The sequence below is a fragment of the Nycticebus coucang genome, chromosome X (genome assembly GCF_027406575.1).
Source record: "Nycticebus coucang isolate mNycCou1 chromosome X, mNycCou1.pri, whole genome shotgun sequence".
Classification (NCBI taxonomy): Eukaryota; Metazoa; Chordata; class Mammalia; order Primates; family Lorisidae; genus Nycticebus; species Nycticebus coucang.
Genome location: NC_069804.1, coordinates 7,159,905 through 7,231,993, shown reverse-complemented (window position 1 = coordinate 7,231,993; position 72,089 = coordinate 7,159,905).

Sequence of the window (72,089 nt, the reverse complement as noted above, 5' to 3'; positions counted from 1 at the left end):
AAAGAGTTGTCTTGGGTCACACATTAAATACGAAAACACTAATGAGAGCTGATTAGCAAGAAAACAAACAAAAGATGCAAAGTCTCCATCCTGAACAGAGTCGGAACACATTTCTTCTTAGTAAAGTATCACAAGAATGGAGAAGAATCCAAGGTACTCAATTCTAGTATGAAGCCAGGAGATGGTCTAATACACACTCACATAAGTGAAAAACGCAAATCAATTCCAGGTGGGGGCAGAGGAACGAGTGAGGCGGGAAAGGGAAGAGAAGGGGTTGGGTGTGCTCCCACGTAAGGGCCACAACCTTACGATGTCTGGCACACCTCTTGGGGGTGGGACACAATTATAAGAGGGACTCTATCTAACAAATGCAAACAGTGTCACCTAATTCTTTGTACCCTCAATAAACCTGAAACAGTAAAAAGAAAGAAAAAAATTTTAAAAAATTTTAAATCGCTTAAGCCCAGGTGAGCTGTGATGCCACGGCCCTCTACCCAGAGCGACAGCTTGAGGCTCTGTCTCAAAAAACAAACAAACAAAAAAATCCTCACAAAATTAGCATGCGGCCACAGGCCCTGGGTTGGACACTCCTGGTGTGCTGGGAGAGATGAATTCTAGATATCTGTATAAGCTTAGACCTGTGGACAAGATCCTACATTAGGAAGGATGTTTTGCTTATAGGAGGAGCCAGCTTCTTAGAATTGCTTTGACCAGCACAGATCAGTTCCAGAATCCTGCCCTTGCCTGTTGTATACTCCGAGAAACTTACTGTACTTCTTTGAGCTGTAATTTTCTGGCCTTTAAATTAAAGGCCAGGGGATTAAAAAATACTGTCTTCCAAAGTTGTTTGTGGTCTTAGGAAAGTATCTAGTGCTGATTTATGAATGCCTTGTGTTTCATACGAAGGCTGGACCATTACCAAACTGATCCTAGAGAGTGTTCTACACCCCTCATTGCTGATTTCCACCACGGCCACCAGATTGCCTAGGGAAGTACTTGGAAGGTGGTCATAGTGAGCTATGTAGCACTTTTTCTAGGATGAGTTCACAAACTTAGTTGTCAGACCTCATAAAAAGCATATAGAATCCAGTAAAAAGGAGGGAGCAGAGCAGCTTGAGGCACACTGCATCTTCCCCAACAGCCTCATTCTGGTTTTCGAGCTTTGACCCCTGGTTCCACCCAATGAACTGTTCCTTGATACCCATTTCACCAAAAAAAAAAAAGGGGGGGGGGAGGATTACAAAAAGACTCTTGCTTGGTAGGAGTGATGGACAAAATAGAACAGTGTCCCTCACATCGCCCATCTATTCCTGGTCACAAGGTCATCTGCTTGTAAGTCCCACTGTCCCTCTTTTTGGGGACAGTGTCTCTTTAGCTGTGTCCATCCACACCTGAGTGAAAACTCTAGGGCTTCTCTGTAGGAAGGGCTTCGGTGGCCAGATATTACCAGAGGTAGAAACATGAGAAAATTGAGGTGAGATCTGGAGAAAAGAGCAGTAGAAATTTTAAGACATGAGCTGTCTCCTAGGACTGCAGAGACTGGGCTGGGGAGAGTTGGACGTGCTGTGAGCGTTGGGGGTGTCTCAGTTGGTGTGACTCTGGCATAACAGAGAAATGTGTGAGTCATGATTTCTCCCCTGTAAGTAAAGGAAGAGAGGGCTGCACAAGTGGGGAAATTAGTTCATAAATCCGGATTCCCCACTCAAGGCCTGCATGAAACCTGCTTCAAGAGTCACCATTTGGGGGTTCCCAATACAGAGTTGAGCCCCTGGGACCTCCTGGCCTTCCACAGTGCTGAAAGGCAGTGAGATGCCGTGAAATGCCTAAAAGCAAGGTAATTACAGAAAAATGGGGAAGTGGAAATGGTCTGGAAATCCTCTGAATTGGTAAATAGTCTTTGGATAATTGCACGTTGCCTCCAAGTGTGATGAGGCCTGAGCTGTGAGGCGGCATCAACATGAAAATTACCATCAGTGGCTGCATAGCGGCTGTTTAAAGGAGGCCCTCCTGAAACGCATCTGTGCTGATGTCTAGATGTGCCCTGTGTCAAAGCGACTCGCAATGATGTATGATTATAGCTCTCGATCAACTATACTTACCCTGACAGCCCAGGATGTTTGCAGTCAGCAGACCGCTGGTGGGGACTGTCTGGACCTGCCCTGCCTGGGACTCTCCTCCTTCCTGTCAGCTGAACCCACAGTTGCGTACCCACTTTTCACCTGGCCTCTTCCTATGGTCCCTCAGTCTAAGCGTCACCTGGAGAGTCACCCCCCCCCAAAAAAAAAAAAAAAAACAAAAAAAACAGAGCAGGGGAGAATGGAGAGGAAAAGAGAAAGTAAAAGAAAAGGATATTGGAGCAGGTTTCATGCATCGATGAGTTCACCCAAAATCCTGCTTCTCCATCTTTCCAATAATGTACCCAACTGAAAAAGAAAGCAAAACCCCCATCTTGGGGGCAGAGGTGTGGGTTGCAGGGTCTCCTGAAGGAAACGATCACTTACCATCAGTCACGTGCTCACAATGTTGCAAGTCTCCACGTCTGCTCTTAGTCTTGAAAATTCTTGCATGTGTTCTGTTCTGCATCACAAGGTTTTTACTAAGGAATGATATTTCAGGTTAATTTTCACCAGGAAATTTCTTACCTAGCTCTTGGTTATGGGTTGGAATACTAGTTCACCAAGTCCACAAGTCTCGGAAAAATGGGCTGAAAGGGGGAGCGGGGCCGTGGCCTGTCACCTGTAATAAAAGAGCAATTTCTCCTCTTTGTCCAAGTGCCATCCTGTGTCCAGAAAGGAAAGGCACGCAGATATCATATGCAAATGCTTTCGCTAATTCTGTGCTTTGCCAAACACCAGCGCATACTGCGTGACATTTTTAGGTCACGTGGGAGAAGTTTTTGATGAGGGCAACTACTGGGCAATCACGTCACTCATGTCACGCCCTGAGCGTCCACTAGCTGCTCTCGTTTCCTTAGACGTATGTATTCTCCAAAGTCATTTCCGGTAAAGAACGATGGAACATTATTTCTTTTCATTGCACAATATTTTTTTCATCAAACTTCAAAATATTCAGTTTCAAAATATTGAAAACTCCACGTCAAACTATTCCTGCAAGGTGTTTCCAGTTGGAGGGGAGCATGAGGAGAAATGAATTTCTTGCATCTAAATCTCTCTTGGGTTGGCTCCCATAATCCCAGGATTAATGGTCTTTGCTCAGATTTCAAGTTTTGCTCCTATTTCTGTCTCTAGTTCTTTTCTTTGCTGCTTATCTGAAACCTGCATATTTGAAGGCTACGTCGTTACTGTAAGACCATCTCCTTCCCATCATGGTTGGTATTGCTCCCTAACTCCTGGTCCTTCACACTCATTTCTGGATGATTTAGCTCGTAGGTCCCTGTCAGTTTCTTTAATGGAATTTCTGTCTTAATCCGTTTACTTGGATACCTGGGTGATGTTCCCCACACGTCCTTTCCCTGAACACATCTTCCACTGCGTAGCCTCTACTCCATCTCAGTCTTTACGGCTTCCCTTCCGACTGTTGGTCACTGCTTGGTTTCAGAATCACCACCTTCCATCTTGCCAACTTAGGCAACACCAGCCAGTATGTCCTTGACCTCCATGAAGATTCCAACCCATTAATCTTGCCACCTTTCCCTGGCCTTCAACTCCCTGATCACTCGTCTCCCCTCCAGAACTGGCTTAAAATCCACATCAATCGTCGCCTTTTCATTTTTCCTCAGCTCCTGCTACATGCTTGGCCAACTGCTGGTCTCTACGATGCCGATGAGATTAAAACCTCACAGCCCTGCCCCATCTGTTGACACAGAGCTCAAGGAGGGAGGAAAAACATTGCCATATGGTCTCTCCCTAAATCCATGACCTCAAGGAGTTATCCTTCCTACTGTCAAGACGTCATAGCATAATTCCATGTGCCAGTTTAGGGTTCCCCTCCTTAACTAGCTGCTTCCCATCTTGTCTCCATTACTTTCCAAACTCCAAAACGTCTTCCCCCCATCTCACAGGTGGGAGGAACTGCGATGTGTTTACTTGGCATCTGAGCCACAAGACTCAGTCTAGTAACACCAGTAGCTTGTAGCTTCCATAGTAGGGGTGCTTAGCATGTTTTGGCCTTGAGAATGTGTGTGTGTGTGTGTGTGTGGTGGGTTTTTTGGTACAAAGACACTCTTTGGCAGACTGATATTACTTCCAAATCCAAAGCTCAGAGAAATTAAGCCCTGAGGGTAGAACCTCTAGGACTGAAATCTAGGCCTGTCTGGCTCAAAAACCCATGTCCTACACCAATAAGACTTTTTGGCTTCGGAGCACTTCTGTAGCAATTGTGTTGACTCAACAATTGGGTTTTTGGTCCTTTACAGGAAATGATCCATTGGGTGAATTTCACGAGTAATTCGGCCCTGACAGGGGTAATTAGGTAGTATCTAGTCTCTGATGATGATTCATCTGTTCATTGTCATTCCTTGAACCACCGTGAGTGCTTTCACCCCAAAGGACCTTGTCTTTTCATGAGTAAACAATGAAAATAGCCGGGAAGTATCAGCTTTCCTCTTGTTCACATTAAGGAAAGAATTTTAGGTAAATCAGAGCAGCAAGACCATAAAAAAAACATCCAGATTCATGTGTAGTTCTTTTGGGTTTTCCCCTGAGGCTGTTTCTTGATAATGTATATTTCACCTGCTTCTTTCTTTACGACTTCCTGTCAGTTTCTTTTTGGTGAAAATATTCCCTGGTTAGCTTTTTACAAAACTGGAGGCTATCTTAATAAGATAAGTAAACTCTGTTTGAAGATTCCTTTTACTTAACAATGTACGCATTGTTGGCTATAAAATTGTTATAGCAGGGTAGTTCCTTAGAAGGAAAGGGAGAATAAGAAAATAAAGAATAAAATAAATAAATAAAATAAAGAATAAATAAAATAAAGAATGTTTGCGGAATGGATTATTGCTTCTCTCGTTATGTACTCAGTTGATAATCATGTGTCCTTACGGCTGTCCATTCAATACAGAGGGTAGGAAGAATGGCTGGCATTAAAAGTTAAAATGTAAATCGGCTCCATTTAAATTTAGATGCTATATTGAATTAGTTTCTATGCATTCATTTTCCCTCATAGGACAGAATGCTCCTGCCCTGAACAACTGTCTGTGAAAAGCCCGTGATGATAGGTGCTGATACTTGCATCCATTGAATTGGATGTATTATATAAGGTTTTTATATACAAATATTACTCATGATCTTTAAAGCCTGTTTATCACTAGATTGCAGATTTTCCACTCAGAAGTGCTGCCTGCAGAGTTATGGAGTGTTTTGTTCCCACCGCCTGCCGCATTTTGGATTTTCATGTGGCTGGTAAGTGTTGTCTAGATCTTATTTTGTTTTAAAAACCCGTTTTGTAAGGCTCGAGTGGGTACATGGCTAAATCAATAGGAAGCTAATAATCGGCAATGGGGAGATTTCCCGCCTTAGAGAATAAAGAACTGCAGCATGAATTGCTTTGAATAGCTCTCGGCAACAAACCACATTGAACCCTTCGAGCAAAACCAGACGGAGGAGGCAGCAACTCATGTTGATGGAGGAGTTTGCTCCCTTTGTGGAAGGATGGACCTGGCTGCAGACAGTTTTCCACGGGGACTGTAGGGACAGAGCTGTTGAGAAGATGCTCTGGCTTCTGGAGACCTCTCTACAGAGCTGCACAAGGAAAACCCAGTGGGCTGTGCATTCTTCCCCCAGTGACAACAGGTGTAGGCAGGGCCACCAGCTGACAAACTAAATCCTTGAATGACAAGGAGCTTTGATTTGGAAAAGCAATCTTCAGGGGGAAAAGAATCTAATTCTTTGCTGTTTTTTGGTTTGTATCCAATTGTTATCAGTTTATTTTTTAGAAGCGCTCCCTCATTCTACACTACCTTGTACCCTGAAATGAATGTTTCCTTTCCTTTTAAAGTCTGAAACCATTAGCACCTGTTGCTCATCTAATTGTCCTTCCTCCCTGAGCTGTGGTATAACTCTCAGTTATTTCACAAAAAGATGAAGAAAGGGTTCCAAGGACACTTTCTTGTCTGGGCTTGTGTTTCTGAAAAGGAATGAGGCAGACGCCGCCCTATAATCAGGCATCCCAGAGAAAAGAACATTTAAGATTTTTCTCTATCATTACTCAGAACTTCTGGTATTTTATAACACGAGCCTGGCTCGTGTTCTTTTTGGGCCTTTTAACCTTTCTTATTTTTATTTATAGGGCCATGTGATCTCCATGATAGCTATTCAATTCTGTTGGTTGTTTGTGAGTGATACTGATCTTTTCTTTAGTTTTTGACTCACGCCTGTTATCCCAACATTCTGGGAGTCCAAGGTGGGTGGATTAGTTGAAGTCAGGAGTTCCAGACCAGCCTGAACAAGAGCAAGACTCCATCTCTAGTAAAAACAAAAGAAAGAAAGAAACAAACAAAAAACTAACTGGGCATAATGGCCCATGCGTACAGTCCCAGCTACTCAGGAGGCTGAGGCTAGAGGATTGTTTAAGTCCAAGAATTTGAGATTGCTCTGAGCTATGATGCCACAGCACTCTACCTAGGGCAACTTTGTCTCAAAAAAAGAAAAAAAAAAAGGAAGATAGACTTTCACTATAAAAAATAAAACAATGCAGAAAAGTATAAATGAAAGACAATCACCCAAAGCCTTTCAAATTATTCCAGCCAACTATTTTGATGGTGCGGTGACCATCTTGTGCTCTTCAGATTGTAAGTCACTCCTTGACTTAGGATGGGACAAATCGATGGTTAATTTGAAACTATTTTAAGATGAAAGCACGTGTAAGACAGCTAATGTACCCAGCCTGCGGGCAGCCTTCAACTCACTCAGACACTCACACTAGTCTATGGTTGGGCACAGTCACCTCACGCAAACCCGGTTTTATATAAAGTGTTGAATACCTTGTGTAAGCTTATTGAACACATGCGGAAGGTGAAAAGTCGAATGACGATATGGGATTCCAAACTGTGGCTTCTACCAAATGTGTGTGGCTTTTGTGTCATTATAAAGTCCAAAATCCCAAGTCTAACCTTTCTAAGGGGGCTACTACCTCTAAGTGATTGATAGATAGTTAAGAAGAAAAACGTTTTTAAAAAGTGGGACCAAACTTAACACTTGTTATTTTTAACAACAGTAGTTGTTGTTTTGCTTAAATTTAATTGAAAATGTAAATTGAAATAAAAGTGAAGAAATGGCTAAATGTTAGATGAATGTTTCCTTTTATAAGTTATATCGCTTTCTAGGAATTACGCACAACCCGTAAGTTAATTTGGGGGAGGATAAAATGTGGAACATGGCAGTCGTGCTATTTTTAGCTATATATTTCAGCATTAGACACCATCTAGTCCCACCCTGTTAGGAAGACCAACTGCTTATTACAGGGCAATTCTCTTTACATCTTTACCAGTCACCCCTGATTGTTTGTTTGTTATGTCATTTTGGTAGTTTTACTTGTCTCTAAACATCATTTCATTTTTGGATCTCAAATGATTTGACCCTTAGCCTCAGTCTTTTTATCTTGTAGTCGTCCCTTCTTCATTCCTGAATTATTTGCTTTGATTTATCCCCTGTTGCCTGGAATTGATGCAATGTTCTTTCAGTCTTTTCGTGATGCAGAATGTCTGTTTGCTGCAGTGATTTCCAGCCGGTGTGCTGGAGAGAATCTTAGGTGTCCTGAGAATATTTTGGAAGATCATTAATTACGTTATTTTTGACAGAAGTTCAAAGCACAGAAGTATATTCTTCTTGTTGCTTTTATTTATTTATTTATTTATTTTGGATCAACATAATTCAAGTGTGCTGTGGATGTGCAAGTGTGCCGTGAGATAAAAAAGGCTGAAAAACACTGGTCTGTTGCTTTTATCATTGAAGAACAGCTTGACGGGGAGTAAGATCTGGGGGAAAGTCTTTTATTCCCCTCCAGATTTTATAGTTGTTCCTCTCCAGTCTTCGGGCGTCGCTGCCACCATAGCTAAAACTCAGAGGAGACTTTCCTTTGCATGTAACTTAATTTTTATCCTGCCTGGCTACCTGTGTGATTCTGTTTCTGACATTCATGGGTCACATCATATCTTGATATTGATGATTCTACAGCAAATTCTTTGGTGGCACCAGGCCCTCTTTGTCAGCAGATTCAAGTGTTTGTTCCAGAATAAAATGCCTTTTATCACAACTTTGAATTGACTATTATTACTTTTAATGATTAGGTTGTGCTATTTGCATTTGTTAGGTATTGTCACCGTTTCAGTTGTGTCCTGCACCCAGGAGGTGTGCCATGTACCCCTACATAGTGCCTGTTAGGCGGGAGCACATGGATCCCCCTCCCTCCTCCCCTCTCCCCTCCCCCCGGCTTGAATTAAATTGAGTTTTTCTCTTGTGTGGGAGTGTATCAGCTAGTCCACTGGCTTCGTGTTAGTTTTTAGTACATTGGATGCTTGCTTTTTTATTCTTTTGATACTTGACTAAAGAGAATGTTCTTCAGTTCTATCCAGGTTAATACAAAAGGTATAAAAATCTCTATCGTTTCTGTGGCTGACTATTACTTCCTGGGGTACGTATACCACAGTTGTTAAAGTATTCCTGGGTTGATGGGCACTTGGGTTTTTTCCACATTCTGTGCTCTGGGTAGGTGCCTCATCATGTGGGATGAAATGGAAGGTTCGTTCTGAGTTCTTTGTGAATTGATGATGAATGCCGTTTGCTTCTCCTCTTCTGCAGGAGTAGGTGTTACACGGCCCTTGCGTCCCTCTGCCTGGGTTTCCCCAGCTCCTCTGCAGGTGTGTCTCTGTCTTTGTTCTCCCCGAGTCACCGTGTTCCACTGACGGCACTTTACAGCTTCTGCTCCTCAATGCACTTCCTCCTGTATTGACTCTCATTTTCGTTTTTTTTTTAATAGCAGTTGGCTTCTTTTTCTCCCCCCATTTATTTCTCGAGCTCCACTAACTTCATTTTCATGTGTTTTTGTTGTTTCATAGTTTTAAAAGTAATTTACTCTCTATTCTCTATACTTTCTTGACTCTGGAGACGTGTTTGTATGAACTGAAATAGGAGAGTTAAATTTGGGCACGGTGTTCAAGGTGATGCAGAATTAAGTCAATGTTTTTGAAGTTTCTCCTGTTTTGAGGCCAATTACAATCTAACAGTATATTGTTTTTCTAGAACATTATTCTTAATCATCTTACATGTTGTACTCAAGGTAACTTTAAAGCAAAAACTACGTGCAGATCTGTCTTTGCATACACCTGTAATACACACCGATCTGAGGGGGCCCGCAGGGGTTGATGCCTACTGTCCCGGGGCAGGAATTATATTTATGCTTCAGCTCTGAGTGTGTTTCATGACACTCGTACATGAGTGTAAAGTTTTAAGGCCCTTTGTGTCTGGGACTTGTTGTTATGCAGCAAGAAAATATTGGGACACTGCTCAGTAAATCTCTCTTGGATGAGTGACTAGAAAAATTGATATTGTTGAAAGTCAAGCGTTAGGACAGTAGCCTGGTTTTGAATTATTGGAAGCATTTGCAAAAATGCTTGTACAGTGGAGAAGCATTCATAAAATAAAGAAGAAAAGAAAGGAAGGAGGGAGAGAAAGAGAAAAAGGAAGGAAGGAAAAAAGAAGAAAAGTAAGACTAAGAAAAGAAATTACATACTGATAACACAATTAGGCCAACAGTAGTGTGATACCTACGAAAAGATCTTTAGCAACCAGGAATCTGCCGTTCCTAATTTTACCGTTAAGAATCTCCATTATCATGGTTATTCACATCACAGCGACACAAACTTATTAGCATGGAAGTTTCACTTGTGTGGGGATATTTTGCTGTCTTGTTTTCAACTGCACTCTGAGAGCAATGTCAGGACGTAGTAGGCATGTGATAAATATTTGCTGAATGAGTGAACAAATTGAAATTGAGTTCCAGCCCAAACCCTAGAAAACGAGTGTACTGTTAAACAGAACAGATTCTTTGTTTGGCACATGTATTTGGAACAATCATCCTTCTGAGACCAGGGAAACCCAGGCATCCTCAGGATCAAGGTCAAGATAGTTCACATTCATCTACTGGGCATTTTTCACTTTCTACTGGGATTGCTCTATGGCCCAAATCTCATGTGGCTGTGAGAAAGGGATTGGAAATGATCTCCTGAACACTCAGAAACTCTAACACTTCTCCAGAAATAGACCCTAGTAGACACACTTTTTGTTTGACTTTCTTCGTCACGCATTTCTTTTGTAGCTACTATGATAATAGACAACAGAAAGGTACCTAGCCGGAGTGGCAAGGACATTAATTCAGGGAGGATAATGGTGGATTATGAAGAGGAATAATATAAGTGACAACAGCAATAATAGCATATTGCTGTTATGCAAGAGGCATTGTAGTTCCATCATCCCAAAGGCAGGAACAGCTGTTGGGAGTTGGGAAAGACAGAGATAATTTGGAGACTGGAAGCAACCCATCTCTGTTTATAACACTTTACCTTGGAAGTTTGGATTCAGCTGCACCGCAGACCAGATTGTTCCTTAGCAAACAATAGCAACTTGGGGATATGACTCAGGAGATTGATGCCCGGCAGACGGCCAAGTCAGTCAAGCGCTAAGTTAGAAACAAAAATGAAACTTTAGGTCATAGTTGCTAAAAAATACCTCTTCAAGTTCAAGGTTTGGGAATAAACTGGTATTTTGCATGTCTGGAAATGAATCCGATAATAAGAACAGAAATGAATAAGACTCAAGATTGATACGCAAATGTTTATATGGACATACACAGCTAGGAAGGTATATGTATGCTTGTTGCTGCCACCCGCGTACAGTGGAGCTTCTCAAATGCGGCCTCCTAACCTGTTTCACATTTCCTTATGTGAGATTCAGATTTAAAGTGGGTTTGATGGAAGATCTGTGCCTGGTGACATGTCATACAACCTTGCTCTTCACTGTCCCCTGTCCTGTAGATTTCAACTATAACATAAACATTATGTGAGATTATTCTCCCTATTCTTGATTTTTTGGGTGGGAGAGCAACAAGCCTTAAAACAGCCATTGGAAAACTTATTTTGGAAAGGACCAGAAAGTAAATATTCCCAGCTTTGCAAGCCACGTAAACTCTTCTACAAATACTCAGCATGGCTAAAGTGGCTGGAACACAGCCATAGGTAATATGTAAGTTGGCAGCATTATAATAAAACTTTATTTATAATAACAGGCACAGGGTGGTCATGGTACAGTTAACACACTGACATGGACTTAAATTTATTCACAGCTGTGGTGTGAAGCATTACAGAGGCATTCCTCAGGGCAAGATTTGACAAGGGAGGAAGGGAAAACAACTAAAATTTAAGGGAGAGAGGCATCCTGAGGTTGTTAAATAAACAGAGATAGCAGGGGATAAAATGGTGATTCACGGTATACATGTACCACAATTTGCTAGTCCATTCGTGCTGGAACATATTCTTCTTAGCAAAGTATCTCAGGAATGGAAGAAAAAGTATCTAATGTACTCAGCCCTACTATGAAGCTAAATTATAGCTTTCACATGGAGACTATAACCCAACTATAGCACAAGACTATGGGGAAAGGGCCAAGGAAGGGGAAGGGAGGGGGGAGGTTTTGGTGGACGGAGGGGAATGGGTGGGGCCACATCTGTGGTGCATCTTAGAATGGGTACAGGCGATTGCACTAATGTACACAGCTATGATTTAACAATAAAATAAAAAAAAATGGTGATTCACTAGGGAGATTAGCCCAGGACTTGAAATTAATGTACCATCACAGAAAAAGCTGGGTAGATTGTAGCCATCTACACCAATATTCCAGTAACCCTGAAAGTAGCCATCCGTTTAGTTTAGATTGTCTTGAATATTTGACAGAGATATAAATAGTTGAATATTTTAATGAACTGGGGGAGAAATAGAAGTCTACATTGAATGCTGTCATTTTTCCCCAATAATTATTTTTTCTAGACTTTGAATCCTGAACTCTCACCTGCTTGTTTCATATCTCACAGGGAATTTTAGTTTGTAAAAGCAGGGAAACTACAGCCCTCGGCTGCATAATGACGTTTTGTTCAACAATGGATAATGTATACAATGGTGGCCCCTGATAGTATGGTGGAGTCTGCCATTGAGGTTTGTATAGGTATGTTCTATCATGTTCACACAATGACAAAATTGCCTAATGACACGTATCTGGGAGCATAGAATGTTTCTTTCCGTCATTAGCTGATCCATAACTCTGTATTCAGGGGTCAAAACCTCAGCCTACAGCACAGGCAAGAGCTCCTTGTTAGCAAGCGACATGTGCAGAAAACTGGAGTAATGGGCATTTTGTGAGTAATTCTTAGAACCACTTTCATTTGGATACTGTAATCAATAGCTTCTAGTCAGTAATCTATCAAAGGACAGGGCAAGTTCGACATCTGTATTAGTTTCCTAAGTCTGCTGTAAAAAGTTCCACAAACTGTGGCCTACACAACAGAAATCTACTGTCTCGTAGCTCTGGAGGCCTGACGTTCAAGATCAAGGTGTCATGGGCAGAGTGAGTACCTTACGAGAGCTGGAAGAACCTGCTCTATGACTCTCTCGTAGGTTCTGACACCCGTTGGCCTCCTTTGGTTCAGAGACACGGCTTGTTTATACCTTCCTGGTGTTCCCTTCTCTCATGTCTGTGTCTGTTGAAATTTCTCTTTTTTTATAAGAACACCAATCATATTAAACTAGGGTCCACCTTCATGACCCATCTTAACTTGACCTTCTACAAAGACTTTATTTCCAAATAAGGTCACATTCACAGGTGCCGGGGGTTGGGATGTCAGTGTCTTTGGGGGAGAACATGATTCAATGTATAACGACTTCTTACGGGGAAGCTTCACTTCATCTGTGAAACTGTATTCGGTATCGCAGGGATAGTTATAAAAACAAGAGGTAATTTGCGGTCAGTTATGATTCTGGTGCTAAATCAGCCTCGGCATTCATCTTAGCAATTAAAATCATAATTCTAAAGAAGCTGAGATCTTTATATTGAACACTTTCCACTTAGGTTTTGAGTGTTCTTTTCCAAGGAAAAATTATATCCAACATTCAGAAAAACGTGCATATTTTAGAGTCAGTCTCTTTCTAGCTTAATTGTCTCTGCATGGAAAATATCTTAAAACATTTTACAGAGATTCCATTAAAAAAATCAGCTCAGAGAAGTTTCTCTTCACGTCCCTTGCCCAGCCTGCGATGGGGTCACTTGTTCTTTTCTTGCTTATACGTTTGAGTTCTCTGTGGATTCTGGTTATTAAACCTTTGTCAGAGACATAACTTGCAAATATCTTCCTCCATTCTGAGGGGTGTCTGCTTTCTTTACTTACTGTGTTCTTGGCTGTGCAGAAGCTTTTTAGTTTGATCAGGTCCCAGTAGTGTATTTTTGAAGCTGTTTCAATTGCCCGGGGGGGAATCCTCCTCATAAAATACTCGCCCAGACCGATTTCTTCAAGGGTTTTCCCTGCACTCTCTTTTAGTAGTTTTATAGTTTCATGTCTTAAGTTTAAATCTTTAATCCAGTGAGAGTCTATCTTAGTTAATGGTGAAAGATGTGGGTCCAGCACGGCCTACAGACATATGAAAAAACGCTCATCATCTTTAATCATCAGAGAAATGCAAATCAAAACTACCTTGAGATACCATCTAACTCCAGTAAGATTAGCCCATATCACAAAATCCCAAGACCAGAGATGTTGGCGTGGATGTGGAGAAAAGGGAACACTTCTACACTGCTGGTGGGAATGCAAATTAATACATTCCTTTTGGAAAGATGTTTGGAGAACACTTGGAGATCTAAAAATAGATCTGCCATTCAATCCTATAATTCCTCTACTAGGCATATACCCAGAAGACCAAAAATCACATTATAACAAAGATATTTGCACCAGAATGTTTATTGCAGCCCAATTCACATGGAAAAAGCCCAAGTGCCCATCGATCCACGAATGGATTAATAAATTGTGGTATATGTACACCATGGAATATTATGCAGTCTTAAAGAAAGATGGAGACTTTACCTCTTTCATGTTTACATGGGTGTAGCTGGAACATATTCTTCTTAGTAAAGTATCTCAAGAATGGAAGAAAAAGTATCCCATGTACTCAGCCCTACTATGAAAGTAATTTATGGCTTTCATATGAAAGCTATAACTCAGTAATAACCTAAAAATGTGGGGAAGGGGGAGAGAGAGGGGAGGAAGGGGGGAGGATGGGCAGAGGGAGGGTGATTGGTGGGATTACACCTGTGGTGCCTCTTACAAGGGTATATGTGAAACTTAGTAAATGTAGAATATAATTGTCTTAATACAATAACTAAGAAAATGCCAGGAAGGCTATGTTAACTGGTGTGATGAAAATGTGTCAAACTATTTATAAAACCAGTGTATGGTGCCCCATGATCACATTAATGTACACCAGCTATGATTTAATATTAATAAAAAAATCAGCTCAGGTGTTTGCCTTCAGGGGTGGAGAAGAAATGGTTAAAAAAAATCTACAAAAATCCGGCAAAGCAGCTACCATTTTATCATGATCCCCAAACCAGATCCCAGTGGCTGCCAAGTGATCTGAAATACTGAATGGAATATTTGAGACTTGAATTGTCTCTGAGTGTTGAGAGTATCATCCTAACCTTAAGTCTGTGACTTCCTTTCCTATATACCCCAAATGCAGGCAGATATATAAAACAGGTATTTCCCTCATTCCCACAACGTCCGGTGATGTCAAACTCAAATCACCATCATCAGTTAACTTGTCTAAGATACATACGGCGCAGGAAAATGCACTGACGGTGGGAATACTGGAAGTTTGACCAGTTATTATTGTAACCCCAGTTGAAGCAGAAAATTAGGCAGACATGTCACTGGCATTTTAAACAGACCTATGAATGAATATGTAAAGTCTCCCCTAGGAGTCTGTGTCATGCAGCTGAATTCAGATTTTCCTGGGAGTCACATTTGTGGAATTAGCTAAGACCACAGAAGAGGTCTTGAAAAGTTCAAGACTGCTTGAAAGTTCAACTATGGCAATCTATTGCTGGAATAGTTGAGTGCAAACAATGACATCACTGTAGGGCTTGGTGAGGGTGATATTTCTTCTATCTGTTTTGTTCCCAGCCTGCGCCTAACCTGCCCTATCTGAGTAAAAATAGAATGATACTTTCTTCTCAGAGGATAATTCTAGGAAAACAACGGCTCCCTCTCACCTCCCAGCCTCACCCTGTTCTGTGCAACCGTTCTGCTGCCCTGCTTGGCTGAGCTGTCTACATCTGAACATGATAGAGACAATTTGGGGGAGGCGGGAGATTCTGAAACAAATGATGTGTGGGTCCCTTGCTCTGGGGTTGATACATTTCCACTTGTTTCCAAATAATGGGATGAAATACGCAGATAAGATGTAATGTTGTTAAGTACACTAATGTGGTTTGGGTAGAAGCAGTAAGCTCACCTAACTTAGAACGACTTTGTTTTTGATTTTTATGGCTCCATATGTAAGCATTTCCAAAATTATCCGCTAACCATAAAGAAAAGCTTCAAAAAGTTTTTCATTCACCCTCTGGGTGTTGTTAAGGGCAGTGAATAAAAACACACACACACAAAACAAGCGAATAACACCAAAATCAAATAACCTCAAATTGTGTTGAAAACTTATGATTTGGCTTTTACTTCTGATTTCTTCTTCTCAGCCAGGGCATTTTCTTCCAAATAGGAATCTATTTGAGTTCAACATAATAGCAGCAGAAAGTTCCCTTAAAGAAAGCAAAAATCAATCTAAGAAAGAGTTGTTGTTCAAGTCTACTTAGCCCAGAGGTTCCCCAGGAGAGTGGAGCCCTAGACTCCTGTATCTCGCTGTCGACCCATCTAACAGGGGGGGCAAACCCAGGAGGTGCCACGCCCCTGTGTCTTCAGATCACTCACATGTGCCCACGGAAAATGTCGGAATGCCACAGTCAGACTGACTCCACCTTCGGAATCGTGATTGCCTGTGAATGTACCAGCAAATGGGGTTTTTTGTTTGTTTTTGTTCTTTTTAAGATCCAGGAAATGACTACACGATAAATGCATCTTGATTTAGGTTGGAATAAACAAATCCTCCCCACTCATTCACCTTCGGAAAGTGAGTTCAGATAAAATTTCCAAGGGAGAGAAGAGCAAATCTAGTATTTTTAAGACTCTTTGAGGTAGAGGGCCCTGGACACAGAAGACCTGAATGGGTCTGACATCACAGGTGACAGAGCTAAGGGGAAGACATGAGCACCCCTTCCCCGCCGTGCGGCTGGGCTAGGCAGGATGCAGCGTGTCCCACTGGCAGGCTGTTACCCGGGGACGTGCCCCTCGGCACAAACAGCACAGTCTGAACCGGCCAGCAGGCAGGAATTAAACATGGCAGACCTCCTTGGGGACATTTTACATGCTTGAAAATTTGAAATAATTAATAAAAATTTTAGTTCTACATCAAAATTACCATGGTTATTTCATTTTATCGTAGGCAAAAACTGTTCAAACTCCAGCTTGCCTACCACTGGCCCCGAATCCTGCTGAATTTACCCGTGACAGGCCACAGGTTCAGCTTCACCTGGGAGCAAGCGATCGTTTTCTGATTTCTGTTTTCCCCTCTATGTTCTATGTTACCTGAGGGCAAAGGTTGACCTTTTCTCTTTACAACTCCCCACACTTTAAGCACACAGGCACCCATTAGATACTGGCTGAATTCACCTTACAAACACTACAAAATTTGTCATCCAAGTACGTAAGTTTGTAGACCTTCCAGTCACATTGAATTCACACCCTTCAGTGCGTGTGTGAAGTTCCCTCAATCTTGTCCGAAGGCTGTGTACGTGAAAGCGGGGAGCTAATTCCCTCTGCTCACTTTTGGTGCTTCCTCCCTTCCTTCTATGACACTGCTGGTTTGTATTGTTTCTGGCTGGTTTGCATCTGGGGACCACCATCCCCGAGCCACGCAGCCTCCCTAGCTGTGTGCCATGCCTTAAAGTGGAAAAAAACGCAGAGCTGACGTAGCTATGGGACGAGTCCAATTATCATGTGAAGAGAAGAAGATTTCCTTTAACGTTTTTGCTTTCACAAACTCATCGAGGTCTCTGCCTGCTATACCATTTAACATCCCACACAGGATGTTCAATGTAAGGGACTCATTTAGTCCCGAGGAAATCTGAAGGACAGTTTTTCTTTCATAATAAAACAAGAGAGAGCTTTGTTCTTGTGTTTTGTTTTGACATGACTACTAGGAAGCTCCACAGTGCCGTTTCTGATCAAGGACAGTTGCAGCGATCACATCAAGGCGTAGCTTTTGTTCTCCCAGGCTAGTTTTAATGCTCTGGAGGCTGGCGCGCAGCAGACACGTCAGAATGGTAGCTTACGATTGTAGAGTTCATTACTCATTAGGCACTAAATAAATACATTGCTTAACCTGTGTAATTCCTAAACCAACCCCACTGGGATGTGTGCTTATTATTATTATTATCCTCATCTCATAGATGGGAGAAGTAATAATCGGAGAGGTTAAATTTACTCTTCCGAGGTATTTTGGGCCAGCCAAGTAATGAGCTCCCTAAAATGTTAGCAATTACTCTGATAAGTTTGGTGTTTTCACATAGCAATTATTCTGAAATGTTCTGGAAATAGACACACCCAGGCATATTAATAATGGAATTAGGGATCTGGGTCACAGATGGTCTAAGTAAATGGATGAAGCTTACACAGCCAGGCCGCCAGTGTGTAGACCTGGTCACAGAACTCTGAAATAGAGGCCATAGATGTTCCCTTTGTTAAAAGTGGGAACAGCGTTCTGAGGCTTGGCGCTTGGTATTTTTTCATGAAATGGGAGGGAAAAGAAGCTTAGTGATGACAGAGGGTTGTATTTTATTTATGAATCAGCTGGAATCAATGCGATGGTATCAAATGCCCGTAGTCCGTTGAACACAGGAAAATGTGGTTGCTGACCCCGGACTGTGGATTGATTTCTTTCCCAGCTTTTGGGTAGGGGTGCTTGTTCTGCTGGTGTAAGAAGGAGGACAAGGGCTTTTTGGAGACATTGTGTTCGTCATCCTCTCCTCCCCGAAGAGTAACATCAGAAAGACTTAAAGTGATCTGCTGCCTCCACACCACCATTTTCTGATTGATATTGCACGCTGCAGAGAGCTTCTAATTGGAATTCAAAGGCTATCTGAGGGTACAGACGATAACGTTTGCATGCTACTTTTTCATTGCACAGGGATTTTATTTTTCAGTGTGGTATATTTTTACTGCCCCGAAGAGACATTTTCTAGGCAGTTATGAAAAACCCTAGATTTACTCAAAAAGCAATTTTTAGAAGTGCCTTTTCCTCCGTAAAAAACATGTCTCATGATTTTTTTTTCTCTTCACGGGGATGATAGCTAATTGCATTTTCGTCTATCCTATGACACTTTTCATCACAGCTGGGTATCCCTTGATTACTTTAATTACTCAGTGAATAAGTAAAGGTCATTTCATTTCAATCACATTTATTAATCACCCACATTTTCTCCTCATTAACATTCTCTCTATTTACATGAAGCTGGCCTCCTAAGTGATTCTATCAGGGCTAGTAAGATGTTAATGTCAAGTCCACTGCAGAGAAGTACTCAATGGAGGTTCCCCCCAACCCGCCCTCCTAAACTGTGTTTGTTTTCATTTGGTGAGCATTAATGATCCAGGCCAGAAATGATTCTAGGTCTAATGGGGCACAGATTACCAGTTACCGGTGGGAAATTTGTTTTATTTTCCTTTTGGAGAGGCTATTGTTAAGAAATGCTGTACTTCTTGGGCCAAACAGGGGCTTTTCTGAATAATTCTGCAGGTTATTTGATCAGCATTAATGCTGTGAAAGGTACAGACACTGTATGGGTACCTTTGAAATAATAAATATGTTTCTATAATGTATAGCTCTATACTGATAGGTGTCAGTTAAAAAGAATTGACATTTTGGATAATCTACATGCAGGCTTGAGGTGTAGTTACCTTGGAGACACACACAAAAACACACACATAGATACCGTGGTAGGCAAATACAACGGTGGCCTCCAGCGATCCTTTCTCTTGATATTGCAAAAGAAAAATTGCACCTGATATTGTTAAAAACAGTAAGGAAGACCTTATGTAAGACTATTGCAAGAGAGAGAGATCAAGGCTATTTCAGGAGGGGAAAACAAACTCAGCACTACTGAGACAAGCCCAGGGAGAGATTTGCAGTGCTGGGGTGAGCTAGGGGAAGTGTTGGAGGACATCAGAGGGGTAAGTGGTCAGTGTGATGAAGCCATCTGTGTTTGCTAACTGATGGGAATTAAGTTCCAAGTCTGAGACGCAGGTACCCCATCTCCTTTGATGGTTACATTTCAAAGAGGTGGCTCCCAGATTTTGGAGAAAGACGTTCCTGGATTGTAAAACTGGCAAGATTGTAAAACTGGACAATACTTGATATCTCAAATGGGCAGGGAGAGAATTTGTAGTTACCGATCTCTAAAGTATATGCCCTAAGTGAGGAGGAGTCAGGAGTTGCTGTAGACTGCATATTTACATCCCCTCAAAATCCATGTTGAAAACTAACCTCCAGTGCAGTGGTCTTGAGAGGTGAGAAGTCATGAATAGGTTTTGTGCCCTCCTAGGAGGCCCGAGGGACCTTGTTTGCATTTCTATTGTGAGGTCACAGAGAGAAGGTGCTGTCTGCGGGCCAGGAAGCTGGACCTCGCCACACGCCAAGTCTCCTGGAGCCTTGATGTGGAAATTTCCAGCCTCCAGAACTAGCAAGTCCAAAAAGAACAGAAATTTGTAAATTACCCAGTGTAAAGAAGTCTGTTTGAGCAGCCTCACTGGGCTAAGACAGGAGTCTGCCAAGGTTAGTTGAGATGATCAGACCGTAGCACTGACTTTCTGATCTGTATTCACGTCCTCGTAGAATTCCTTCCTTGTGAATTTTGCCCAAACCTAGTAACCTGGAATATGACAAAAGTGATGGGATGTTTCTTTGGAATTAGGAGGTAAAAGACTGTGATGCCCCTCTCACTTGCATGCCTTTTCTCTGGATGACACTGTTCGCCAGCATGCCCTAATGAGCCAGAACTCACGTTGTGAGCCTCCCTATGGACAGGCCCCTGGGGAAAGGAAATAAAGATGTCTCAGGCCAATGGCCAGTGGGCCCAGGAGGAGCTAAATCCTGTCAACAGTGACACGAGGGAACTTGGAAACAGACACACCTTCCAGTCAAGCTTTAACTGACCCAACCTCAGTTAATTGCAGCCCATGCAAACACCTTGATTATAGCCTTGTGAGAGACCCACCAGCAGAAAATTCAGCTAAGCTATTTCTGATGCACAGAAACTGTGAGATAATAAATGCTCGTTGCCTTGATAACTAAGTTTCATGGAATTCAGTAGCAGATGACTAACACACACACACACAAAATACACGTACATACATGCATACAAAGCTACAGATCAAATCATACAAATGCCAAGTACCGTGTACATTAAATATTGTATGTTTATGTATGTGCGTGTGTGAGGGAAAGAACCATGTAAGGAAAAGGCTACATTCCCTAGTAGGGAAAGGTCTAAAATCTCTTCTTGTTTAGCTGCTAACCTGCCGCCCGCCCACAGGCTCAATGCCCCAACTTTCTTGATGTCTAAACAGGGTGGCTCCTAGCCTTCCTTAAACATCTTACTCCTCCCTGACTCTACATGTCTGTCTTAGCTATTTCCCATGTTGGGTTGGATTTTTTACTCGGAAACCGTAATTCACACAATTCCTCTTTCAGAAAACATCTCCAAAGTCAAAATACACTCATTTATTTCTATGCACTAATTTATCCTTTTGTTGGTGAGTTCAACGTTCACGAAACATCAGCATATGAACTAGGAAGATAATGAGCAGGCTGATGGGAACCCTTTGAAGGGTTTTAAGCGGGTAAGTGGTGTGTGACTGGAGCATCTTACCAAATTCTGTTAAATGCTATGGGGAGAGTGAATTGGGGTGGAGGAGGGAAGGTAAGAAGCCAATCTCAAGGAAATTCTTTGAGATCACTCCAAGTGAGAAATGATGGCAGCCTGGATGAAGATTGTGGCAGCTGTAATGGACATTGGTGAATAGTTTTGTGATATATTTTAGAGGTAGAATTCTATAGAATAAATCGGATGTGACTATGAGGTTGGACAATTAAGTGCATGAGCTCATCCTAGAAAAAGTGCTGTATGTCTTAGTGGTGAATATTGCTACGGTCATCTTCGAAGTATATCTCTTGGGAAGCTGTGCACCAGCACCTAGTCCACAACTGGCTTTCCACATAGAAAAAAAATTAAAAAACAAATAGAGCTCTATCTCATAGCACAGATGGAGATAAATTAAAATCTAAAGATGAGAAACAGAAGCTTGAAACCATTTGGATAAAAAGTGTTAATATATTTATAATTCAGGGCAGGAAGTGACTTTTTAGTGATATACAAAAGCAAAACTCATAAACAAAAGATTGATAAATATGTTTATAGCAAAATCTAAAATTTCTTTGTAACATGAGTCACCGTACATTGAAAAACTATAGGTACACAGCAGAGTAGATGAAAATAGCTAATATCTAATTATCTGCCTTCATTATCTATCTCTGTATATCTGACCAATGGATTATTGTTTTGGGACATAAAAATCCAATAAGTTACCTGGAGAAAAAACAAAGAGATCAAAGGAAAAATGAATAAAGGTTTTGAACAGAAGGTTGACCAAAGTATGAAAATTAACACTAATATGGATAGTGAATTCAATAGTTCAAGGATTTGAATTTGAACAATGCGTGTACTTTGGAAAATGTGAATTGAAGTTAAAATAAGATACATGTTCACACGTATCTAACTGGCTTAATGTCAGGATCTGACCATATTGTGTTGGCGAAGACGTTATGTGTGAGCAGTTTGCAAATATTTGCTCAAGTGGCAAAAGTACCTATTCCATGTCCCAGAAATTTCACTTGTACACTAGGGAAGCTCATACGTGCCCAAGATTGATGGGAGGGAGCGAGCATCTATGAAGCGGGTGGCCTTTCAAAGTAGACAGAGGCCACCATCTCTGCCCTCAGGGTGCCTCATTTATTCAGCCCATCAAGGGTTTATCATGTTCTGCAATTATCTGCTGATGTGTGTAACAAGAAGCTCCGCTTGAATTTTGGGTCAAAACTCACAGAGGACAGATGTCAGACACCAAAGTCTGGGGTGAAATTCAAGGGCACATTTTCAAAGTAAATGATCAAGAATTCATTTACTTTGAAATAAGCTTTGAAATCGTTCTTTAATATCAAGGGTATTTATAAAAGTATCAGGATCTAGCCATTTTTTTTTAAAGGCTTTGTCTTAACAGTATTTAAAAATGAAACCTTTAAAGTAAGAGGCCTTCCTTCTTCAAGGTAATCACTTTATCAAGAGCTATGAGCGTGTTTCCCCTCTGTAGGCCAAGCTTCCCGTTTCCACGTTGGTGCTGCTGTTCCTGTGCAAATTCTAGCAATAAAGAAACTTTGCACTAATTGGTGGTTGGCGAGCTAATAACCTCACAGCGCGTGTCTCTGTGGAAGGAAGGTATTTATGCAGAAAAAAAATAATTGAACGTTAACTGCAGAATAGCGTGGTTTGCTTGCCACCGAATCCCCAGTAAAGTCCTTGTGGGAAGAAGTTCTCCACTGTGCTTTTTCCTACTCTCAGCGCCTACGTCATCCATGCAACTGTGTAAATCAGTGGTTCTCAACCTTCCTAAAGCCGTGACCCTTTAACAGAGTTCCTCATGTCGTGATGACCCCCCAACCATAGTTATTTTCGTTGCTACTTCATAACTGTAATTTTGCTACTGTTATGAATCGTAATGTAAATATCTGATATGCAGGATGGTCTTAGGAGACCCCCGTGAAAGGGTTGTTCAACCCGCAAAGGGGTCGCAACCCACAGGTTGAGACCCACTCTTGTAAATCAAAATAGCAAACTTGCTGCAAATGAGCTTAGCTTATTTCAGTTGAGATGAGTGTAAGTCCTTGGACGATACCCTGTTGGTTATGCACATGGAGACTTGTACAGCTCATCCTACCTGGTTGACGGCTGTGAGTCTGGCAGCACCCGGAATAACTTTTAAAGACACACACATGCAGCTCTGAACGATAAGTTATAAGACTAGCCTTTAAAAATAACAACAGCAATACCAAGCTAACATTTATTAACTATTTTCTCTTTGCCATGGACTGTTGCTAAGCAATTAACTCATTTAATCTTTTATAATCTTGTTAAGTGAAACTTTGCAGATCAAGAATGTAGGACTTAGTGACGTACAGTAACTTGTTCAAAGTCAAGGTCTATTCTGTACATATAAGGAATGCAGGTTTGTCTCATATGTTGAATAATGCCTATTTTACACTATTTTCTAGGTAACTGTTGTCATAAATCTTTGACATAAGATCTTTTAAAAAGTTAGTATTGTTTTAAGTTTCCTTTTGATATTCCCATAAATGCAATTGTGGCTCACCTGAATAAAAACATTTTAAGTGAATTTAAATTATGCTTGGAAAAGCACCATGGTCTTGGATTCCTTGTGAGTACAAAATAGACCTTGGCTGAAGTCAAGACCTTGGGTCTCGAATTACAGAGACATGTCGTAAGTGTGCGCCTGATTTAATTCCACAGCACTGGGTTCAGGAATGCACCGGCCTGTGCTTGCTGGGGGCTCTGTGGGTGATGAATGCAGCTTTCTGCACGCCAGAGGACACGTGCTCTAGCCCTGTGACCAGGCTGCACGGCGTTTACTCACAGGAAGCACTGTTAGCCGTTTAGCAAGATGTTACACGATCTGTCTGCAGCCTGGCCAACCTACAAACTCCTTCAGCTTCACATACCTGGGGGGAGCCCAGGGAACCTGTTCTTGCTCACCACGGTCAAGCACAGCTACGCCCTGGCCAGACCCAGCCTTCCTTGCCCAGCCCTTCCCTACAGGTAGATTTGGAGACCCTGGAGCGTGTGACCTGTGCTGACAGCACTGGTGTGTATTCTGGCTGCACCAACATCTCTCTGTTCTTTGAAAGAAGTCCCCCGCCCGCCACGTTATTCAGTTGTGTTTATTTCTGCTGAAACGTACCATCTGCCCCGAGCCATCTTAGGTCACTACAGTGCTTGTGCAGTAAGATTATGCCCGGTGGCCGATGCTGTCAGCACATGGCTCAGACTTCTGGAACCTTAACTGTTTCATTGTGCCAGGAACTTCCAGAGCCCTGGAGAGCTGATCTGGCAGTGTGTGCTGGGAACCCACATCCCTGTGTAGGGTCCTCCAGGCTGCAACTTTGCACAAAATCCCCAGCTGTGCTGACCTTCCGTGAGATCGTTCCAGAGCTTCTTTTTACATGATTCTCCACATTTTGCTGTGGGTGTCAGCTCCCATCGCTCCCCGTGGCAGCTGGGATAATAACAGGACCCCTTTACAGGTCACCTTCTCCTCCAGGTCCCACCTTCTCTGCCATGGCGCTGCCCCTCGAAATACATCCCCGTGGTGGAAGCCCTCCATGGAATCTGTGCCCGTGGGAGCCACGGGCCCATCCCTGAACTCCCCTTCAGGCAGCCTGGTGGTTTCGTTAGCAGCATGTAGTCCAGTTGTGACATGATAGTTCCTGGTGTGTGTTTCACATCTGTCTCCTTTACTAGGGGGAAGGTGCCTGAACAGTTCACATCACACTTGGCAAATGTAACTTCACAGCTAGTATTTATTTAAAAGACGAATGAATGAACTTAGTGCAATTCATAGTCTCAGGAGGCACAACCTGTGGGCTTAAAGACCAAACAGGCCCCGAGGAAGCAAATTAGGAGCAGAAAGAGGCAAACTGCCTTCTCCATGGTGAGGGGGAAAGCACGAAAGAAAGTCTTCAGCATTTGGAGACTTGGGGATGGAAGGAGCAAGTGAGAAGCCCAGTGGCCCCTGCCTCTGAGCAGCCTTACAGGATCCTCTTCTGTTGATTCTTACCCGGAGATTTGCCATTGAACCGAGGAGTGAGGCTCTGAGACTCAAAGCAAACCCATAGCTAGAAAAAGGATTGCCAAAGGTCACTCGTGTGTCTGGGTTAAAAATGTCATTGATTTTAGGGGCCTCAAACATCTTCCAGGAAAATTTTAGGAAAGATTCAGGGACTGGAATGTCTTCTTATTGAAGAGACCCAGGCCCTGCCAACGAAAGGTAGGGTGAGATCTAAAAATTTACCGTACGAGACAAATATTCTACCAAATGCTGATGGATTTTAACCAGCTTCCTGGACCCTTCTCTGCTGGCCTAGCTAACTTTCATTGTTGCTGTGATTTTTGTTATTATTAAAACTCCAATTCGTTTTCTATCTATGTGCCTATGAAATGGGAGCATCATCATTTACTTAGCCACACCTTTATCTTCTCTTCACGTCGTTTCCAATATTTTTGTCATTAAGAATATTGTAAGGCGGATCTTTGTGCTTGAGATTTTTTTTCTTTATTTTTGTTTTCTCTCCCATAAGATTAGATTCACACTGGGGCGGTGCCCGGGGCTCTGCCGCGGACCGCCAGTCGAATGAGTCTCAGTCCGAGGGCTTTCAGGGTGAGAACGGCTCAGGTTGATTGAAAGGGCGACGCAGGAAAATGACAAACTGCCACACACCAAGGATGATGAAGAAAGCAGTTGTACTTTACTGATTTTTAGGCATGGTATTTATACATTTTTGACAATGTCTTACAAACTACAAAAGATATTTTTATGACTTGCTGATGCTTACAAAGTTCTTATCGAGTTTTGTAGATGGGAGTAGTCAACTGTCTTTTCTTAGACAATGTTTCTGCCCGTAAGGGGGAACAAAGGACTGCTGCTTATCAGCAGTTACTCTTTTACTTCTCTTTATCTATGTTTAAACCTTCTTTCTTTGTAAAACTGCTTTGTTCACATTTTGTATTTTTATATTTTTATATTTGATTATGATTTTTATGTTGTTAGTGAATTGATAGTGAATTATGTATATGTTTTAAGTGTATAGTGACAAAATTATAGAGAAAGCAATTTTATAGAAAACTTATTTCAAAGAAACAGTTTCAAAGGGACATAAGGTAGAGATAAGAGACCGGAGGGAGCGGGTATCTGGTAGGAACATCTTAACTTATCATCCCTGCATTCTCTTGATACATTGTTTCAATTAACTGACCTTTATGGTGGGAACGTGTTCCCTTGGAGACATTTAGTCTCCATTGTATAGATGAAGTCATGGATTAGTAAGTCATTATGTTTATTCTTAGTTTCTGAGGACATTCAAGCAACAATTAACCATTCAACTCAACAAACAAGTTTCAAACAGGTTTCAGGGTAAAGGTTATTCAGGCCTTTATGCCGCACCTCATGAATTCTTACGTTCACTAAAAGGCATGCTAGGCAACTTATGCGCTGCTGTTGCAGGCCAGGGGGACCGGGGGCAACGCTCCGGGGAGCACTCACCGCCTTACCACAGTTTTTACAACGCGGACAGAGCCATCCCGCCACGGCTTGATGCCGGGGGTGCGGCATTTCCCCCTTTTTTGTTAATGAAACGTAGCTCAAAGAGGTCTTGGCGAACAGCCTTTAAGGAGGAAAAGACACAACGAAGGAGACAAGGTAACAGTAAAACAACACAGAATATCAAGCATCCAATAATGACAATAAACACAATGTACTGAATCCAGGACACAGGATTTAAAGATTTAAGATTGTCAGAGAGGGATTGAGCCAGTGAATCAAGAGAAGTGCTAGGTAAATGAGCTTCACTGATGGCAGTGATATCCTTTTGGAGAGTATGTAAATCATGTGTAATATCATTGTCCTTCCAGACACCCTGTAGATGAGCTTTAGTTTTCTCCCAGGAAGTGGACATATTATAAGGTAAAGGAGTGACACAAATAGCAGGAAAGGCAGAATGACATCTGGTTTGAAGTTTATGTTGTATAAACTTTATATCTTGACCTAGGGCTAAAACTACTTCTTCTAGGATGTTAAGTTTTGCTTCAAGTTTATTATCTATGCTGGCTTGAGTCATTAAGGCTAGAGTTATGTTGCTGCTGAGAGAATTAACAAAGTGAGCTGTGTGAACTTCTTGAACCAAAGCAGTAGTGGCTACAGCAAATGTTGTAACTATAGAAATTAAAGCTAAAATACCGAGAATCAAAGCAGCCACAAACCTCTTAGGTCGAATTAATTGATTAACAGTATGTAAAACTTGTAAAGCGGAATTATCATACCAAGGATCATCTTGTAAATCAACAGGTAATAGTACATAAGAGGGTCTTTTAACAATTAAAACAGAATTAAATAAGCGGTCATTGAATAAATCAGTAGAAGTAAGACAATTTGTAACTTTACAAGCGGTACAAGAAATATGATAAGAGTTTTTAGATTGTGTAATAGTTAGATACTTATTTGGAGCTAAAAGTAGAGCATATGGATATCCAACACAAGTTCGTATTGATATTGGATTAGGTTTAGGCATATTAGGTTTCTTTTATAAAATTAAGTTGGATGCAGCAACAAGTCTAAATAAATCATAATGTATTTGAGTTTTATTGTTGTATTGAGCCACCCATATGGGCTCAACTAAACCAGGTGTGAACCACCTCCGTACTGGCTGAGGGGAACCAGACCATTGATACTTATGATATTTATCCAATTGATTAGATAAATATTTGTTATGATCATAGCAGGAAGTAGGAGAATAATCCCAGATAACTGTGTTTGAATTTACAGGAGAATGCTTGTTGGCAGCATTTGGGAATCCACAGGAAAGCCAAGTAGGTGTTTTAGTTAATGATGATTCCCAGAATTGATTTTTATTTCTATATTTTTCTTTACAGTTAGGGAGAGGTAATGAGTTAACAGATAAACAGGTTTCATTATAATTAGGACTTCCAATAGTTTGTAACTCATATTCCCAAACATAACGTCTATTTGCATCATGAGGATCTGGAGCATCAGTTAAAAATACCCTGTAGCTAGTAGGTAAACAAAAAGGAGGTGTGTTGCCTCTTAAAGTAAAGCAAATAGGCAAGGAGTCGGCTTTGCCAGTGAAATTAATTAAAGCCGCAGCATGATGTCTGGATTCTGAGTCAGTTAAACCTCCTAAGCGGATAGAATCATTAGAAAGAATTTTTATGGGGTCTGGATCTAGCCAGCCCACAGGGTGTAGCAGAGGAGGATTAGGCACATAAGACCAATAAGCTGCAGTTTCTACCTTAGGAGTAGAGATTAGTGATAGAAACGCAAGAAAGTACATTGTAGGAGTTAGAGGGTTTCCTTGAGATATGAGAAGTTGTTTAGCTTGTTTCACCAGGGCACGGATCTGTGTCCACGTGGTCTTGGAGGGTTTCGGTGAAATTTCCACAGTCGTCCTCATTTGTGCAGATAGGATCTTCATCCGCCGCAGGCGTTGTCTTCTGCGCCGGGGTCTCCGGAGGAGCCGGTTTGATGAGCCGGTCTGGAATCCAGACGGGAGAGTCGGCATCCTGTGGAAATATGCAAGCATAGCCTCGTCCGGAGGTTAACAATACATCAGGGCCTTTCCATTGGCCCGATAATAAATCTTTCCAAAGAACTTTAGGAAGGGTGGCAGCCGATTGTGGCTGCCAATGGGAGAGAGCAGGGGTTAAATTGTTGGAGTTTACATTAAGGTGATTTAGGACGAATAAAGCATGGGTTAAAATATGATGAGGAGAGAAATATTTATGAGCTTTTTGAAGGCGTTCAATTTGTAATTTTAATATTTGATTAGTTCTTTCAACAATCGCCTGACCCTGAGGATTATAAGGGATCCCCGTAGAATGAGCAATTTTCCACTGTATACAAAATTGTTCAAATGCTCGAGAGGTATAAGCTGGAGCATTGTCTGTTTTTAATTGATGAGGAACACCTAGCTGCTGAAAGCAGTAAAATAGGTGTTGTACAACATCTTTGTAGGCCTCGCCAGATCTTGCAGAGGCACAGATAAAATGAGAAAAAGTATCAACAGTAACATGTACATATTGTAATTTTCCAAAACTAGACACATGTGTTACATCCATTTGCCATAATACATTGGGGCGTAAACCCCGAGGATTAACACCAAATTTTAAAGGATGATGAGTAACAGGACAGGATTTACACTTCAAGACTATTTGTCTTGCCTGTTCTCTAGTAATTTGAAACATTTTTCTTAATGCGTTAGCATTTTGGTGATGTAAGGCGTGGCTTTCTTCAGCGTCGGCCACTGATGCCACTATAGTACGTGTTAATAAATCTGCAGTGGCATTTCCTTGGGCCAAAGGGCCAGGTAAGTTAGTATGTCCTCTTATGTGACCAATATAAAATTGATTATTCCTTTGCTGAATTAAAGTTTGTAGTTTCTTTAATAAAGGTAGAATAGTTGAGGTTCCTGTTAAAAGAGCAGTTTCAAGAGCTGGAAAAAGAGAAGCAATATATTTTGAATCTGTGTACAAGTTAAACCTTTGTTTGAAATTATTAAAGGCCGAGATTAGAGCCCATAATTCTGTTTGTTGGGCAGAGGCTTGTGTGACCTCTTTAATAAGAGGAGACAGGCCTGGGCTAAAAACTACAGCTCGACCTGTAGAGGAGCCATCTGTGAACAAGGTTATTGCGTCAGACAGAGGCTGTTTGGAACACATAAGAGGAAATATAAGTGAAATTGTTTTTGTAAATTCAATTAAAGGATGTTTAGGATAATGGTATAAGATTTGACCTGCATAGCCTTGTAAGGCCAATACCCAATCATCATTATTTTGAAATAGTTGTTCCACTTGAGTTTTATTATAAGCAGTTACAATTACATGAGGATCTTTACCAAATAATTCCCGTGATCTTTTTCTTCCTTTATCAATTAATAAAGACACCAGGTATGGATAATCAGCAACAATCTTTGTCTGAACATGTGGTAAATGAATCCATTCTAAAATACCTTCCTGCCATAGGCAAGCTGTAGGAGTATACTCAGTAGAAAAAATGAGTAAAGACCATGGGTTTTGATAATTAATTTGTTTAACCCTAGCTTGAGTTAAAGCCTGTTCAACAACTTGTAAAGCCTGCAAGGCTTCTGGAGTTAAATGTCTAGGGGAACGGGGATTAGAGTCTCCCTGTAAGATAGTAAACAAAGGACTAAGGGTTCCCGTAGTAATCTTCAGAAAAGGTCGAATCCAATTTATTTCTCCCAGTAATTTTTGATAATCATTAAGAGTTTGTAATTTATCTCTCCTTATTTGCACCTTTTGAGGTGCAATATAGTCAGAGTGAATCCATTGTCCCAGATAACTTAATGGTTTATCTCTCTGAATTTTCTCTGGGGCAATAACTAAGCCAAATTTAGTTAATTGTTCTATAGCCTTTTCTAGCATTAGCTGTACTTTTGGCAGCTCAGGATGAGCTAGCAAGATATCATCCATATAATGAATTATGTAGGCGCTAGGAAATTGTTTTCTCAGTGCTGCTAATGCAGCCGCCACGAATTTTTGGCATAAGGTAGGGCTGTTTTTCATGCCCTGTGGTAAAGTTTTCCACTGATATCTTTTAAATGGTTCCTGTAAATTCAAAGAAGGAACGCTGAAAGCAAAACGAGGACAGTCCTCAGGATGTAAATTAATAGTAAAAAAGCAGTCTTGCAGATCTATAATTATAAGTGACCATTGTTCTGGTACTGCTACAGGAGACGGAAGCCCAGGTTGAAGGGAGCCCATGTCTTCCATAATGGCATTTACTGCTCTTAAATCTTGTAAAAGTCTCCATTTGCCAGATTTTTTCTTAATGACAAACACAGGAGTGTTCCATGGACTAGTGGATTCCTCTAAATGACCTTTATCTAATTGTTCTTGTACTAAAATTTGTAATGCCTGTAACTTTTCTGTTGTTAGGGGCCACTGACTAACCCACACAGGAACATCTGTTAACCATTTTATTTTACAGGCATAGTTTTCTGCAGTGGCCCCTATGAAAAACACTGATCGTTAAGTTGATCACCTGTAACTAGTTTCATGTCTAGGACATGTAAAAGATCTCGTCCCCATAAAGTATAGGGTAGAGAGGGTAACACATAAGGTTGAAAGTAAATTTTCTTGTCCTTATATTCACATAACAAATGAGATGTACTACGCATGACACCAGAAACAGAGCCGAGACCAACTAAAGAAGACCCAGTTCGATGAACCGGCCAGGATCTCGGCCAGTCGGAGGCAGCAATGCAGGTTACATCAGCGCCTGTGTCCATCAGGCCCTTAATGGGCCTGCCTTCTATTTTCATTTTTAACATCGGTCTATCATATAAATCATGTATAAGAGCCACACAATCTTTATCAGTAAATCCAAACTGTCCCTCTCCCCTGGCATCATGTAAGTGATAAGTGGGGAGTGGTATATATGGCAACAATAGTAATTGAGCAATTCTTTGTCCCTTATGAATTTGTGTAGTTTCTACTAGAGACTTTACCATGACTTTAATTGTATTTTCAGTATCAGAATCGATTACTCCTGGAACAACTTCAAAATGTTTGGTGTAATTGGAACTTCGTCCCAATATAACACCAACAGTACCTGGTAATAACTTTCCTTTTATTCCTGTGGGAACTAACACAACACCATCATGTTTGGATATGATTACATCTTTAGAACTGGCAAGGTCTAAGCCTGCACTGCCAGGAGTCCCACGTGGGAGATCATGAATTGTCCATTCAGGTGGTATACAATTAATAGTAGATGTGGGCTCTAACTTAGGTCGTACTGCGGTAGAAGCAGGAGACTCTCCCTTGGAGTCGGGGCTAGGAGAACGCCCCTTATCTAGTTTTTTGTCTGGTTGGTATCAATAAAGTTAGCACCCTTGTCTGACAAGGGGGTTCCATCTTTATGAAATTTAGATTTACATTCATTTCTCCAGTGCCTGCCCTTCTTACAACGAGGGCATGGTCCCGGGGGTAATCCACGGGACTTATTATTATTATTATTAGCACCGGTGGATTTCTTACAATCCTTCTGTATATGACCTGGCTTCCCACAGTTATAACAAGTGGGCAAGTCATGTGGGGGATTACACCCAAAACATGTATTACTGGGGTCTCTATCAAAAGCACCTTTAACATATGAACTAAATTTCTGACCCCGCATAGCTGCAGCAAACGCCATTCCCTGGACAATTGCTGGTGAGGCATCCATGCATGCTTTAATATAATCTTGTAAGGTACCTGTTTTCCTGAGTGGACGTATTAAGTCCTGACACAGCGTATTTGCATTTTCCCAAGCCAATTGCTTGAGTAATAATTCTGTGCCCTCTGATGGTGGAAGCATTCTATTAATAGCTTCTTCCAGGCGAGAAATAAAGTCAGGATAGGACTCTTCCATACCCTGTTTTATGCCTGCTAAAGTTGTGCCCTTGGTTCCCGGAGGAGGTATTTTTCGCCAAGCGGAGACTGCATTATGGCTGACTATCTCTAAAAATTGTCGGGGTAGTTTAATTTGATTTTCAAAAGAAGCAAATTCATCTGTCCCTAGAAGCATGGACAGCGTGGGCTGTGCTTTTCTTCCTACATGTTGATTAATACTTTCTCTACATCTATCTTCATACTCTGTTCTCCATAAAATATAATCACCTGGGGAAAGCGTGGCTTTGGCCGTTTGCTGCCAATCATACGGGGTAAGCCATTGACTGCTAATTGATTCCACAATTTGTAAGGTATAAGGGGCAGAAGCTCCCGATGTACGGACAGCCTGTTGCAGTTCTTTAAGCGTCTTTAACGACAGAGGTTCCCAGGTGGGTGGTGCCCTATCCTCAGTGGGAAAGCGTACCGGGAAAGCAAATGTAAAATCTCCCTGCTGACGGGCTTCTCGCACCGCCGCTTGAAAACCCGCGGGCGGCGGAGGGAGACAAGGAGGTACACGGGGAAGCGGAGCTTGTGAGGTTGTCTTAGATGTGACTTTTGGGACACGAACAGCCGGGTAAGCTCGGCGGGGGTGAATAAAATCATTCATTCTGTCCCTCTCATCTGGTTTAGTAAATTCATCGACCACATCCCACTCGTCACTGTCTGAGGAATTATCGACCGGTGGGAGTGGTGGTAGAATGTCTTTGAGCGTTGGAGCCGAAGGGACAACGCTCTCAGTGTTTGGTACCGGTTCAGGATCTTTAAGAACCTCGGGGGGAACCTCATCAGGAATCGGTGCCCCTTTAGATTCAGGATCACCAACCTCCGAATCAGTTTCTCTTATAAATGCTTCTAAAAAGGTATTGTCAGCTAAAAGTTCTCTAACTTGTAACCATAAAGAAAAAGCCTGAGGGGGCAAGACCTTCTCCCCATGTTCTTGCATGTATTTCCGCATTTCGCGTCCCACCCTTTTCCAATCGGAGAGAGAGAGAGAGCCTTCCTCCAGAAACCAAGGACTAACCAACTTTATGAAATGCATAAGCTCCTCCAACCGTTTGAGAGACACATGAAAACCATTTTTCTCTAATAAACGCTGTATCATGACACTGAGCATGTGTTCTTCCTTACCCAATGTATGCCCCATGTTGTCCTGCGGATTACTCACACTTAACCGGTCAGCCTTTACCGGCGGGACTGCAGCTCCCTGGTGAGAGTCGCCTTCAATCTGAAAAGAGAGGAAAGAAAGAAAAAGAAAGATCACCTGTCCTTCAGGTCCCTGTTCGAGGCGCCAGCTGCCGCGGACCGCCAGTCGAATGAGTCTCAGTCCGAGGGCTTTCAGGGTGAGAACGGCTCAGGTTGATTGAAAGGGCGACGCAGGAAAATGACAAACTGCCACACACCAAGGATGATGAAGAAAGCAGTTGTACTTTACTGATTTTTAGGCATGGTATTTATACATTTTTGACAATGTCTTACAAACTACAAAAGATATTTTTATGACTTGCTGATGCTTACAAAGTTCTTATCGAGTTTTGTAGATGGGAGTAGTCAACTGTCTTTTCTTAGACAATGTTTCTGCCCGTAAGGGGGAACAAAGGACTGCTGCTTATCAGCAGTTACTCTTTTACTTCTCTTTATCTATGTTTAAACCTTCTTTCTTTGTAAAACTGCTTTGTTCACATTTTGTATTTTTATATTTTTATATTTGATTATGATTTTTATGTTGTTAGTGAATTGATAGTGAATTATGTATATGTTTTAAGTGTATAGTGACAAAATTATAGAGAAAGCAATTTTATAGAAAACTTATTTCAAAGAAACAGTTTCAAAGGGACATAAGGTAGAGATAAGAGACCGGAGGGAGCGGGTATCTGGTAGGAACATCTTAACTTATCATCCCTGCATTCTCTTGATACATTGTTTCAATTAACTGACCTTTATGGTGGGAACGTGTTCCCTTGGAGACATTTAGTCTCCATTGTATAGATGAAGTCATGGATTAGTAAGTCATTATGTTTATTCTTAGTTTCTGAGGACATTCAAGCAACAATTAACCATTCAACTCAACAAACAAGTTTCAAACAGGTTTCAGGGTAAAGGTTATTCAGGCCTTTATGCCGCACCTCATGAATTCTTACGTTCACTAAAAGGCATGCTAGGCAACTTATGCGCTGCTGTTGCAGGCCAGGGGGACCGGGGGCAACGCTCCGGGGAGCACTCACCGCCTTACCACAGTTTTTACAACGCGGACAGAGCCATCCCGCCACGGCTTGATGCCGGGGGTGCGGCAGGGCTCAAAGGAGTAGGGCGCCGGCCCCATATGCCAGAGGTGGCGGGTCAAACCCAGCCCCGGCCCAAAACTGCAAAAAAAAAAAAAAAAAAAATAATAATAATAATAATGATAAAGAAAGAAAGAAAAAAAAAAAGAATAGATTAACACTATTTTCACACCAATACTGGTCTAAACTCCAAGCCTCCACTCTGGTCTGCCAAGATATGATCTTCTTGAGAGGACCCCTCACATTTGGGAAATACTTAGGTGACAATTACTTTGGCAAACATTTCTGCACTGTTTCTTCTGCTTGGTTGGTTGATCAAGACCTTTGGAATATTCATCTGGGACTTATCCAGGCTTCCAAATCCATGCCCTTGTTGCATTTTGCGTTCCATAAATTGAGCCAGGTTCCAACTCTGGTCTTCCTGTGCATTGATTTCCCCTCAGTCACAGGCTTTAGACTTTAAATCGAGCCCCAGCCTCACCTGCTCACTTTCCTCGTTCTTGCTGTGGCTTCTCCGTGTTGATAGCTCTGCACCTGCACAGTGGCTCAGATGCAACGCCATGACCTCTTCTCTCCAAACCCCAAATCTGTGGGCATACAGATAATCCTTAAGGGAAGAAAGGCTGGTTTGCAAAATGAGCATTTAAGAAAATATGTTTTTGGTGGGTGAATTTCAGTGTGCTTAATAGAGGGTGATCTTAGTCCATTCACAGGGCTGTAACAAAATACCTGAGACTTGTGAGGAAGAGAGATTTCTTTCTTAGAGTTTTGGAGTCTGGGGAGTTGAAGAGCAAGGTGCTAGCAGGCTCACTGTCCAGTGATGGCCCCATATCCTGATTCCAGGAGCTTCCTTGTCACTGCTGCATCCTGTAGGGGGTGACAAACGTGTCCTGTGTCCACACGGGGCAGAAAGTGGAAGCACAAAAGGGTTCAAGTCTAGCTCTTTCCTTCTTGACCCTTATAAGGCTCTTCCCTCAAGCCTCATCACCTCCTGAAGGCCCACTTCTAACACTGTCACGCTGGCAGTTAAGTTTCAACATGTGAATGTTGAGGGACACATTCAGACCATAGCAAGTATCCAAAGTTTACAATATAAATTAAGTGTCCTGTTTAATATATATATTTTTGAGACAGAGTCTCACTATGTCACCCTCGGTAGAGTGCTGTGGCATCACAGCTCACAGCAACCTCCAACTCTTGGGCTTAAGTGATTCTCTTGCCTCCGCCTCCCAAGTAGCTTGGACTAGAGGCACCGGCCACGATGCCCAGCTATTTTTTGTTGCCTTTGTCATTGTTTAGGTAGCCCGGGCTGGGTTCAAACCCGCCACCCTCCATGTATGTGGCTGGAGCCATAACCACTGTGCTACAGGCGCTGAGCCTATCCTATTTAAGATTATTGGCAATAGTTAGGGGAACACGAAACAATAAAGCAGTCAGTATTTATGACATCCAAAAGTCCACACAATCAATTCTATTTACATAAACAAAATGAGCAGAGAGAAAATATTTTATGTATCCTAGAAATTATTCATATTTTCTAAAATTTAAAACTGATGTTAGCTAGAATAATATTGTAACATTTTTTATTCTGGCAATAGAAGGCGTAAAGTGAACATGTAGCCGTAGATGATCTTTTATAAGGTAATGTGAGCATTCATCATCTAAAGAAATACACATGTACTCAGAAAATTCAAAATTTGCTTCTGAAGTGAGCACAGAACAAGCACAATGGGTCATTATGAAATCATTTAATAAGCCAAGATAATTATAAAGCCCTCCGCTCGGGTGCCGCACAAACAAAGGTATTGTCTTAGGATAGCTGGTTGCCATGGCGACTTGCTTTTTCCATATGCTTTTGAATGACTTATATTCAAATATTTTTGGGAAGCTACAAAAAAGACACCTTTCCCCCTTAATGAGGATCACGCCTAATTAGAGCGGATAAAACTGGGATCACAAACTCTCATTTGGGGCATATGTTGGGCTTTAAAGTAAACATTTATTTTGTGTCTGTGGAAACAAGCCCATGTTTGCACATAGGCGCTGTGCGCTCCACAACAGTCATCTGTCCTCTGTCACTTGCTTTCTGGGAGTTGGATGGACTATAACTACCTTAAAAATTGTTCCAGACGGTCAGTGATAAAAATGACCGCAGGGAACACTCACTATATTTATTATGTCTGTCTGTCTGTCTCTCTCTCTATATATATGCCTGCTTCTGTATCTACGGATATCTGCCAGAAATGTATTTTTCTTTCTCTATGGCTGTGACACATACATTTACACAGGTATCTACACCTATGCTGTCCTAGTTCATGTGGACTATGGTAACAAAGTGGCAAAGACTGGGTGGCTCATAAATAAAAGCTGTTTATTGCTCACAGTTCTGGAGGCTGGGAGTCTAAGGTCCCAGCACGGCAGAGGGTGCGTCTGGAGAGCACTCCCTGCGCAGGTCACAGGTGGAACCTTTTCATGCGTCCTCACAGGAGAGCTCCCCAGGGTCCCTTTCTTAAGGGCACCCATCCCATCCATGAGGCTCCACTCTCATAACCTCATGACCTCACAAAGGCCCACCTGCAAACACCATCACCTTGAGGGTGAAGATTTTAACGTACGTATTTTAAGGGAGCACCGACATTCAGACAGTAGGATTTATATACACCTGGATCTGAAGTGAAACATCTGTCTCTACATCCGCACAGGCACCTAAACCTACGTCTGGGTCTGTGCCCACAGCTGCAGCCACAGCTCCCTCCACACCCGTGTGCCTGTCTGTCACTACATGTACCTACATTTGTGCCTTCACTTGCGCCTGTCCAGCCCGGGCTCCGTTTCTATCCTGATGCATGTCCTCGATGGTCAAGGAAGCTGTAAACAGTGCCTCCCTCATGTGTCAGGCATCTGGGCTCTCCAGACCCACCTGTCCCCCTTTCCTCCCTCCCACTCCCTGTCTAGGAGCCATTTTCCAGCATATCATTTCTTGTTACACTGAGTGCCCAAGATACCTTGGGCACTCAGGATCCCTTTCCAGGGTTCCCTACAGAGAGCAGGGAATCCTTTCCCCTCCATTCTCAGCCTCAGCAGAGTCTCTGTGGAACCCGGACCCACCCCCAGTGGGGCAAAGCTCTTGTGCACATATGCACGGGGCTCAATGTTCAGTATCCCAAGTCTCTGCATTTGAGAATAGGATGTACGCCTCCCCTCGACACCGCCAAATGGGCCGTTAAGATCATCGCTTTCCCAGTATGAAGACCCAGTTTCCCTCCAAAAAGTGAGATCTGCCTCTCCTGCTAGAAGAAAGAAAAATGCCGACAGCTGTTCATTTCCTTCTAACTTTAGGGCTTTCAAGAACATTGCACTCTGGCCTCAGAAAGAAATATGGACTATTTCCTTGATGCCCCAAGGAAAACATGGAATCGAAGGGTTTCTTGATGTCAGAACCCTGATGCATGTCAGAAGTGAAATAGGGGAGCCAGGCTTGTCTGGAAAAGAGAGCGCACCCCCAGCAGCCAGCCCTGCCCGGTTGGGACCTCCCCTTGCCCAGCCATCCCGCCACCTTCTCCAACCTCTCCTTCCACCTGGGCTGAACCTCCTTACACCAATCTTGGGTCAGCAGTGGCCCTTGCTCTTCTCCCTGCGGAGCCTCTCCCATGGCACTCCACACTTCACCGGGTGTTTCTGATCCTTGGGATCAAACTTTGTGTCCCTGTCCTGACAAGCAGCACAGACATCTCCCGGGAGCTTCTAGGGAAGGCAAATTCTTAGCCCCCCTCAGACCGACTGAAGGTAAACTCTGTGGGTGGGACTGGGTGGCAGTGCCCATGTTTTCAGAGCAGCAACCGTGGCTGACACTCACGAAGGACAAAGACTCCCCTGTCCCCCAGCATGCAGTAACGTGCTGCAGCTGGTAGTTTTGTAACAGAAGCGATGTTGTGAAAATGCCATGTTCTTTTTTTCTCCTTTGCTTTTCTTTTTCGTCTCGTGCAGCCCTCCTGGGAGCTTCCTCTGCCTGTCAGGATGAGGGTGGGGGGGAAGGTTCACTCTGGGGTAGAAGAAATGAAAAGGGGTGTATCAGGGTCATCTTTGGTTTCTGATTCCTCTTTTTCACAACTACACTCCAAACTCTCATTCGTTTTACAACAAGAAAGTAGTCTTGTGCCCAGCCAGTGGTCCTGGGCAAGAATGTCTAAGTTCCTTATTTGCACATGGAGGCTTTCCAGCCCTGTGCTTGGTGGCCCAGAACCACAGAGGGTTATGCAAGGCAGAAAGAGCCAGGGAGGAGGAAAGCAGGTATCGGGATGGTATTGTAGGAGGGAGTGAGACTTCAAAGCAGGCGTACTCACCTCCTGCTGGGACAAAATCACTGCAGAAAGTTTTCATCTTATAGTCCTGGAGGCCAAGAGGTCTTGGGTCTGGAGAGGGCTTCAGGGAGGTAAAATGAAAGGTCGTGTTCCTCACAGGGGTCCTCAAACTACGGCCCACAGGCCACATGTGGCGGTGTGATTGTATTTGTTCCCGTTTTGTTTTTTTACTTCAAAATAAGATATGTGCGGTGTGCATAGGAATTTGTTCATAGTTTTTTTTTAAACTATAGTCCGGCCCTCCAACGGTCTGAGGGACAGTGAACTGACCCCCTGTTTAAAAAGTTTGAGGACCCCTGCAGGGGGTTTGGCAACTACCTGCCCTTTCCAGTTTCTGGAGGCTGCCTCTCTTCTGCAGCTCTTGGCTCCCTCATTCTATTTGCAAGGCCAGCAGCATGACGTCTTCAAATCACTCTGTCCCTCCCTATGCTCTGTTTCATCTTCATGTCTGAATCTCTCATCCTAGCCTCCTGCCTGCCCCCATCTCTGAGGATCCCCGTGATGACATGAGGATGAGCTGGACAGGCCAGTGTAGGCTGCAGTTTGCAAGGTCCTTCATCACATTTTCACAGTCCCTTTTGCCCCGTAAGGTGAGGTAGTCACAGGTGTGGGACGAGGGTGCGGCATCTTTGTGGGCAGCAGTGTGCAGCCCACCAGCTGCAGGCGTGACCGTAGGGCACTCCATGGCAGGGGCCTTGCTGCGTGCACATCTGGGGTTGGAGGTCTGACCATACGGCTGCTGGCTTTAGTGACAGAGGACTATGCCTGCAGCTTCCCACTTTATCGTGACCGGCACGCCCGTAGAGCATGCACTTTGTGGGTTTGAACGTCTTCCTCTCCACTGCTTCGTAACAGACCAGTTTAGAAACCAAGAGAGCACACCTGCGTCACAGTGTCATTCCAAACCACCATGACAATCCAAAGCCATGAAGCCTTCATTAATCCATACAAGTTCTTTGCCAACATTTTCCAATCAAAGCACCAGCTTTGAAAACGTAAATTTCTTTCTAAGCCGTGGGAAAGGCCAGACTGAAGAATTACTATTCGCTGTTGAGGTGTGAGGTCCCGTTGGAAGGGACCCATTCTGGAAGCACCTGCTGGCCACGGTTGGACGACTCAGCATCTTCTGCAGGTCTGTGATATCCTTCTAGAGTGAGGGAATGGAAGGGTTAAACTGTGCCGCTGAGACAGGAGGGCAGATGACTTTGAACTCATCCCTCTAACAGTGTGAAAATTGAAAAGTAGGCAACGGGGAATAGCGTGGTAGGAAATTGCATCTGAGTACCTTGGGAGCATCTTCCAGAAAACGCAGGACTCAGAGATATCTTTTTCAGCCTACAGCTTGCAGATTATATCAACTTCCCTCTGCTGTGGCGCCGACACAGCAGCTCCAGAACAGATTGTGCGGCTGGGTTCACAGGGCAAAGTCGAATGTTTTAGAAAGTGTTTTTCCTAAGTATCAGACTTTTTCAAGTTCCTAATTCATGTGAAGGTGTCTGCGGGAGGGGCCGGTCGCTGGTTGCAGCTGTGCTGACGCCGCTTATGTATCAGGGCAGAGCTGTGAGCACCTGTAGGTGGGGTGAACAACTGCGTCTTTCAGGGAACACAGCAGCCCCCCCTTAGCAAAGTCATTTAGAACCATGTGGAATTTAGGCAAATTGGAAAATGCATGTTGAAACAGGCTGGGGAAAGTTGGGCATGGGTGTACTTCACATGCCCCTCATGATGACCGCCACCCTCTCCATCCTTTCTGTGCCCTAAGAGGGCCAACTCAGTGGCCTGCATCTGTCGGCCTTTACTGGCCGTAGGCAGGAGGTCGACTTTGGGACACAGCTGGCTGCACAGTTCTGGTGGCTGTGCCTGTCTGTGGCCACTCACCCTTTGGAAGCACTAACTATTTTCCTGGAGGTCCCTGCCCAGGGGCCTTCAGCGTTCTTCCCAGCGTCACTGGAAACATTGCAGTAAGCCCTCCTCGATGGTGTTTTCTTCTGCTGGGATGCTCGTGCAAATTTGAAAATTCCCTTATGTTCTCTGCTTTTATCTGTAGAAACACTATAATGTGCACTTGATTCTTGCCAACTTTCCTAAAACAAACTCGTGAGTTGAGACAACTTTCAGGTGAGAGAGGAAAGCTGTGCTACCTAACTGGGTGACCCTCCGGTACCTACAGCCAGTAGTCGGGTAAATCGCTCCCAAGGATAACAGGTCCCCAGCAGGACCTGGTTCCTGAGTAAGAACATCCTGGCTGCAACCCCAGACATGGTGATGAGTGGGGGGAACACCCCATTTCTTGGGTCAGAGAGGGCGGTTTCAAAACTTGCTTTTACCACTTTGCCTGAGCAATGATGGAGTGTGAGCCCAGAATCCTTGCCTGTAAATAGAGAAAAGGATACAGTCCTCATTGTAAAAATAAAAGAAGATTAGAGGTCTCATTGTTTTCTCCCCCTGCCTTCCTCCTCCTCCTTTTTTTCTAATACACTAATAAAACAGTTTATTGATCTGCTCTTCATTGGAGAAAGAGGATATAACTTATTTTAGATGTTGCATGAAAGCTATGCGTTTGACATGAGCGTCGTACACTACAGGGTCGTCACCTGAGATCAATGTGACTCGTTATCTCTCTTTTTTTTTTTTTTTTTTAAGAAAAAAGTTAACCCTCTCACATATTCAGAAACACCCTCTGTGTCTGGATGGCAGATTCACCTCTGCAGAGTGCCTGGCTAACAGGACGCATTTTAGAGATTGTTCAAGCCTTCCCATCTCTGTAGTCACTCTTGTTAGAACTTTGGGCATGGCCAAATGGTTCTGCTTCTGGATGGCATCCTGGAAAATGTTTTTCCCTTTGAGTGCCTGCCAGCAGCTCAAACCTGTCATTCTGATGGAACCTTAAAAAGCCTGTAGGCTGCATAACCTTCCTCGGTTCTGAAGCAGAACTCAGGGCTTGGATTTTGTGTACAGAGACCTCTGACACCAGGGTAACAGGCTCCCCCTCCCATGGTGTCCACAGTTAGTCAATGGGCCGACTCGTCCTGGTTCTAAACCCCCTCAGTCTGGGGCAAACAGCGGTACTTGGTCATTGAAAACTTCATTGAACAGGTTCCCGACATCAAGGTGAGGATGTAACACAAACAAGTGGTGAAAAAAGGCAAAGAAGGTGGGGGTTCAGGCCCTAAGTCTATTCCAAGCTCCACTATCTTCAGGGGGGACATTATTTTTTAAGCACCAAAGGAACGGTATATTCTTGCAACGTTTCAGAATATAGCATATGTGCACATCATTAAATTTCATGAGTAGGCTATTTGCATTTCCTAAATTCTCACTTTTTATCAGGTTGACAGGTATGCAAATGGGAAAAAGACAGAAAAAAGAAAACCCATATTTTGAGTTGTGGATCAGTCTTCTTCGCGTTGTGCTGGGGCCAGCTAATGGCCAGTCACTGAGAGAGAACGAGCTGTCTTCTGCCCAACCTCAGTCGGTTGGGCAGACGGCCCGCGTGTGTGTTGGGCGCTGCCGAGTTAGTGTTCTTTGGTGAGTTTTTCTACCAGTACCATTTCTCTAGGAAGAGTTTCTGGGCCTACTTAATAATGGGCGGCACAGGGACATCTAGTGTGGAAAGTGGAGAAAAATCAGAGACAACACGTGAGTCAATCCCCATTCCATATGATTTCTAAAATAATATAAGGAATATTGCTGAGAAAGCACTCTCCCTTTCCTGAAAGGTCATTCTTTCCTTTTCTTGGTCAGTGCAGAGGAACCACCTCGCGGATTCATGCCTGGTTAGGATGGCTACTGACAGTGGGTGTGCGGAAATGGTTGCCGCCAGTGCTGTAAAGTCTAAATCTGTGGTCTAGCTGACATTTCCACTCTGGAGTTCCTTTTTAAAGGATGATATTGGGTGGGGTTTCTGTATGAGCTCACCTGTTCACTGTGTCTGTGGCCGCCCCGCACAGCAGCGCTTCCCAGCTAAGCTGTTTGCATCATTCCTGGGATGTTGTACTATCTGAACAGGGCCCCTCCAGGGAAGAGGCATAGAATGATAGGGAAGATGATTTTGCACAGCCAGAGGCACAGGAGACAAACTTTGTTAACCTCATAAGTTTGATCCGGGGCCAGCACAACCCAGGCTTGCTTAATATCAGTCATCCCGAGCGGCAGTGTTATTTTGATAAACACAACACGCCCAAACCATCAAAGGAGTCCCAAGCTTGCACGCAGCAACCTGCTTGCCTGTGTTTTCCAGAGTTTTCAAAGTTAATGGATACCAGTTCTTTTTTTTTTTTTTTACAGCTCGTCTGTCTGACCTCTGTCCCCCACCCATCAACTTTTGCTCCTTCCCTTAAACACACCAAGTATGTTTCACCACAGGGCCTTTGCACTTGCTGCTGCAAAGGGAGAATGCTGGTCACTCTGATTTCATGTGCCTGCGCTCAAGTCATCACTCTGGTCTAAGCTCAAATTATGCTTCAGAAAAGCCTTTGTAACTAGCACCCTCCGCAAAGCAGCCAGCACCCCTCCACAGAAGCATGGAATTTGTACTTTAAAAAAAAAAAAGATTCACTGCAATAATCTACTTATGTGTCTGCTTACTAAAAATAGTAATGATGTGATAGCCCCAAGTCATTAAAACATCTCCTTCCCTGCAAAGGGAAAAGATTGTTAAAATGGTCCGTTTGTTCATTTCAACTGAGTCTGATAAAAAGGGACAGCCAGAAAAAGAACTGGACAATTTCCAAGCAGAATTTAAAGAGACGATATAGCCATCAGGCTTGGATTTGAAAATAAAACTGCTTCTCATCTCCAGCTTCCCAGACTAGTCAAAGATTTTGAAAATAAAAGGTGCTGGGGGAATGCAGATAAAATCAGGACTGTGTTTCTATGAAGCTTTGTTAAAATCACTGAAAGATTTAAGGTAGTGAAGAATAAATAGATTCTCGCAGCTAGACAAAAGAATGTCTATGAATATTAAGGACGTTGCTGTTAAAAACATTATTGCCACAGACGTAACTTACGTATCCTGGTGCTCACACACACCAAAGTTCTCTCTCTGGAGTATGACCCCCGGGAACAGAATGGCTGCCTTGTGGACTAAGACATACTCAATTTAGTAGAGGCTATCAAATCCTTTTGCAAATCATTTTTACCCCTACCAGCAGGGTATGAAAGCTTCCATAGCTCCACATCCTGGGCTGTAGATAATGATGTTAAACTGGAAAAAAAAACCCAAAAACAAAAAACATTTGATAATCTCTGGAGTAAGAAATTATGTCTCAGTGGGCATGGTGGCTCATGCCTGTCATCCCAGCACTCTGGAAGGCCCAGGCAGGTAGATTGCTTTGAGCTCAGGAGTTGGACATCAGCCTGAGCAAGAATGAAACCCTTATCTCTACTAAAAATAATAAAAATTAGCTGAGCGTCATTTTGGGTGCCTGTAGTCCCAACTACTCGGGAGGCTGAGGCAGGAAGATGGCTTGAGCCCAGGAGTTTGAGGTTGCTATGAGTAGGCTGATGCCCTGGCATTCTGCCTCCTGGGGCAACAGAATGAGACTCTGTGTCAAACGAACAAACAAAAAGATGTCTCATTGCGTTTTTTTTTTTTTTTTTTCTGCTCACTAATGAAATTGGGTGCTTACTTGGCTGTTTCTGTGTTGTGGACTACCTTGTCACACATGCTATCCATTTAGGTTTTTGTCAATTGCTGGTCTGTGTGCATGCACACGCACAAACTTTAACAGATTTATTAATCTCAGCCCATTACACCTTGGCCACTAGCCATGCCCCTGTGAGAAAAATGAAGGGAAGGGAAAGGAAAAATAAGATAAGTTACAAGTAAGTTTTTAATTACTGTGTCATGGCTCCCAGAAAATTGTGCATGAACTATAATAAAATCTTAAGCCCCCCTGCTGACTGAATAGAGGCCCCTCATGGCCGGGGGGACCCTAGAAATGCCCTACAGCTGAGGTGCTAGCCGTGAGAAGGAAGTTCAGTCAGGTACCACATATATGTCATCTTACTTCCTGGAGATGTCCTTTGTAACTCATTAACAGGCCTAAGGCTACCCAAGGCAGAGCTTAAGTCACACCTGCAAGTCATTAGCTTACTTTAGATCGCTTGAGTCTGGGTACGTGTCCAGTGCCTTGTCTCCAAGAGCAGACTTCTGTATCTCAAAACATTGCACGCCTTCAGACAAAGCTTCATTTCTTTAATTAATTACAAATCAAAAAATCTTTAAACCCACCTGTAATCTATAATTCCCCCTGCTTCAGGAAGTCCTGCATTTTGGGCCCAAACCAATGCATGCCTTCCATGGACTGATTTATGGTTTTATGTGTAATTCTTGTCTCGTTAAAATACACAAAACCGAACTGTGACCCACCAACAGCGAGTCCACTTCCTCAAGGCCTCTCTGGCAATGGTTTATTTTTGCTTGACAGCTGTCAGAGTTTTGATTGGAATTACACTGACCCTGTGGATCAATTGGAGAGAATGGACATATCAGTGTTATAGAGTTTTCTAGTTTTCATCCCTAATTCAGTTTGTGGATGTTTTCCACCATCTGACTGTAGTTTTCTACGTAGCAACTATCTAGGGTTTCCTCCCTGTCTGTTAATGGAGTGGATTAGGTTAGCTCACGTTGTAACTTGTATCTGGATGTGTTACCTTTCATTATGAATGGCTGACACGTTTTTTTTCCCCCAGTACTTTATTTAAGGCTTTTGCATCTCTATTCATGAGTGATTTTGGATGACACTTTAACAAGCAGTTTATTGAGATATAATCCATAAACCACACTATTTATTCATTTAAAGTGTGCTATGTAGTGGGTTTCTGTGTCTTTACAGAATTACTTGAGCATTACTGTAATCAACTTTAGAGCATTTCTGTCGCCTCCAAAAGAAACCTTATACCTGCTAGCAGCCACTTTCTGTCTTCCTAGTCCCTAGAAACCACTAATTTGATTTCAATTTCTAACAATCTACCTATTCTGGACATTTCGTGTAAATTGAGTCAGATAGGATTATGCTTTTTTATTCTTTCATTATTTTTGTTTAAGTCCCAAGGTGATGTCAATTATATGTCGTTCGTTGGTGTGTTTTCCTTGTTTTATGCTAAAATGTTTTATAAGATTGAAATATCTGTTCTTGGCATAGTTAGAGAATTGTCATCTACAGAATTGTGCCTGCTCTTTCTTTGTGGGCAGATTTTCAACTACAACGGTTTGGGGCATCTTCTTCTGTCATTCTGCATTTTTTTTTTTTTCTTTCTCCTAGTAAGCTTTAGGACAAAATGATCTTCCCTCCTTTCTCTAGAGCAGTTCTCAACCTTCCTAATGCCGTGATGTATTTCATTGTTCCCACAGGTTGAGAACCGCTGCTCTAGAGGTAGAATGAAATTAAGCAATAAACAATGCTTGCTCAAATCTTAATCTTCAAGGTATAAAAAAAGGAATTCCACCTGAAAATTCACGCTGCAGTAAAGTTCATCCGTATTCATGGCAGAGGAATGTCAGATAGAAAAAGCTCAAATTCACTTCCGATAAAAATCCAAAGTGTGAAATTCGTTAAAATTATTTAAAATTAAAAAAAAAGAGAGAAGACATACAGGCGGACCTTAGAGGTATTGCTAGTTTGGCTCCAGTCCACCACAATAAAGCAAATATTGCAATAAAAGAAAACATTATTTAAAATCATGAAAACCTATGTCATGATGTGATCATGAATCCCAGTTCCATGAAATATCTTTGCCAATAAAAGCAAGATGGATGACAGTCATCTCCCATATTTTGTCATGCTATTTCATGATCTATAACAATTCAATTTAGTGACCGTGATTAATATTTATTAAACTTGGATAATGCGTAAAGCTGTATATTCGCTTAGGTGATAATAAGCTACTGCACGCGCCCATTTAAGAAAATGTAATCATGCAGAGTGCCCCGGAGAAAGCAGAAGGGTGCGGAGAGGAATCTGCACAGGACAGCAATATGTGAATTGTGCAATTGGGGTGTGAAATATGGTAGCCACTCTGTGGCTGTTGATGCTAAATATAAACTGATCAAAATTAAATGACAAATTCAGTCCTTGAGATGCATCAGCAACATTGCAAGTGGCTAGTGGCCACCATAACCTGGTGGTGCAGGTGGAGAAGTTTCCTTTGTCACAGAAAGTTCTGTTAGTGCTTGTCTATGAGGTTTTGTGAGCCGCACCCTCCGTAGAGTAACAGTGTGCTTCATTGTTTATTTAACAACAAAAAAAGTTGACTGCATTAGCAGGTGGGTAGGCAGAGCAGCTTCCCTGGGCTCTTTTCTACTTTAAAGATTGCTAAGAGGCGCCTTACAAAGAGGGTTGAAGCTCAAGTGGAGTGAATATCTGATGGATATGTATAGAGAACATTCCAGCCCAAGTGACCGTGGAAGGTATAAGCTCCCGGCTGGACCTCTGTGGCTTCATGACCCCACTAACGACTGTTCTGCCCAGCACCTTCCATACCGTGAGTCCATGAACTCCTGAGCCCTGTGTCTCCTAACCCTCACTCAAAGAGCTCCTCCAATGGTTGGAAATAAGAGTATTTTTGACCATAAAAAATTTATCTGTAAGAAGAATTTGGGACTTGGGAGAAGTCAATTATCAGTCCACTGTCACATGGTACAAAATTTGGACACAAATCTAACCAATGCTGAAAAGCCTTAAAACAATGGCCTTCTCCTAGGAATGTTAAACCAAAGATGGCGTGGACGCTATGGTGTTCTGGAAAACTAATTTTCATCCATAGTTTTATGGTAAAATGATAAATTCCTAAGAAATGAAACACACTTGAAATAACAGCCGTTGTACAGGTGTTTTCTTGTAGCAAAGCCTTTAGCTGTAATGCCTGTTTAGGGTTGTGCTAATGACTGGTTTCATCCTCGACTTCAGACCCTTTATCTCTTTCTATTCACACTCTCACCGTGGTCTTAGGTTGGATACTAACTTCTTTTTCTTTCATTGACAGAAGGCTCTGATTTCCTGTCTGACTTAGATTTAAGCCTGCCAAATGTAAAAAATCCAAATCAGGTACTTAAGAAAATTCACAAGTTAAAAAAAAGTCTTAATATTGTTATACATCCAAATCATATTATATCATCCGAAATCATAATACCACCATTATGCTCCGTAATTACGTGCTTCAGTGGCAACTTATGTGTTTACTATAATTATGCCATTTGACTAATTACAGCAATCACATCATTTAGTGGCTGAATTCTTAACTCTGAATTCCATTGATTGGGTGGACTTTCTCCATAATTCTGTAACATTTTGTGCCTTGAATTTGGGGAACATGGAACTCAAATTTCGTATTGCCAGATTTTTTTTTTTCTCATCTCCAGGGATGATTTTAAGGTTTGGGGATGAATAAGTTGTTCACAGTTTTTACTAATCAGAATGTTCCAAGGAGAACAAATTGCTCTTGTTCTATCCCAGGTCTGGACCCTAAAGCATTTTGTGCTGTTAGACAAGTTCTTATCTGTAGACCACAGACTCACATCTGGGTCATTCTCAGCAGTCAGATGGTTGGAGGCAACCGACAAGTTGCCTAACTGAAATGAGAAGTTATAGTTTGGTGACTAAAATAGTCAATAAATTTTTTTTCTCATTCCAGCCATCACTTCTTAAATGCATTCGACAATTTATTTTTTTAATCTTTGTACAGCTAAGAGTACAAAGAAGGATGCTGAACAGTTGTTCACACATCATGCAAACAGAGCTTCAACTACGAAATCGGTCCACGGATGCTCTTTCATCAAATGCCTCTCTCTCGGAGGGCAGCGAGCTAGCTTCTGAGGGAGGAGCAACAGCATTGTGGACACAGGGCCCATATTCACCTTGAATGACCTCTAAAATAGTCTTCCCACATCAGCCAGGCAGAGAGAAGTCAGACTTCCAAGTAAAATCGCATGAAATGCATGTTACATCTCATAATTATCATCAATGTTACTCTCCACATCTACCTTTGAGAAGAGACGCAACCACCTGGGAGGAGTCAGAACTTCCAACCTTTTTCTGGAGGAACAGCATCAGCAGGCGAAGTGGGGTGAATCTCCCCAGGATTTTCAGGTCTTGACTGTCGGTGCCTGCTGTGGCACCCAGTCACCAGGTGAATAAAACAGCTGGCAACACGGATTGGAGGTAGAAATGCCTGAAAGAGTGGGGCTTCCCATAGTCCAGGGAGAGCCCTGAGCAACCTCTGCTGCGGCCTTTGATTCAAGCCTTATACAATCCATGTGGGGGCCCATATACTAGAATCAGGAGCTTAACGATCACTACTTGCTCTTTCCCCGCGGGCTCAACTCCCACCCCGTTGCACCTCAGATGTCCAAAGTATAACACCTGCTTGCTAATGAGCCACCAATCTTAACTCATTAATGCATGCAGCTGCTTGAGGGCCTGCCTCCGCGCAGCAAAACATCTCCCTGCCGTCTAGGAGATTGTCTCAGCACTCCCCTTAACAACCAGTGGCTGCTCCCACAAGCTGAGTGCTCAGTCACCTACACTTGACCTTCAAGTTGAAAGCTGTAAGACTTTGAAAATCACACTAAATGTCAAGTTCCAATTTTCTTATCTTTCATAAGGGAATTAAACATAGTTACTTTGTAGGATTTTTGAGAGGCTTAAGGGAGAATAACAAAACTTTTTTTGTTTGTTTGTTTTGTAAACTGTATCCAAATATGTTAAACTTTTACCCTCTGTGTTTCAAGAGAAAAAACTTACTTGATGGGGAAATTCACATTCTCCTAAGAGTCATTGATCTCAGATGGGATGTGATTGTTTGCAAGGATAGGACTGTCAGCAAAGCTTTGAATTTAAAGGCATCGCTGTGTGGGTTTCTTCTCAAAATTAGACCAACAGGATTACATGATCACATAAAACTACTTGGAACTTGGAAGACGATCTTAGGAAGAGTATCAAATATTTACCACTAATAAACATTTGATAAACAACCCAAGAAGAACAGAATGTCATCCCATATTAACTTCAGTGTCTGGGATTTAGGCTGAAATTTCTATTTCCAAGTTGCAATAAATTATTAATTAATTATAAAGCAGTTGAGTATTATAATAAGACCAGAGATACAAATAACTTTAGAACACAGCACACCTTTATCTTTCTTTTAATCTGATGCAGTATTAATCAAGACAAATAGTTTTTTTTTTTTTTATTGTTGGGGATTCATTGAGGGTACAATAAGCCAGGTTACACTGATTGCAATTGTTAGGTAAAGTCCCTCTTGCAATCATGTCTTGCCCCCATAAAGTGTGACACACACCAAGGCCCCACCCACCTCCCTCCTTCCCTCTTTCTGTTTCCCTCCCCATAACCATAATTGTCATTAATTGTCCTCATATCAAAATTGAGTACATAGGATTCATGCTTCTCCATTCTTGTGATGCTTTACTAAGAATAATGTCTTCCACGTCCATCCAGGTTAATACGAAGGATGTAAAGTCTCCATTTTTTTTTAATAGCTGAATAGTATTCCATGGTATACATATACCACAGCTTGGTAATCCATTCCTGGGTTGGTGGGCATTTAGGCTGTTTCCACATTTTGGCAATTGTAAATTGAGCTGCAATAAACAGTCTAGTACAAGTGTCCTTATGATAAAAGGATTTTTTTCCTTCTGGGTAGATGCCCAGTAATGGGATTGCAGGATCAAATGGGAGGTCTAGCTTGAGTGCTTTGAGGTTTCTCCATACTTCCTTCCAGAAAGGTTGTACTAGTTTGCAGTCCCACCAGCAGTGTAAAAGTGTTCCCTTCTCTCCACATCCACGCCAGCATCTGCAGTTTTGAGATTTTGTGATGTGGGCCATTCTCACTGGGGTTAGATGATATCTCAGGGTTGTTTTGATTTGCATTTCTCTAGTATATAGAGATTATGAACATTTTTTCATGTGTTTGTTAGCCATTCGTCTGTTGTCTTTAGAGAAAGTTCTATTCATGTCTCTTGCCCATTGATATAAGGGATTGTTGGCTTTTTTCATGTGGATTAATTTGAGTTCTCTATAGATCCTAGTTATCAAGCTTTTGTCTGATTGAAAATATGCAAATATCCTTTCCCATTGTGTAGGTTGTCTCTTTGCTTTGGTTATTGTGTCCTTAGCTGTACAGAAGCTTTTCAGTTTAATGAAGTCCCATTTGTTTATTTTTGTTGTTGTTGCAATTGCCATGGCAGTCTTCTTCATGAAGTCTTTCCCCAGGCCAATATCTTGCAGTGTTTTTCCTATGCTTTCTTGGAGGATTTTTATTGTTTCATGCCTTACGTTTAAGTCCTTTATCCATCTTGAATCAATTTTTGTGAATGGGGAAAGGTGTGGGTCCAGTTTCAGTCTTTTACATGTAGACATCCAGTTCTCCCAACACCATTTATTGAATAGGGAGTCTTTCCCCCAAGGTATGTTCTTGTTTGGTTTATCAAAGATTAGGTGGTTGTAAAATGTTAGTTTCATTTCTTGGTTTTCAATTCGATTCCAAGTGTCTATGTCTCTGTTTTTGTGCCAGTACCATGCTGTCTTGAGCACTATGGCTTTGTAGTACAGACTAAAATCTGGTATGCTGATGCCCTCAGCTTATTTTTGTTACAGAGAACTGCCTTAGCTATACGGGGTTTTTTCCGGTTCCATACAAAACGCAGAATCATTTTTTCCAAATCTTGAAAGTACGATGTTGGTATTTTGATAGGAATGGCATTGAATAGGTAGATTGCTTTGGGAAGTATAGACATTTTAACAATGTTGATTCTTCCCATCCATGAGCATGGTATGTTCTTCCATTTGTTAATATCCTCTGCTATTTCCTTTCTGAGGAGTTCATAGTTTTCTTTATAGAGGTCCTTCACCTCCTTCGTTAGGTATATTCCTAGGTATTTCATTTTCTTTGAGACTATGGTGAAGGGAGTTGTGTCCTTAATTAGCTTCTCATCTTGACTGTTATTGGTGTACACAAAGGCTACTGACTTGTGGACATTGATTTTATATCCTGAAACATTACTGTATTTTTTGATGACTTCTAGGAGTCTTGTGGTTGAGTCTTTGGGGTTCTCTAAGTATAAGATCATGTCGTCAGCAAAGAGGGAGAGTTTGACCTCCTCTGCTCCCATTTGGATTCCCTTTATTTCCTTGTCTTGCCTAATTGTATTGGCTAGAACTTCCAGCACTACGTTGAATAGTAAAGATGACAGAGGACAACCTTGTCTGGTTCCAGTTCTAAGAGGAAAAGCTTTCAGTTTTACTCCATTCAGTAAAATATTGGCTGTGGGTTTGTCATAGATAGCTTCAATCAGTTTTAGAAATGTGCCACCTATGCCTATACTCTTCAGTGTTCTGATTAGAAAAGGATGCTGGATTTTATCAAATGCTTTTTCTGCATCTATTGAGAGGATCATGTGATCTTTATTTTTGCCTCTGTTAATATGGTGGATAACGTTTATAGACTTGCGTATGTTAAACCAGCCTTGCATCCCTGGGATGAAGCCTACTTGATCATGATGAATGACTTTTTTGATGATAAGCTGTAATCTATTGGCTAGGATTTTGTTGAGAATTTTTGCGTCTATGTTCATGAGTGAGATTGGTCTGAAATTCTCCTTTTTGTTTGGGTCTTTTCCTGGTTTTGGTATCAGGGTGATGTTTGCTTCATAGAATGTGTTGGGGAAGATTCCTTCTTCCTCAATTTTTTGGAATAATTTCTGCAGTACAGGAATAAGCTCTTCCTTGAAGGTTTGATAGAATTCTGGAGTGAAGCCATCTGGACCAGGGCATTTTTTGTTTGGAAGATTTTTTATTGTTTCTTTGATCTCAGTGCTTGAAATTGGTCTGTTCAGGAGCTCTATTTCTTCCTGGCTGAGTCTAGGGAGAGGGTGTGATTCCAAATATTGATCCATTTCTTTCACATTGTCAAATTTCTGGGCATAGAGTTTCTGGTAGTATTCAGAGATGATCTCTTGTATCTCTGTGGGATCAGTTGTTATTTCCCCTTTATCATTTCTGATTGAGGTTACTAGAGATTTTACTTTTCTATTCCTCGTTAGTCTGGCCAATGGTTTATCTATTTTATTTATTTTTTCAAAAAACCAACTCCTTGTTTCATTAATTTTCTGAATGATTCTTTTGTTTTCAATTTCATTGATTTCTGAATTGATTTTGGATATTTCTTTTCTTCTACTGAGTTTAGGCTTAGATTGTTCTTCTTTTTCCAATTCCATAAGATCTCTTGTGAGATTGTTGATGTGCTCTCTTTCTGTTTTTCGAATGTAGGCATCTAAAGCGATGAATTTTCCTCTCAAAACTGCTTTTGCAGTATCCCACAGGTTTTGGTAGCTTGTGTCTTCATTGTTGTTATGCTCAAGGAAGTTAATGATTTCCTGTTTTATTGCTTCCTGCACCCATCTGTTATTCAACAGAAGATTGTTTAATTTCCATGCCTTTGGGTGGGGTCGAGCATTTTTGTTAGAGTTGAGTTCCACCTTTAGTGCCTTATGGTCTGAAAAGATACAAGGTAAAATTTCAATTCTTTTGATTCTGTTGATATTTGTTTTGTGTCCCAGGATATGATCAATTTTGGAGAATGTTCCATGGGGTGATGAGAAGAATGTATATTCTTTATCTTTGGGATGGAGTGTTCTATATGCGTCTATCAAGCACAGTTGTTCTAGCGTCTCATTTAAGTCTCTTATATCCTTGTTTAATTTCTGTTTAGAGGATCTGTCCAGCTCTGTAAGAGGAGTGTTAAGGTCCCCTGTTGTTATGGTATTATCAGATATCATATTGCTCAGACTGAGTAAGGTCTGTTTCAAGAATCTGGGAGCATTTAAATTGAGTGCATAGATATTTAGGATTGGAATGTCTTCTTGTTGTATTTTTCCCTTGACCAATATAAAGTGACCATCTTTGTCTTTTTTGACTTTAGTTGCTTTAAATCCACATGTATCTGAAAATAAGATTGCAACTCCTCTTTTCTTCTGAATTCCATTTGCCTGAAAAATTGTCTTCCAACCCTTGACTCGGAGCTTTAATTTGTCTTTTGAAGCCAGGTGTGTTTCTTGCAGACAGCAAATGGATGGCTTGTGTTTTTTAATCCAGTCAACCAATCTATGTCTCTTCAGTGGGGAATTCAAGCCATTAACATTTATGGAGATAATTGATAAGTGTGGTAGTATTCTATTCATCTTATTTTGTGAGAGTCCATTGCTTAGTTTATCTTTTGCATCAGTGTGGAGGTTTGGTTCTGTCCTTTAATTTCTGAGTTCTTACTTTGCTGCTGATCCATTGTCGTGGTCAGTGTGCAGAACAGGTTGAAGTATTTCCTGTAGAGCTGGTCTTGTTGTGGCGAATTTCCTCGATGTTTGTATATCCGTAAATGATTTGATTTCTCCATCAATTTTTAAGCTTAGCTTAGCAGGGTACAGAATTCTGGGCTGGAAATTGTTCTGTTTAAGTAGATTAAAGGTAGATGACCATTGTCTTCTTGCTTGGAAAGTTTCATTAGAGAAGTCTGCGGTCACTCTGATGGATTTGCCTCTGTAGGTCAACTGGCGCTTACTCCTGGCAGCTTGCAGAATCTTTTCTTTTGTCTTGACTTTGGACAGGTTCATCACAATGTGTCTTGAAGAAGCTCGGTTAGAGTTGAGGCGACCTGGGGTCTGATATCCCTCTGAAAGCAGTGTGTCAGAATCTTTGGTGATATTTGGGAAATTTTCTTTTCTAATATTCTCTAGTATGGCTTCCATTCCTCTGGGGCATTCTTCTTCCCCTTCTGGAATTCCTATAACTCGTATGTTGGAACGCTTCATAAAGTCCCATAATTCTGACAGGGAACGTTCTGCTTTCTCTCTCTTCTTTTCTGCCTCTTTTACTATCTGAGTTATCTCAAAAACTTTGTCTTCTACCTCTGAAATTCTTTCTTCTGCATGGTCTAACCTGTTGCTGATACTTTCCATTGCATCTTTAAGTTCCCTGATTGACTGTTTCATTTCCTTCAGCTCTGCTATATCCTTTTTATATTCTTCATATCGTTCATCTCTGATTTGATTCTGTTTTTGGATTTCCTTTTGGTTATTTTCCACTTTATTAGCAGTTTCCTTCATTGTTTCCATCATTTCTTTCATTGTTTTCAACATGTGTATTCTAAATTCCCTTTCTGTCATTCCTAACATTTCTGTATAGGTGGAATCCTCTGCAGTAGCTACCTCATGGTCCCTTGGCGGGGTTGTTCTGGACTGGTTCTTCATGTTGCCTGGAGTTTTCTGCTGATTCTTCCTCATGGGTGATTTCTTTTATCTGTTTCCTTGCCCTAATTTTCCTTTCACTTCTTCTTGCTCTTTAAGTTCTCGTGCCTGTGGACTAAGGGTTACAGGATCAGAAAGGTGAAAAGGTTTAAGAGCAAGAAAGGGATGAAAGAAAGGAGGACCGAGTGATAAGGAAAAAAAAAGAAAAATAGAGAAAGGAGAGAGGGTGGGTAAAAGGAATATTGACAAAAAGAAGAGAGACACAGAAAGAGGGAGACAGAGCAATATAGGTGTACAGTAGGGTACTTTGATACAACCTTAAAAAAAAAAAACACCTTCTGGTGGTGCCCAGTTGGGTGGTTCCCTTGAGGTCAGCAGCTCTTTGCTAACCTGATCAGACACAGTACCCCACCTCCACCAAGTAGAGAGGAAAGACAAAAATGCTATAAATCAAACCAAAACAAGCAAACAGAAAACTTTACGGGATAAAATTGGGTGGAAAACCAAATAATAGCGGTAGAAACACTAACAAAAATGAAGTTCTAATTATTGAAATAGGCAGCAATGGGAAATTATAATTAAACTAGAAAAATTGAGAAAGAAAAAGGATCTGTATGGAAAAGGTTGAACTTAAAAAACAAAGCAACAATCCACAACATCAAAATAAACAAAAAAAAACCAACCAAACCAAAAAAAAAAAAAAAAAAACCACAACCAAAAAGAAAGCAGTATGTATATGTTATTGAATATTGTCTGGGCAACACATGTTCTTCTGGGGTATGAGATGTTAATCACAGTTCTGATACGAGTGGAGGCTGCTAGTTTCTCAAACCCCAGCAGGTAGACACCCTAAATCTCTCTTCAGCCCACTTAAAAGGCACTTTGAACTTGTTCACTTACTGAGCAGAAGCTTTCTCAGGGAAGTGCTTGTCACTGGAATCACTGCTGAAGTGGCTATCCACTTACCCTGTGTGTCAAAACTGGTCTCCCTCTGCCCCCGAGGGTTAGGGCTGCAAGGCGGCTCAGACCCCACCCTTAGGCTACTTGGTCGCTGGGTTACCAGCTCCCACCCAATTCCAGCTCTGTGACCCTGAGGGCAGAGCTTGCCGGGGCAGATCGCTCACAATGTCTGCCTGTAACCCAGAGCCAAACACTATTAGCTCCGTCTGGCTCAGCGGCTCAGACTGGGGCCCTAGAGAAAGGCCAAAGTTCTCCGCACTCCTGCTCAGGCTCTCCCCAAGGCAGTTCAGCTGAGTGCCAAGTCCAAAGACAAAACAGTTCACAGGTAAGGCCTTTCTGGTTTGCAGTCTCGCTGCTACTGAACTTACAGTTGCGGGCGGGTTTAGACGGATTGAACACACGCGACCACTTGCCGGTTTTCCACTGTTTTAGTCCTCCTCTTGGGGTCCAGAAGTCTCTCGCTGACTCCCTGTATCCTCTCAGGGGTGATGATAGGCAGATCCCACCAGCCAGAGATGCCTGGAGTCCTATCTCCCCAGACTCACGGTGCCCAGATGCAAGGAAGCTGTTACTCGGCTGCCATCTTGCTCCGCCTCCCTCAAGACAAATAATTTGACGTTAGTGGATAGTCATAACATAGTTTCTTATTTTAGCATATTTGGAACAGAACTTACAATGTAATCCATTTGATCAGTCTGTATTATTAATTCCAGAATGGTACAAATTAGGGCAGTGCCTGTGGCTCAAAGGAGTGGGGCGCCGGCCCCATATACCAAAGGTGGCAGGTTCAAATCCAACCCTGGCCAAAAACTCCAAAAAAGGGGGAACAAATTATGAAACTCTGTCCTGCACATTTATTGGGGTTTTTTTTTTTGGCTATGCCTGTCCTCTAAAGAGCTCATTTTTACTGGGCTAAGTTTTCACTCAGCTCCAGATACCCTTCCAGGGCAATTCACACTGGCTTTACAGAGTTATCTCCAGACTATGGTCATTCTTTTCTGCCATGTCGATAAAATAATAATTCCCAAATGACAATCATTATTGAAATAGATCAGACATTCCCTAAGCCATAGAACTATGATAAAACAGCAACAATGAAGTAGTATTTCCTCTACCCTTTCAAGCAACAGCTTATTTAATTGCCCAGGAAGCCCTGTGAACATTGTTTATGCAACAATGCAAGGTGATGGAATTTTGCTCTGTGCACTGCAGCCCATGTCAAACTTCAACTGGGGCAGTAAGTTTGAGCGATGCCCGGGCCCTCCGCTGCTCACTGTCCAGGCGCCTCAGCCCGTGTGTGGTTTCCTCTTCTCTAGGCGTGGGCCAGCATCCCTGTGCTCGCTTCACAAGCTGTTCAGCTAAGTGTCTTCTCCTTGGGAACTCAGTCAGGTCCTTAAAAATGGCTCGCAGAACTAGCCCTTATTTGAGCTGTGCAATATCATTGCTGTTTTTTTTTTTTTCAGTCAAGCAATACATTGCTCTGTCAGTACAGCCTGAAACTGCATGAACGGGCTTCCCACATTGAATTACTAGTGCTTATAATCAACCCCAGGTAGGGAGGATCTTACCTTATTTCGCAAAGAAGTTACAAAAGGCTGTACATTTCAATCACTCTTCAGTACTTTTTGTGGAACACAATGGAGGTGAATTATTTGGGGTGTTTTCTTTCTTTCATTATGGATATACAATAATGAGTGTGAAGTTGAGTCAGCTTAGGATTTATCTTCTGTTTTATTTGTTTAGTAGCTAACTGGGGGTAATTTTTAGGCTCCTTGCAATCCTTATATTTTCACATAAAAAACAGGGGTACATTGTGTCTTAACAGGTGGCTACACAGATGAACATTGATAATGATGTAAAGTGTGTCCCACAATGTGCAGGACATAACAGCTACTTAATAAAACTTGTTGAAATTGCTACTTTTTGGTTATTCTGCTGGCTTCCTAGATATAACCATTTTCGTTACACTCAGTGTATTGCTATCTTCCATGTTTCTGGTATGCTTTTTATGTCTTCTTCTCTGAATCCTTATTGTATCGTCCATCTTCTATTTTATCAGTTTAGCTTTTTCTCTACCCCAGTTTTGATCTTCTGCTGTCCAGCATGGATTTTAGTTCTGTGTCTTTCCTTCCTTCCTCCCTCCCTCCTTCCCTGCCTTTCTTTCTTTCTCTCCATACATCTCTGTAAGTGTCTATTTATTATCTATCCATTTATGTCTCTATCTACCTATCCATCCATCCATCTATATCTAGTTTCCATCCATCCATCTGTCCATCTATTTTAGTTTCTATCCATCCATCCATCTGTCCATCTATATCTAGTCTCCATCTATCCATCCATCCATATCTAGTCTCCATCCATCCATCCATATCTAGTTTCCATCCATATATCCATCTATATCTAGTTTTCATCCATCCATCTATCCATCTATATCTAGTCTCCATCCATTCATCCATCCGTATCTAGTTTCCATCCATCTATCCATTTATACCTAGTTTCCATTCATCTATCCATCTATATCTAGTCTCCATCCATCCTTCCATCCATCCATCCATCCATCCATCCATCCATCCATCCATCCATCTATATCTAGTCTCTATCCATCCATCCATCCATCTATATGTAGTCTCATCCATCCATCCATCCATCCATCTATCCATATCTAGTCTCCATCCATCTATATCTAGTCTCTATCCATCCATCCATCCATCATCTATATCTAGTCTCCGTCCATCCATCCATCCATCCATCTATATCTAGTCTCCATCCATCTATCCATCCATCCATATCTAGTTTCCACCCATCTATCCATCTATATCTAGTTTTCATCCATCCATCTATATCTAGTCTCCATCCATCCATCCATTTATATCTAGTCTCATCCATCCATCCATCCATCTATATGTAGTCTCATCCATCCATCCATCCATCTATCTATCCATATCTAGTCTCCATCCATCTATATCTAGTCTCTAGCCATCCATCCATCCATCCATCCATCTATATCTAGTCTCCATCCATCCATTCATCCATCCATCTGTATTTAGTCTCTATCCATCCATCCATCCATCTATCCATCTGTATTTAGTCTCCATTCATCCATCCATCCATCTATATCTAGTCTCCGTCCATCCATCCATCCATCCATCTATATCTAGTTTCCATCTATCCATCCATCTATATCTAGTCTCTATCCATCCATCCGTCCATCCATCTATATCTAGTCTCTATCCATCCATCCATCCACCCATCTATATCTAGTCTCCATCCATCCATCCATCTATATCTAGTCTCTGTCCATCCATCCATGCATCCATCCATCTATCCATCCACATCTAGTCTCCATCCATCCATCCATCCATATCTAGTCTCCATCCATCCATCTATATCTAGTCTCCATCCATCCACCCATCCATATCTAGTTTCCATCCATCCATCTATATCTAGTTTTCATCCATCCATCCATCCATCCATCCATCCATGCATCCACCCATCTATATCTAGGTCTCTATCAGCTATCAATTATTCTTTTTCCTTGGAGAAATGTAATACATACAAGGATGGAATGTGTGAAGTAAGGTGTCTGCAGGCTGCCCTGTCCAAAGGCCTTTCTTTCCTTGTCTGTGAGACCCCTTCCCTGACTCCCTCGGTGTGGCCCATGCAAGGTGCAGGTCCACATGAGATGCACGTGATCTGCCACAGTCCTCCCTGCTCCATCCCTTGCCTTCCCAAGCTGCATCTCTGAAAGACACAGACCCGTAGCAGTGTGCAAGGAGAGGAGAGAGCCCTGCTTCAAAACAGGGCCACGTGTGCAAGGGCAGGGCTGCCGTCCTGTATCTTTTCTTCCCATTGCCTTTCCTTTTCTTCCTGGTTCCACAGGAGTGGCCGGGCTTTCCTCTATCCTTTGTTCCCAGTAGAAGGACACCTGGGGAAGGGTCCACAGCTGAGCTTGAAGGAGCATTCTAGCCAGCCTGCAGCTCTCCCTTCCAGACTCCCAGCATGCTTGGCTGGGCTGGTCAGCCTCGTGGCACCCCGTGGTCCAGTTCACCTTCCTCTCAGGAGTCAGGGCTGGTAGGCCATGCTTGGCATCTGTCCTGGGCCATGTCCTCAATCCAGCTCATGCCAGAGAAGCGTGAAGTCTAAGGACTATTGACCACTAGCTTGGCCTTAAGAAAAATACAAATGTTTTTACTTCCATTTAAAAATCAGTTCCTTTGAAGAAACACAACATTCAGGGATGCCTTGTATAGTGTTTGCAGACAAGCCCATTTGACTCTGATCTGGAATGTTGTAAACAGGCAGTTAGTTTTTCTGCAGGAGAAGTGAGCACAACCTTTGGGTGCACGTTCTCAGCAGACTGCTGCATGACAGAGCAGATTTCACAGGGGCTCCTTTTATTTACCTGTACATGTTAGGTGCTGGTCATAGTTCTTGCTTTGGGTAGTGACTGAGTAGAGGTCACTGAAGGGACATAGGGGTGGTCACCTACCTGGATGGTTCTACTGGGATCTTCCCCTCTAGAAGTAGCTAATAAAGGACATGGTGCTAAATTCCCATTATTTATTTAAAATCCAACCAGCAATTAGTGTGATGCCAGAAAAAGGGGGAGCTAGGAGGGTTAGGTAGTTTCTTGAACATACCTTTCACCCACTTTTGGAAAAGCAGACTCTTGGCTTGAGTTTGGAGTTGCATCCACTTTCCATCCCCCTCAAAGTTTTCTGAGGCTGTTTCTACTCTCAGGTCTACTCTTCCTGATACGCTGGGGTATAGTTAGTCTGAACACGGACATAATTTCTTTTAAACAATCAAATCTTCCTTTTTGCTCACTCATGGTGAACTGTACTTTCTTCTGAATCATGTTTTCTTCCAGATCCACTTGGAAGATTATTCAGGGACACATTCAAGCCACACTAATGTAAAGCCATGAGCCATTCTCTGTGCTTCAGTTTATGCTATTTCATCCACCCCAACCACTGAATCTATCTATATCTTTTTTTTTTTTATGCTTCAAATATAGCTTTCAAAATCATTTTGCTCTTACAATTTTTGCCAAACCTGCTAAACGTTTCCTGGGATTTACCATCTGGTGTATGATTTGGAGTGAAGAGAAAAAAAAAATGAACATTGTGAAATGTGCATGTGATTATGATTTAGAGGGATGAAGCAAAAATACCCTTTGTAATTTCACTGCTCCAATAAGGCACGATCCCTTTTGCAGCTTTATGTTCTAGAGGGAAGCACAGCTTTAGTTATGGAAACAGGGAAAGAATGGGGCAAGAAACATCCTCCTCGGGTCAGGCTCTCCCAGACGCCACCAGAGCAGGCGCCTTACCCTGCAAGCATGCTCCAGTCTGCTGTAATTTACTGGGAAATGTATGTGAAAGCAGGTTTCACCAGGAGCCAATGACTCTTCAAATCACTTGTAAGAACTTAATTGGGGGGGGGGGAGTTATAATCTACAGATTTGCATGTGAATGGCTTTGACTTCATTAGCATTTCATAGACATGCCGTCTAGTGAGCAGAACTTTCCAGATGAAGTGGAAATCCCACCCCATTCCTTTGCCATCCAAGCAGGGCAATCTTCTTTACTGCCTCCAAATTCCTGTCATTCTTTGGCTCTCATTCCCCAAAAGTCATACTTGGAAGGGTTTGCTAATGAGGTGAACAGAGCGCCTTCCTTGTGGGGGAAACGCATGCCTTTCTCTCCGGGAAGTTTCCAGGCAGCTCTTCCTGGCATTGTATACCCCACAGCCAGTGTGGCCTGTCTAATCCATTGCACCCAGCAGCTCTCAGAGATTAGCTTCCCGGTGCCCTCCCAGTCTGCTAAATAACCCCAATGCCAGAAAACGGCACTTTGAGGGTGTAGGTCAATGCTTTCTTATCATAAACGACCGTTGTTCATACAAGAACAAACATTTTCTTGAGTGCTCAGTCATTGAAAGGACAAGGACCAAGTGCTGTGGGACAAACTGAATCCTATGAGCTTCACAAACACCTTCCTGTTTTGTTACCTGTCGCTGTCAGCCAACATGCAGAGCCGGGGACAGATGCAGCAAACTTTGTCAGAAGGCTGGGATTCTGGAGAACCATGAGAGTAGCCTCTCCAAGACTCTGCTGTTCTTCCATTTCCAGAATCACAGTTTTATACATAAAAGTTCAAAGCAAAGACCACATTAACCCTTATTTTAAATCAATGGTTCTCAACCTGTGAGTCACGACCCCTTTGGAACAATGAAAATACATTGAGGCAGTAGGAAGGTTGAGAACCACTGTTTTAAATATTAATATTTAATATGAATGTTAATCAGCATAATGCAGTGAGCTATCACTATATTCCAATTTAAAAGTTAGTCTCCCAAATCAACGCACCTCAGCTACTCAAGATAGGCATCTTTAAGTGGGAGCTAAGTGTACAAAACAGTAAGAATGGGAGACAGGGGTGAAGGGCAGCAGGACCTCAAGCGACCAGACCAGCTGTGTCATGCTGGCCCAGCCCCACGGACTCCATCTCCTCCTCACTACAGGTGCTTTCAGTGTTAGGACCACCATCGAATCTGGAGCAGAGAGCGTAAGCAACTTCAGGAATGAGCCTGACCTCCCAGTATGCAAACGGGTCCTCCAAACCCATGCACTTAGCCACGTCCAGAAACGCCAGGAGGTGGAAGCTACCCTCCCCAAAAGGCAAACGATAACACGTGACCATCATTATGCACCAGTGACTGACAAAGATGACCATGGTCACAGAAAATGATAGAACGTGGATGTAACAGTGAACAGTAGCCCTCTACAAAGTCTGGGTGTCTCCCTAACCACCCCCCTTCCTGGGCCAGCCCAGCATTCCAAGTGAGCATGTCAGGATTGTGGGAGGAGATTGAGATAGGAAGGGAAAGTTACTTGGCAGGAAAGTAAGGTTATCAACCATTAATAACATAGTCTGGATTAACTTTGTGTTTGGTGATAGAAAAGTGAAGAATGCTTTTTGCAAGGTGCATCATTTATGTTTGCTGCATGACCAGTGACCACCAACTCAGTGGCTCACAGAAACACCCCTTTACTGTCTCACAGTTTCCACCAATCAAGACTCCAGGCGTGAGCGGGCTGGGCTCTCTGTTCAGGTCTCACCAGGTTGAAATGGACTTGTTGCTGGACCGTGTTCCTTTTCCATGCTCATGTTCGCACTCACAGGCCCTTTCTAAGTGCACAGGGTTGTCTGCATGTCTGAGGTCTTGCATCTCCCAGGACCATGTTCAGGCTCTCGGACTTCCTTAAAGCTTCCTGCCATGAGGTCCCCTGGGGCAGTTCATCTTGAGTGGAGCAGCCTCTATAGCTGCTGCTTGTGGTTTCAAAGAGCTCAGCTGAGCTGACAGTGTCCACACGGACGTTCTTCCTTCTCATTAACTCTGTGTCACTGACATTAGGGATCCAATCACGAGAGGGGCATGCATCAGACTTACTGGCCTGCCCATAAATATGGGGAAAGTCGAGAGGTTTCACCTTGAGTCCTGGAAGGGGCTGCTGGGACCAGGACTGTGAGCCCACACCAAGGCTTAGAAGGAAACAGTCCTGAGGGCTGACAGGAGGTGTTACCTGGTCCACGCATCTCTTTTTTGGCCAGTGTTATCAACCCATGACCTGTGCCTCCAGACGTGTAGCGGAATTATTCCAAGAAGGATTTGGATACATATAGGAGTGTTTGTAGATCGAATAAATGATAGATTTCACACGTTTGCATAATATATACATGTTTTGAGACAGAGTCGCACTCTCTCACCCCACAGTGCAGTGGCATCATCATAGCTCAAAGCAACCTCAAAGTCCTGGGCTCAAGCCATCCTCCTGCATGAGGCTCTCAAGCAGCTGGGACTATAAGCACCCACCAACAGCCCAGCTAATATTTGTATTTTTTGTAGATACAGGGTCTTGCTGTTCCCCAGACTGGTCTTGAATTCCTGGCCTCAAGTTATCCACCTGCCACAGCCTCCCAGTGAGCTAGGATTATAGTTGTGAGCCACCATGCCCGGCCTGTCTAATAATTTTTAAAAGTGTATCCAATGCTATATTAGTTTTCTATTACTGAAGTAACAAATAACCACAAATTTAGTGGCTTAAAAAAAAACAACACAAATTTATTACTGTACTGCCTTGGGGTCAGAAGTCTGGAATGGGCCTCAGTGGGCTAAAACCAAAGTGCTGGCAGGGCGGCTCCATCTTTCTGGACCCCCCCAGGGCACAATCTGTTTGTCTTTCCAGCTGCCAGGAGCTGCCTGTATCCCTTACATGGTGGCCCTGAGCTGACTGTACTGATATTCAGCAATGAGGTATGTAGTACTTTTTCTATGATGAGTTTGACAACTTGTCTGACCTCATATAACCAAATAAAAGAAGTTTTTCATGATTGCATTTCCACAAAAGATTGGTTTATGAGTTGCCACAATTCGATTGGTTGCAACTTGCTCCTTTTGGGGAAGGATACATTTAATGTTCCTTTTTCAGCAATTTGATAGTCATGGGGTCTTTTGCACCATCTGGTCTGCATTGGGTGAAAAAAAAAAAGAGAGAAGAAAATTAACAATCAGGGGTTAGTAATTAAGAGGGAAGGCATCTTATCTCTGGTACCATTTGGCCTTTACTACATTTTACAAAATGAGAAGGAAGGTAGGAAGGGGTGGAATTTATAATGAGAGAAGCAAAAAATTCCAGCAGCAGGCTGTGTGATTCCGGTCTCACAAATGGATTCCTTCAAGGCTCAAAACAACCTAAAATTTCCACAGATTTAATTATATAAACGGATCTTCCCAAAAGGCATGGCCTCCAGCTCTGCCTCCAACATCATACCTTCTCTTTCTGAGCCGGCCATCTGGTAAGCCTATCATGAGGACCACTGGGGTGATATTGGGTTCACTCAAATAACCCACCCTCATCTTCCTTATTCAAAGCCAGCTGCCTATGAACTTGAACCGTAACTACAAAATACTTTCATAGCAACACTCAGATCAGTGTTTGATTGGATAACTGAAAACTTTAGCCACATTGACTTGTAAAACAGACCTTCACAGATGGAGTGAACAAAATACAAATGTATTTGTATTTAGAGTCTCACTTTGGGCCCTGGGTAGGGTGCTGTGGTGTCATAGGTCACAGCAGCCTCAAACTCCTGGACTCAAGCGAGATTCTCTTGCCTCAGCCTCCCAAGTAGCTGGGACTATAGGCACCTGCCACAATGCCTGGCTAGCTTTTCTATTTTTTTTTTTTTTTTTTTAAGTAGAGATGGGGTCTTGCTCTGGGTCAGATTGGTCTTGAACTCCTGAGCTCAGGCTATTCACCTGCCTTGGCCTCCCAGAGTGCTAGGATTACAGGTGTGAGGCACTATACCCCGCCATTCCTAATTTTTTAAAAGATCATATACTTCATCATGTATGACTCATGTCTATGGTCACGAAGGACAGATGCAGAGTTCTTCCAGTGCCATACAATTGGATTTCTCCTGCAGCAGAATGGACAGTGGAGGGGGGATGTCCTGGGAGGGCCCGAGACCCAAGAAGTCCCTGTGAAGGTGCCGAGCCCTTGCTCACACACCCCAACACGAGCAGAAGACAGACAGGGAGTGCTCAGCCAAGAGGTAGCTGAAGACAAACCTCAGCCAACTTGTCATTTTGTGAAAGTTCATCCTGCCTCCGGTTACCTTGACCTACTCGACACTCTCTTTATTTATTTTCGTCTTGGCTCAAAATGAAACACCAGGCTGTCATCAGAAATTTAGTGCATTAGCATTCAATGTCGTCAGAAATTTACCGCCTGAAAGTCACAGCGAGAATGCGAGAACAGTGATCTTTCCTCCCCTGTGCTCAGCAATTAAATGTGATGAATCTGTTGGAAACGACAGTGAGTGCCAGAATTAATAAACCGAAATTCCGATGCGTGACTGTTTGTACACTTGGCTTCTAATGATTACATCATTTATCATAGAAGAATCTGGTGATCTTCAATAGGGAGCATTTATAATTAATTTTCTTGCCCTGGAAAGTGCAATTCATTCCACAGTCAAAAAAGAGTCAGTGTTAATTCTTTTTTCTATCATCCACAGGCCACAAGTTAATGTATTAAAATCAGAACATTTACAATAACAGACTAATTAAATTATTTCCTCTACTGTAGTAGAAAAATGCACGGTTCTTATGCTGATAATCAGTCACCACAATAAATGCCATTTAATTCTCCTTGAAAGTCAAGTTCTTCCCAGTGGCAATTTTAAGCTGTCAAGTGGGTTGGGAAACTCAGTTTGCTAACGTAATAAGAAACGTTGACTTTTGGATATCGTTATTATTCATGTTACTATTTAAGAGAGATTAATAGGGAACTCCTTTAAAACAATGTTTGCCAATCAGTGAGTTGGAGTCATTAGCAGATGAATAAAGCAGGGAAAAATTATCTTAATTCTATAGAATAATGAACACAGACTTTGAAGTGCTTGCGCTGATAACACTTTCTGTGACAAATGTAATTCAGTGAACAAGGTACATATTTTAACATGGGAACTCAGGGTACGACAGCTTTCTCCTTGAGAGCAAGACCTAGGTCACCAAAAGCAACAGGAGAAGGTGTCTGTCGGAATGTTCAGAAATATGGTGAAAGAAAACAAGTTGGAATCGTTTCCCTGATGGCGTAAGCAGGAAAAACCGATAGAGACGGTCTCTGTGGGTTTCCACGATGGCCATGTGTTTTCTCAAAGCATAGGAAACAGTGAGTGTGTCCAGAGGGTGATTTGATGTAGAGAGTGGCTATCATTGGAAGGACATAATGGCACACTTCCGTTTCAGGACACTTCTTCACCCCCCCCCTTCCCCCGCAAAACAAAAGGGAGGTATTTTTGGTGGTCCTAGGTTAGGATTCAAAAATTGCCAGGTCATCTCATGCGTGCCCTGGTAGAAAAGAAACGTACCAGAGAATTCTTTGGTTCCACTAAGAACATTTCCCTAATGAGAAGCATGGAGCCCTCCCAGAGGAGACAGCTTTCTTGATACGGCCAGGACTTAGCAGATTCATACCATCATTGTTAGAGAATCCCAGAGGGACAGGCTGACATTCAGAAATGCCCATGGCAGTCAGACAGGCTGGCACTTGGCACAGCACAGACTTGGAGCCACCTCTCTCCCCATCCCCACAGTGACCCCGCCCTGCCACCTGCTGTGCAGAGGAGATAAGGGAGGAGGAGGAAAGGGGGGAGGATGGGTTAGGGGAAGGACAGAGAACCTGAACTTACTGCAACAGAGACACAACTCAACTCAAGAAGCTGGACCTCCCTTCCAGTGATAACAGGGGTCCTCAGAGGAACTCACAAACGCAGGCATGCAATGTTTAAAATGGTATCCTTAATATCTTTAACAAGACAGAGGGACTTTAACACTCCTTGGCTCTTACTATCTGAGGACGACCTTACTGGAGCATCTTGTCTAATCTCCTTTCAATCCTGCAAGGCAACACTTTGAGTCTGCATCTTACAGATGAGAACAATTAGCCTTCGCAGGAGGTAAGTTCACCTGTTTACTGTGGGTGGAGCCCAGCCTTGACCATGAGGTGCAGCAGTGGGCTGCAAGGGGGCACCTTGAGGCCCATGAGGAGCAGCTCTGGAGCTAGAGCAGGAGCCCTGCCACTGGGTCCCGGGTGGAGAGTGTGTCCCAAAGCATGAGAGGCCTAGCTGCCAACGGAAGTCTGTAGAGGACAGTGCTGGTGCTGCTGCAGTGGCCTGCAGATCCCACTCTGGCCAGTGTTGCTGCTCACACCTGGGCCTGTGGCTCTATCCCAGGAGCACTAAGGGGCCCTAGACTTCCGTCCTCCCTTAACCCAGCAGGACAACCCTGGACCAATGATTTACAGCTGCAGTGAGGAGGGAGCGAGAGGAGGGGAGGAGAGAAAGAGAATGGAATCTTGCTCTTTGCTTCTGGTGGGGCCAATTGGAGATACACTCAGCTACCTGTCCCTGTAGGAACGTGAGATCCCCGGAGCCTCCTGCTGATCAGCCTTTGCAGAACTTTGCCCAAAGTCGCACCCTGCCGGCTTCCTCCCGGGCCTGCATGCTTTACCCACCGTCAGCCGGCTTCCTTACCAAACAGCTTGCATGTCATTTCTCACCTCAAGGCTTGCTTCCAGGGACGTATCCACATGGGGCCTTTTAAAAAAAAATACACTTGTGGAAAGATTGGTCTCCTTTTGGTTTTGAAATTACTATGCATTTAAATTTTATAGTTTCCTCTTTGTATTTTGGACACAACACATTTTGTCCAGGATGCACTCAATTTTACCAGTATGTGGAAAGCTTGTGTAGACACAAGGCATCTTTCACATCAGGAGCACCAGAGAGAAGAAGCCTTTCGGGCTCTGTACAAATAGCCAACATTCGGTGTGTGGCCTGCCAGTGGGCCTTTGCACAAGCGAATGCATTTTCTGCGACCTTCCATTCATTCGAAGCTGGCATTCCGGGTAGGCCACAGACAGGTCTGTATTAAACAAAATCTGAAACCGGTGGGGGGAGAGTGCCACACACAGCGCTGAGCTAATACTCCGGGACATTGGTTATTTCCCCAGATATCTCAGTTGTGAAGATATGGGGAGAGGTGAGATCCCACATTGTAATGGTGCTGGTCCTTCAGAGCTGGACGACCCACAGGGAGGAGAAGGGCCTCTCTGCCTTTTGCTACAATCTGCCTGGCAGTGAAGACTGTGCTCCCAAGGGAAGCATCCCAAGAATGGAAAAGCAAACACCACGCGGCCCCACTACTAAATTGGGACTAACCGATGAGCAGAAGTACATGCACGGGCAGAAGTAAAACTCAGGGGACATCCACGGGGGAGGGCCAGTACCTACCAGATGAACAGATCTGGGTCACGGGCACACCTGTAGCCGGACTCAAGCACTACAAAAGTGACCCGTGTAACCTCAAGTGTTTGTACCCCCTTAATATTGTGAAATTAAAAAGAAAAAGGGCCTCTTTGAAGTCAATATTTGAAAACCACCACCCAATGTTTTTCTAGGAAGTCTAACCAGACCCCCTCAGTAGTGAGGGCAAAAATTTTGTGAAATTCTACCCTCTATGTTACCCCACACTCTATTAAATAGCCTGGATTCAGTTATTTAATCTAAATGAGGTGGCTTCCCATTGGCTCATTTCTGAAACCAACAGAAAAAAAATCCCTTTTTTCTTTTTCTCATTGCCATTTTTTTTTTAAGGAAAAAAAAAAAAAAACTAGATTGCAGCAATACCTGAACTTACCTTATTTAACAGGGGCCTTTACAAAGGTTTTCTTGAAATCGCATTGCATAATCTTAAACTTAATTTCTGTTAAAACTTCCCTTGGCGATAACTGGTAAAGAAAGCCTAGCCTCCCTTTCCATTATGGTTCCCACCATGCAACTTTTGCAGATTCTTAATAGGAAAGAAACTCTAAATAACGAGACACAATGCCAGCCCTGCAAGAGCCCAGAGTAAAAGCAACCTTACCAGATTTTTGGAAACAGTTGTTATTTCAAACTCCAATGGTAGAAGATTTGACTTTGAGAAAGAAAGGGATTGTGACAACTCTTGCTAACAGGAGTAGGTAAATTTTATTTTTCCTTCTATGCTAGAACCATAACCCATGCATTTGTGCAAGAAACGGTTACTGTGCTGCTCTTAAGGAGTTACAAATTATGTGAATTACTTCCAAGCAGCAGAGGTCCATTCCTCTCAATAATCTTGGAGTTCTTTAGCACGCATTAACTCTGTGCTAAGTCACCAGTGTTCTCCCTGCGAGTCAGGGATTGATTGCAAAGTGAGCAGAGCAGTAATAAACCTCATTAGGCTCCGAACATTTAACAAACGGTGGTGCACCAGAGGGCAGGAAGCCAGTACAACCTGCCTTTCTTCATCACATGTGCCTTGCAGAAAGGGGGCGTTGCTGGAGAACAGGATCGGAAGGACGGTGAGACACACCTTTCCAAGGACTAGGAAAACTGCTGTTTTGAAATAAACTTGGATACTCTCTCCATTTGGCCCCCAGTAGATACCATGCTTCCTTAGCTCAAACATCAAGCCTTTTTTATTTTATATTTTTTCCCAGCCAAATTTGATTGTTCCACAAGCCAGGGCGCATCTCACCTTAATTTAATCCCAGTGAGATCAAGGTGTTGGCTGACACAGCTGCTCACTTGAAGGGTGTGGAGAAGACTCACGTGCAGGCTTGTGCAGGTAGTTGGCAGAATTCAGTTCTGCCCCGAGGTCTGAGGTCCCCAGTTCCTTGCTGGCTGCCGGACAGGGTCATTCTCAGCTTCTGAAGGCCACCCTCCTTCCCTGACCTGAGGTCCCTGCCGTCTTCAAAGCCAGCAAAGATAAGGGGCGTCCAGCCGGCCCCTCACCTCTCTGCCTTGCTGCAAGCCCTCCCAGGAAGGCCCTTTACTTGTAAGGGCTCCTGTTTAACCACGACAGCAGAATCATGATTTTCTTGGGGGAGATTGGGCCATATTTCCGGATAATCGATCATTCTTTTGTGACTGTTTATAATTAAAGAATTGGCCTTAAAATGTAGCTCTTCTTTGTTTCAATGGAGTGTAATAAAGCTCTAAAATCCTAACCATGTCTGCCACTTTGGGAAATACTACTATTATTTCCATTTTACAGGAAATAGCACTCTTTTAATGAGGTATGCTGTTTTTTTTTTCCCTTCAATATTGGTGTGTTGGGCAGCACAGCATGGGGCGGGATCATAAATTACAGTGCACTCTGCGACTCTGTGGGAAAGAACCACAGAAAAGAGAAGATGAAATGCCTGTTTGATAGGGGCAAGAGCTGACCCGTAGGAGGAAATAGGAGGAAAACCATAAATTTCCGCATACCTGGCTCCATGGGCTGTGCCCCGAAAGCCTGCGAGCCTGTTTGTAACCCGGATTTGCAAACAGCATGTATTATTTTACACATACAGAGTACTGGTTATTTGAGGGAGCCAGCTTTTACCTCCTTAAGTAAAAGACTTTGTATAAATGACTAAACCGCCTATAGGAAACTTTTAAACTGATAGAGGTTTTATGCTATTTCAACTGGCTATTTCAAAGGGAAGTGGCTATTTCTGAAGACAAGCTGTGATTTCGAGCTGAAGCAAGGTCGGGGAAGAGGCCGAAAGTAAGAAAGTGCTGCCTTTCAACACATTGCCCAGTCTTTAGAGGGACACTTTCATTTTTACTGAAAATCCTTCAAGAGGATTTTATGGGACCAAAAAATAATATTATTTACATTTTGTGCCTGGAAAGGTGCAACAATATAGACACTCCCAAGTCTCATTTCCAGGAATTTTAAGCAGAGATTATTGTGTTCCTACAGGTTACGTGAAATTCTGTGCCCAGAGACTCCTCAGCTTGGTTATTCCCTTTCATTTCACCTTCTGTCAGGAGTATTCCTGGCTCCCATGCACACGTGCCTAGCTATACCCTCAACATATACTTTAACATACATTTTAAAAATATCGTACGTCTAATCAGAAATACTCAGCTAGAGCGGACATTTCTTTAGGTTCTTATCTTGAATTTCTCGTACTTGAGGAATGTAGACATCCATTTGAAGTTAAAAAGAAAAAAGATTTCCGCATCAAGCCTCAGTTAAGCATTAAATTATTTTTACTGTAGACAAAGGTCATGTCTCAGGGAACATACAAGCATCAAGCGTGGCCTCCCGTGCCAGGGAACATGTAAGCGTCGCCCCCGGCCTCCTTTCCAGGCTGTGGGATCTATCCTGGGCC